The sequence below is a fragment of the Tasmannia lanceolata genome, unplaced genomic scaffold, assembly GCF_043159265.1.
Source record: "Tasmannia lanceolata isolate RefF3 unplaced genomic scaffold, GAP_Taslan_0.1 ptg000013l, whole genome shotgun sequence".
Lineage (NCBI taxonomy): Eukaryota > Viridiplantae > Streptophyta > Magnoliopsida > Canellales > Winteraceae > Tasmannia > Tasmannia lanceolata.
In genome coordinates, this window is record NW_027518690.1 from 43,443,353 (window position 1) to 43,504,300 (window position 60,948).

At 40.2% G+C, this 60,948-nt stretch overlaps 3 protein-coding genes, 1 long non-coding RNA gene and 1 pseudogene across 5 annotated transcripts in view; 2 read left to right on the forward strand and 3 right to left on the reverse strand.

Annotated features, from left to right (window-relative positions):
• Positions 1-5,414, forward strand: part of RIN13 (RPM1 interacting protein 13) — a 19,408-nt gene extending 13,994 nt beyond the window's left edge. For both annotated transcript variants that reach the window (XM_077394755.1, XM_077394754.1), the window contains 2 exons: positions 3,742-3,828; positions 3,943-5,414. In XM_077394755.1, coding sequence (XP_077250870.1) covers positions 3,742-3,828; positions 3,943-5,100 — 1,245 coding nt within the window. In that variant the 3' untranslated portion in view covers positions 5,101-5,414. The remainder of the gene's footprint in view (positions 1-3,741; positions 3,829-3,942) is intronic.
• A 7,198-nt stretch (positions 5,415-12,612) lies between these two features.
• Positions 12,613-13,640, reverse strand: LOC143891299 (chalcone synthase 2 pseudogene; annotated as a pseudogene).
• An 8,895-nt stretch (positions 13,641-22,535) lies between these two features.
• LOC143889211 (chalcone synthase-like) lies at positions 22,536-27,577 on the reverse strand. The gene is made up of 2 exons (XM_077393395.1): positions 27,312-27,577; positions 22,536-23,742 (listed from the first exon to the last, which is right to left on the reverse strand). The coding sequence occupies exons 1-2, from the start codon at positions 27,487-27,489 to the stop codon at positions 22,751-22,753; spliced, it is 1,170 nt and encodes a 389-aa protein (XP_077249510.1). The 5' UTR covers positions 27,490-27,577; the 3' UTR covers positions 22,536-22,750.
• Positions 27,578-28,649: 1,072 nt separating this feature from the next.
• LOC143889212 (uncharacterized) lies at positions 28,650-31,233 on the forward strand. The gene is made up of 2 exons (XR_013254791.1): positions 28,650-29,145; positions 30,629-31,233. It is a non-coding gene; the product is annotated as an uncharacterized LOC143889212 (long non-coding RNA).
• A 21,813-nt stretch (positions 31,234-53,046) lies between these two features.
• Positions 53,047-57,250, reverse strand: LOC143889213 (chalcone synthase-like). The gene is made up of 2 exons (XM_077393396.1): positions 56,969-57,250; positions 53,047-54,253 (listed from the first exon to the last, which is right to left on the reverse strand). The coding sequence occupies exons 1-2, from the start codon at positions 57,144-57,146 to the stop codon at positions 53,262-53,264; spliced, it is 1,170 nt and encodes a 389-aa protein (XP_077249511.1). The 5' UTR covers positions 57,147-57,250; the 3' UTR covers positions 53,047-53,261.
• Between the last annotated feature and the right edge of the window lie 3,698 nt (positions 57,251-60,948).

Sequence of the window (60,948 nt, forward strand, 5' to 3'; positions counted from 1 at the left end):
TTCCAAAATTAAATCTGTTTTTTTTTATTTTTAGGGCTCTTTTCTCTTTACTTGAATTTAGTATCAGCTCTCAACGATATCTTTCTGAAGGGCCTTTCCTTTCATGCCTCGAGCTGCAGCATTTAATGTTTTCGGAGTTGATTTGCCTTCAGACTGATCCCACCTTCCGGACGCAACAACCACTCTGCTTTTTGACATTCTATGCGACATGATGGATGAAGGGTCAGGTAGGGGTTTTTCAAAATTCAAACTTGGGCCCACCAGCAGCACCCTTGCCGTATCGCCACCCTCGGGATTAGCGTTTGACACCATTTCCGGTGGGACTGCCCTTGCCGGCAACCGAATAATGGAACTCTACTCAGGGCCCTCACCCAGAATATCCTTATTGCTGGACTCCCCCATTACCGACATCGCCTGACTATTAATGCTATCCTCAGTAATCACCTTAACTCCATGGAGTAAAGGCTGGATTCAACTCTTAGGTTAATGGATGAGGGGATAGACTTCCAAAGTGAAGTTAAGATTAGAGCCGAGGCATAGGTCATACAATGATCATGATTACCCGAAAGTTGAGACTGAATCACCTAACCCAGGTGCTGTCCTAGGGTCTCCACGGTTGTCAAAGACCATGCGTGAAGAGGGATTCATAAAATCTGACCCTAATGGTTCTAGCACCTGTGTTATATACCAGAAACCAAGATTGAAGGGCGGAAAGATACCCCCCCAAAGCATCACCTCCACACCTAAAAATGGCGGAAGCCTGCAACTCTGTCTCAAAGCAAAAGAGGATATCCATTGAGTTGATGGAGTAAGGCTTTGGCAGATCCTGAATACCCCAACATTTTTTAGCCTACTCCCATACGTCTTCTAACAACCATGATCCATTTTTGAAACTCCCAATAAGACATCTCTTAAGACTCTTCTTTCTCTCCTCTACCAGGGTATTCGGGACCTCAATTGCCAGAGGTTCTGCATGAATATCTGCCTGAGAGGGGCTGGCTTTAGGTTTCCAGACCATGGCCGGAGCCCGTTTGGTCTTAGGTTTTGAGCATTTTCTACAGATATCCCGCGAACCGAAGTTTTTGTATTGACATTTCGGGCACATCCAATCCCTGTCATTGGAAAGCAGGCGTCTGTTAGATTCAGTGGGGCGACGACCAGGGATTCTTCTAGCCCCGAACTCCAACCGTCTTGCTCTAGTGCCCCTATCCTCGATACTTGCCAGGGACCCCGAGTGGGATCTGGGGGAAGCCCATTGGGGCCAACCCAAGTTTTCTCCTTGCCCAACCAAACTTAAAGTCGTTCGACAACAAATGTCGAGTATCCCCAGAGATTCAAAGGCTTCTAAAGCGGGATATCTTGACTCTATGGAGTTAAAAAAATGAACTATTGTATGATCAAGGTTGGAACCACACGAGCAAACAATAGGGTCCCCCAGAAATCCACAGCCAGCGGTTACCGGAGGAAGAATCCGACGGCCTCTAAAAACATCTCTAATAGTCATCTTGATTCTCTAGATATGGGCCCCATTTTAAACACCTATAACTTAAAGAAACCAAGTGATATTGACGGTAAAAGATTGGGGTACGCCTCCTATAACTTAGGGCCTTAAAAGGCACCTAAAATTAAAATTTGGACCTTGGGATGGTCCCCCCCCACATTCTGTCTTCTTTCTTCTTCTTCCTTTATCTTCCTCCATCCTATTTGCTTGTGGATGGTTAATTAAAACTTTAAAAGTTCAATAGTATCAATACCAAATTATTTACAGGACTGCCACCCATAAGTGGAATAAAAGAAAATGATTAATCGATGCTTTATAAATAGTGTCGCATCTCATAAATCTCTGCTATTGCATAGTCGTTTCATGTAACTTAGTTTTTGGGAGAAAAGGGGGGAAAGAGAGGGGGGGGGGGGGGGGGGGGGTGTGTGTGTGATCGTAAGGCTAGATTTCAGAATCTGAACAAATTCGAGGGGTTTTAGATGTGATTTTAGTTTTTTTCAGTTTAATCGTATTGAAATTGGAAGCATATGTCGTGAAAATATCAAGATCTGAGTTCCGAACATTAATATGTGAATCTTAAGAACTTCTTCAAATTTAACTGTGTGGAGTTATAATGTGACTCCCTCAGGTCAAAATATCAAGATCACCGGCCAGTGACGGTGAGCTTATCTGATTGCTGGCACCCAATGCCAATTTGCCTTCAGATGCCCACTGGTTTCATGCCAGGTCGAACCATCTCGACAAGTTCAAATTTGTTAGCAAATATTGGTTCAAGTGTCGTAATTATATTTAACCAGTTCTATAAGGGTATGTTAGGAATAAAACATTCTTTACCTCTGTAAGGTTTATATCCAATCGCCGTCCTGGTATTTTAATTCACAAGGACAGTATCTACTATTTACACCTCTTTGTAAGGGTATGTTAGCGATAAAACATTCTTTACCTCTCTAGGGGCCTTTATACCAAATTTTCTGATATATGTGTTGGTGTATCTATCAAATGAATAAAACTTTTGTTCATGTAACCCAACTCTGGCCTCAGAACTTCACATGACATCAGAGTCAGCCAAACGTGGGGCCCTAGGGGTGATCCTTGACTGGTTCATGCAACACAAGTCCTATCAGATCTGTTTTACGAATCTTTTAAATTAAAATAGGATCCTTCTCCGATGTCTTTCTCATCCCAAATCTGAATGGGTTTGACCGGCAAGAGTGCAAAGCGTTCTCATTTCAATTAACCAAATGGCCGTGATTCACAATACACATTATGCACGTTTTCTTGTGATGCGGGATTGTTGATCTGATGCATCATCACTGGGATTAGCCTACAACAGATTTTGATTTCATTCATTTCGGTGCAACCAGTAAATACAACAAAATTGAACTAATTAGATCAAAGCCCTTTGGCGTTTTGCAGTGAACAATAACATTTGAAGGAGACGACTGCTAAGTAGTGGTTACAGACCATAGAATTTCTATGATTGTTGATCTCAGGTCTCTTGATAAAGCAACTAAATATTTTTAACTTTCAACAGACATAATCTTTGTGAGAAATCTCTTCAAATAGCAATGGTTGGATGCACTATGTATTTGTGTAACCAACTTTCTATGTATTTAAATATCTTTGTCCTGAACGTGTTCGATTGATACCTGGTTGAGAAGGGATGACAGAGGTTCTGAGAATCATATCCCTTGGGGCATATGGAACCGTGCAACCCTGAAGCGGGAGTTTCAAGGGTTAAGTCTGAAAATATGGCTTTCCTATCCTGTAAAAAGATATTCCTTGTAGGGATAGGGCATGAGAAACCTGCTGCTCCAGTAGAGCCTAGTTCAATTGCCAAGGTTGTACCATGCATGCACCCATGGATTTATTGTGTAGTTATCCTTATTTGTATGCCGCATTCTTGTACGCCTACATGCCATTGGCCACTTTTTCCTTCTTTTGTGTCTACGAGTATCAAACTGTTTTACTATAGGTGCTGAAGACTTTTGTACTCATTCTGGATCATTCAGTCACATCACTGACTTTATATGTGTACTGATTGGTGCTGCAGCTTATCTTCCGACTAATTTGAATTATTTTTGTTATAGCAATTTGATTGATTAATTAGGCTCCCTGGATAATGAAAGCGTAGAATTCATGTAAGCAGCTTTATGGATTGGAACTCCTAAACATAGCTCTCCATTTGCATGATTTGAGATATGGGTCATGACTAACAAATTGTTATGTTCATTTTGCAGATAGCATGCAGAGACTACCCCCATCCACGGCACCTATGCGCTAAATTTCCTTTCAGCACCACTCTACACGAAAAGCATTGTGACCTGGTAATCCTTCACTTCAAATTTCTTGTTTTTTTAGTGCTTATGTTTTTTAATATTCATCCTCCGATGCCTGTCATGAATTTTGTTAGTAGATTGATCTTTGCATAGTGAACGCAGTGCCACTGTTATGTCTGTGATAAAAGCGCCCCATGTGCCTACTGGGCTACCAATGCTTCCAGTACCGATCATTGCCATTCTACTGATAAATTGGAAATATGGAGAATTCAGAGGAAAAGTTTCAAGCAAGGCAACATAGGAGCACCACCCATACAAAAGCCCACTGACACTACTCTCTCGATTACACCGCCCTTGCATAATTATGAACCAACTCTTTCTCCCTCTGGATCTCTTGGCTTCAGCTCAATTTCTCTGCGATCCCCGCTCTCCAGATCGACTCAAGTCCGTGCCTGCTCAGTAAACAACATTGGTAAGCCGATTCCCACAAGTTACGGACATAAGCAGCGGTCAAAGTCACCTTTCTATGGAAGAAATAGAGATCAGTTTCCAAACATATCACATCAGTTGATGCTAGGGGGACAGAATACGCGTAAGGAGAGGGTTGGTGGTGGTACTTTAGGTCCTCAACTCACTCCTACCTATTCAAAATTTAAAAGAGTAGGATCTTCACGGCCTGCTTTTCCATCGATAAATCGGTCTGGATATTGTTCTTCTAATAACAATCAGATGTACACCCCAATATCACCAAGGAATCAATCTCTTCAATCTTTTCCAATGTCGCCCGACAACATTACCTCGGGAAAATGGCAGGAATTTCTTCTTGGCAATGAAACAGGACTTGATACTTTTCAGAACACAAATACCAACGACAGTTTCACAGATTTCCATCAGTATACCGTCTCTTCTCAACCGCTAGCATTTAGTCAGTCTCTCCCTCAACCAAATGTCAACCAAAACATCTCTCTGTTCGAAAATCCTTCTCCAAATCCATCCAATCCAAATCCCTCGGATTTTGGTACTTGGTTAAATGATGCTTCACAGAGCAACCCAGAATATGTCTCAGCAGCGGACCCCCAACTTACTAGTGTTGAGCCATCAAAGGCGTCAGAAGTCACCCAATGTCCACAGAACGCAACGGGATCTTCTGATTTTGACTTTGAAAGGTGGATTTCTTCTCTAGAGGAATCCATTCCAGAGTCCGCGACAAATCCAGTACTATCTCCGCTAGATTTTGCCGCATCTCAAGCCGCAAACTCTGACCCAGCGATGCTTTTGTACGAGTTTGAGAACCCCTGGGGTGGTCTAGCACATGTTTAGTTGAGTAAATCCTTTTTTATCAGATCAGCTCTTGGATCAGGTGCAGTCTTTTTTCCCCTCTCTGTTTCCTGATTTATTTTGCTGATTCTGAAAAGGGTATCTCTTAAAAGGCTTTCTTGGGTCGTACTTTGTTAAAGAAATACCTTTTCATTGTACAGCTTAGAAGGTGAAATGCATGTACTTTGTGACACGGTGTGCTCAATAATTGTATAGCGTGGTGATTTAACCGTGATTATACATCATGAATATTATTATTGTTATGTTACGAATATCTATTATGGTAATAACCAGTTGTAAACTTTTGATCCTCAGCATTTACAATCTTTAGATATCAGCATTTGTTAATACTCACTTTGTTGTGAATGTATTGTAAAATATTTACAGTTAATGGGAAGACTTGAGCGAACAAGAGAATAGCTTATAGAAAATCATTTTACCTAGAGCTTGGAGCCACACGTGCGTGTGCATGTGGCGGATGGGGTTGTCTATTCGGCGAGCCTTCGCAGGACTGGCCCCACACCAAGTGAGGATCTTGTCTTTGATTAAGGCTGTCCAAAGGTTTTGGGAATAACACATCATAAGGGAAATGAAATATCCAATTAATTTTTCAGTGATCTAAGCGTGGGTAATGTAGACATGGGATCATCATTTTTTCAATGATATGAACTACTCATTTGTTGACCCAACACCTTTGATCGTGAAATAAAGATTTCTGGTTGAACTATTGAACCCTGTGAATCACGTGAAAGTAGGAAATTACAAATTCAGGGAATGAAAATTTGAGTAAATATGCCACTGAATGGAAGTTTTTCCTTTCCAAATATTTTGATAATGGAGCTTTCGCATTCCCTTTATCGAGCATGATGAATCAAGCTTTAATCGGTTCTAACATGCAGTGTGAAGCAAGTTGATGAATGGCTTGGATCACCAAACCCTTGTACATCACGTATACTTTGTAGGAAGAAACAGACGTGGCAAAGACATCCTTTTGGAAGTTCATATCTACACTCCCTTGTCAACATATGGGTAATATTCTATTTATGCTTTTCTTATTGGCTTCCGCATTAATTTCGGTGTTTGCTGGGGTTTTTTTCCCTCAGTCGTGGGCTCTCTTAATATTTTAGTAAAACTAGTAGAATGGGCCATGGCAAATGCAAAGTATGCCCAAATGATGGACGGTCCACATTAAGAATCGCAATGGAATACTCCAATGTGATGGACGATCCCAACTTGTTCGATGATCCAAACCGCTCATTTGTTGGCCCCGCCTCTAAAGGATTATCCTGACCATCCGATCTATAGACGGAAGACACCATATAAGGATTCGACAGTTGGAATCATCCTGTAGGGATAATTATTTTGGGGAAGCCTAACAAATGAACGGTTTGGATCTTCGAACAAGGTGAGCCTATTGCATCTGACAGCAGCCACCTCGTGAATGAAGACAAAATCTGCTGAACAGTGAGCCTGTAAGACTGCTGTCAGATGCGAGTCAGTATGCGACCATATGCAAAATGCCTTATGCCATGGTCCCTAGCAAATCCCTCTAAAAGATAAATCAATTTTCACCGTGACCCTTGAAGGTAGCTTCTCAAACAAAACCCTATCGAATATTTATTGATGACTAAATCATCCATAACTGAAGTTTAATATCCTTTCTCCTTCTATCTATTATATCCTTTGCTGCTAAAGGTAGAATTAAATAGTTAGGGCACCATTAAACATACCCCTAAAAGAAACAAAATATGAATCAAGATCTCTCTAACTAGGATTTGGGGAGTTAGCCAAAGAATTTTGCTATCCTTTTTTTAAAAAAAATAACACCCACTCGTGAGTTATTCTCAAACGGCTAGAATGTCCAAGTTCTTTTCTTTTCTTCTTCTTCTTTTTTTTTTTTTAATATTCTAAAAATCTTAAAAGGGCAAAAATCCTAAAACCAACTATTTAATAAAATGCCCCTATATCATGAGCAATGAAAAACATGCCTACATCCATTAGCGAGAACACAATCTTTCACTATGAGAAAACAAAATAAAAGGATTACAATGAGATCAATCCACAAACTCACAAACCCGCATCCATTTTCCTTGTATTCTTATTATGACCATACCCAAGAGTAACCCGAGAAAAACCCAACAGAACTCTCTCTCTCTCTCTCTCCCCACCACACATGGACGTGTGATTTTTCTCTTCTATAAACCTAACCTAGCACCCCCTTCTTTCTCTCTCCGAAACCATAACTAGCCTTCCAATATACCAACTACATACCATCAAAATATCATGGCTACGACTCTACCTGACTCCATCAACACAGCTAATGTGTGTGTAATTGTCAAATCTGGATAGGGATCTCGATCTATCCTCCCCATTGTAGGAACTATCACCTCCTCGCCATCTGTGCAACTTGGAAGCACATCTTTGTACCAACTGCACATGCTCAAGCTACTCTGTTTCTAACTAACCATTGAAATCTTAGGAACACTAGTTACCATATCCCCAACTAGACGATATAACTCGTCACACTTGGTATCCATCATCTTCTCCAGATTCTAATCCGTTAAATGCCTTCGCCAATCCCTGTTGAACAAGGTTGCCCTTTACGATCTACTTAGGGTGATACTACCATTTTTGTTGACTTGCCAATGTTGAATTGCGTAGAAATCGATTTTACCGTCATCTCGATCATATCACCCTCTTTGCGGAGCTCAACCTCAAACGAGAATCTCTCAAACAATCTTTCTACCTCAGATGATTGCTCTAACCAAGATCCAACCACAACACCCACAATCACTTCACTCGTGCCACAACCAGCGATCGCTCCAATCACAACTCCGATACCGTTTTTTTTTTTTTTTTTCAGAAAATCCGTGGGGAAAATCCGATTCGATCGTGCGCAAACAAACAAAAAAATATAAATAAAAGAAAACCACAACATGAGCACCGAAGTTTTACATGGTACCACTAAGAAATCTCTGATTTAATGTGGTATTCGAGCAGCCGATCATGGCCTTGCCCTGATTACAACAACGCCCATCACTGACTACCTCTAACCCCCTCATTTCATTTTCCGAAGAAGAAATGACCACAAACCGGTAACCCTCTCACCTCCTCCTTACCAAACTGACCACAGTAAACCGGCACATAGCCTTGTCTGTGTGCGACCAGCCTTACGACATCTATAATATCCCATTGCAAGAGGCTCCGTGAGCTATTCCAGTTGGCCCATCCACCATCCACCATCCACCGCTTCCTTGCCTCTGCCAGCATTTCCTACTCCGTCGGTGGCTTCGACCCTTTCTCCGTCAACCACATCCGCTCATCCGGTAAAAGGAAAAACGAAATAGTCCTACAAGTGGTCGGTCCTTAACATATTATGGCACCAAATAATGAAAGTAGTAGTTCCTTTTCACACCATCAAGAGGGTAACAGGTAACGATGTGAAATGGCTTGATACATCCATATAGTTTGGCTTCCTAAGAAGGTTTCACCTGCGGTTCTGTAAGGTTTCACCTGCGGTTCTCTCATAGGCCACCCAAAGTTTGAAAATACTTTGATCATGGAGAAAAGTTTCTTATGATCTTATTCCAAACCCATCCCTTGACTTTAATAATGGCACCTTCTTCTCTCTTTACCCAAATGTGTCACTCCCAATTTGATATCTCCACTCTTTATTAATAAAAAATTGAGCTGAAAATCTTTCACCCTCAAAATTTATAAATTTCAGCCTTTTCCGTCGATATATTGTCACCTGATCCTAGCTAATAATTGTTGATATCATTCTCCAATTATCGCTCTCCTATCTAATTTTCACCTTCTCTCGATTTTTATCTTCCTTCCAAATCTTAATTTTCTTTTCTATTTTCCTTGTCGACCTGTTTCAGTTGAGGTACCTCTATGAGGTGTGAGCCTGAAATGGTAGCTCTACTCAGTTGATGTGCCTCAGAGGTTTGTTCCATTGTGATCATTTTCTTAATGATCGGTATCTAAAACCAACATATCCTTGAAGATCGATAGCTAAAATTGGTCCATGAAAACTCTCCCATGGAGGTTAGAGTCCCATCAAGCTTATTATGGCTCATCTTCAAGGAGGTATCATCTTCGGCAACATTGGCACCATATATCAAGTGACATATTCAGCATATTATTGTTTATCTATATTCAATGTTGTGCATCAAATTAGGAATTTTAGTTGGCGAATTTTATCGTAATATCGAACGTATGTAGATTTTTCAATTCACATATGTTTGATGGGGCATATTAGAGAATATCAAATCAGATAGATCTGATTCCTGGATCACCAACCATTAGATGAGAGGAGGGGTATTTAAGATAGATTTGGTAAATGGTTAAGATTAGGATTCTCTTGATCTTATCTTCTTCTTATGCTTATCTGTGAGTGCTTATTTAAGCACATTTCAATGTTAATGTAATCAACCGAGATTAGTAGAAATCTCTGATTTAATACCTACATCAATGGGCGTGAACACGATCTTTTACTAAGAGAAAAAAAAATACAAGGATTACAACAGGATCAATCCGCTAAGTCACTAACCTGCACCTTTTCCCTTATTTTCTAATTCAGGACAATACGCAAGTGTAACCCGAGAAAAACCCAAGAGAACTCTCTCTCTCTCTCTCTCTCTCAAGCCCCACCACACATGGATGTGTGGTTTTTCCATTTTATAAACCTAACCTAGCCGTCCATTCTTTCTCTCTCTTACTCGAAACTAGGGGTGTAAACGGATAGAATTCGAATCAGATATGGCTATATCCAAATTCGATTACAGTATACAATATCCGAATTCGGATTGGGATTCGAATTTGACGGATATTTAATATCTATTACCGAATTCGTATCCGTCAGATATTTTTCGAATTCGGATATTATCCGTATCCGTTTATCCGGTAAATTCGAACATTTTATTGCAGCACTTTATCTTTCTTCTCATTCTTACTCCTCGAATAAATTTTCCAAACCCTAAAACCATACCTCTACCTTCTCTTCACAAAATTAACTCTCAAACCCTAAAATATATGAGATTCTCTTCTTCCTTTTAAAACAAAGGCAGAGAGAGAGAGAGGCGGTGGGGATGGATGATGGTAGTGATAGTGGTCTTTGGGTTTTTCCTTTTTTTATGTATATGATGGAATGGGTTTGGGCTATTTTGAACAGTGGAAGTGGGAGTGCTGATTGTGGAAGATGAAGAGAAATGGGGATGGAGATGATGATTGGGTTAGAGATGGAGGTGACTAGCGGTGATGGAGGTGGCTGTGAGAAGGTGGAGAGGGGCGGCGGTGGATTTTGGTGGGATTTGAGGCACCAAGGAATGCCGAAGATGGTGTCTTAGCCTCCTCCTTTCTCTTGCTTCTCCTTGCAAACCTTAGAAGTCTCCTCTTTTAATTGCATTTTGGGTTTTTATATAACCCTAACTTGGAAAATTGATCTGAGCCGTCCATTTACCATAAATGACTATGGCCTTTTGCTCTATAATTCTCTAGAAACTATGCCATCTTCTTTCAATCACCGTCATCCATTTGTCTTTTTCATCCTACAGCCCACATTTGTTGCTTCATAAAGAAGCCATGTCAAACTCCAATAATGCCCTTAAAATGAGAGATTACTTCCTTTCCTACCCAAAACACTTTTTGTTTTTTGTTTTTTTCTAAAAAGAAAATTTACTTTTCTTTTAGAAACAAAAGATAGTGTGTCATTACTAAAAATAAATATTAATGATATTATTAATAATAAATAAAAAGAATTTACTTCTCGGATTCGGATGTTAAACGGATCGGATATACCATTTACCAGATTCGCATCCGCTAAGAGCCGGATATCTCATAAACGGATTCGGATAATATCCGCTTGAAACAGATCCCGATAATATTCGCTTTAAACGGATTCGGATGCGGACGGTAATCGAATTTTCGAATATCCATTTACACCCCTACTCGAAATAGGAAACCATCATAAACGTAGGAAGCCTCTCATTTGGAGAGCCCCACTTGGAATGGGAAACATGCAACTTTTCTAACACTAGTGGCGTCATTTTGATCATTTTTTATTAACTAGGGGTAATTTGATAATTTTCTAAGAAAAAGGATATTTTGCTTATTTTTTTAAAAAAGTATAGGTATTTTGGTCACTTTCTATAAAATAGTCGTGTTTTGGATATTTTTTAGGGAATGGCTAGCGTCCATCGCAAAAGGGTTTTCGCGGCTGGTCTGGCGGCAGACCAGCCACCTCATTAATGAAGACAACAACTTTTGTCTCCATTCACGAGGTGGCTGGTCTGACATGCGAATCCCTATTTTCTAAGATGAGTGTTTTGGTACTTTTTATAAGACCGGATTATTTTGATCTTTCTGAGGAGTCACTGCAAACTCAAGCGTGGCACTTTACCTAGTCTTTGTAACAGGGCTCACAATATTTATTTATTTAGACCCAAAACTAGGGCCAACAAACTTTTTTGTGGTTACCAAGAGTTCCCATAGCCGGCACAAGTTCCTGCTCGAATAGTTTCAGGTCACCTTGCTCTCTGCAATATGTACATCATGAATGCAGTCCATTCATTGTTTTGGATAAGCATGGCCTCCTCTAATGTCATATAGTCTCTTGTCACATTGCTTTCTATTTCTTGATGGTTTTAATGTTGCTACGAAAAGAACAACAATATTTGATTAAGGATAAAAAGACATTAAGTTATTTAATGCAAATATTTGAGATAGAATCTTAGTTCTAACCAATACCAATCCTTTGGGGGAAATTAAGGATCAGAGAGCTATCATGGGGATCATGGGATATACATCTTGCAAAGAAATTCTATAATTGTTAAGACTGATGATTTTAGTAGCTGGTGAACAGAAAGGTAAAGAGATTCTTGTCAATATATATATATATCATTCCTTGCGGAAACAAACTATAAGAATATATTAGAACAGATCTAGAAAGATCTGACCGTTGGATCATTGGTGTGGTAGATTAGGCTACTTAGCATATGTAGTTTTTAGTTATGTAGTTTGAATTTCAAATATAGTTTTAGGAAGTTATGGACATATTTTTCATTGACCAAGGGAGGAGCCACAAGGGCGGCATCGGAAGTGTTTGATTTTCTCCCTCCTTGATGGGCGTGTTCTTGTTCTTTCTTCATCTGGGATGTACATTGATTATCCCGATGCCGGGTTGATCGCCAAGTTCTCATTTCATTCTACTCCAATTTTTTGTCATTCAAAAAAAAAAAAAAAAAAAAACTTGGACATGTGTTTTCATGAAAATTACTTCTAAAAGTCTCTGTAAACATAATGCAAAGGCACTTAAGAATTTTTATTTAATAAAGATCAGAAAGAAAAGTACAAAGACCAACTGAAAGAGATACCACACTAGGAACAAGCTTACATGAAAGAAAAGTTCAAGATGGGAGGGAGAAGAAACAAAGGAAGGCGAACACGGAACAAGCTTACATGAAAGAAAAGTTAGAAGATGGGAGGGAGAAGTAACAAAAGGAGGTGAACAACCTAGATGGGCGTACTATGTAGAAGTATGGTTTCAATGGTGAGGCCCGGCCCGAATCCGAAGAAAACACCCCAGTCGAGACCTTCGCCAGTGGTCTTCGATCCCTCCTCACTAGACTTCTTCCTCATCTCATCCATTATAAACATCACACAGGCACTCGACATGTTTCCATATTCACTCAGCACTTTTCGACTGCAATGTAGTCTCTCCTGATCAAGATTAAGCTTGGCTTGAACATGATTGAGGATGGCGGGCCCACCTGGGTGGGCCACCCAAAAAACAGAATTCCAATCGGAAATCCCCAATGGGCCCAACGTCTCAGTTAGACAATTTTCGATGTTGGTACTTGGTAGCCACAATCGAGGGGAGATCTTTGCGCAATTGGAAAGTGAGGCCCACTTCGAGGAGTTGCCTGGCTACGGACCCTTCACTATTCGGTGCAATGGTTTGCCCGGCCCACACCAATTGAAACAAAGGCCTCTCTACATTCTCGATCGGATCGGCCCCCAAAATTGCTGCCCCGGCCCCATCCCCGAAAATTGCCACTAGCAATCAAGTGTTCTGGGTGGGAATGGCAGGGCCCACGGAAGAAAATGGCTGTAATTTCGGAGCAAACAACTAGCACGCGGGCCCCTTTATTGTTCTCTGCGAGGTCCTTGGCCACACGAAAGACGGTCCCACCACCAAAGCATCCGTTGTTCTACATCATGACTCGTTTAACGGATGGATCGAGGCCTAGCATCATGACAAGTTGGTAGTCTGCAGTTGGCATGCCGACCCCACTAGCGGTACAAAAGACTAAGTGGGTGATCTTAGACATGGGCTGATTCCACTCTTTGATGGCCTTTTTTGAAGCTTCCATGCCCATTCTTGGCACCTCATCTACTAGTAACTCTTGGAGTATGCTCAAAGAAGGCTCGGTGTCAGAGCATAAGCATGGATTTTTTGCTATTATCTCTTCGTTTAAGAGTATGTGCCTCTGCTTAATCCCGGTACCTTTGCCTGCACCCACCCGAAGGAAAAATATCATGAGCCCTGTTTGGAGTCCAGGATTTTTCTGGAAGTTTGGAAAAGAAATTATTTCTAAAATTTACTGCTTTTTTTACTCATGAAAAGAGGCGTGAACTAAACCTATTCATTTTTACTCGGAGGAACCTTCAATTTAAGATAATATATATCCCTCTAATTAACTATAATCATATCATTTCCCCTCGAGCTACCTTGAATTTTTGGTTACCATGAATTTTAACTACAGGTCGACCTTTTCACCATTTGACCAAACAGGTAGGAAGACTAATTACAGGTCGACCTTTTCACCATTCCGTCAGACAGGTGTAAAATATGTGAAAATGTATAATTAGTGGTTCCGAGTGTTTAAAATCCAATAAATACAGCTACTCTCACTTTTTATAGTGGTTTTGACTGCATAACTATTTCAATCTCACAATTTAAACTCTCGGAACGGAACAAGTATTAGGCCATCTAAACTATGAACCACTATAAGATCTAACTGTTTAGACAACTATTTAACTCATTATTCATACATTCATTGCAACTTTGACATCCACTGGAGTAATATTAGATTTTGTGAAGCAATATTTCTACCTTAGAACCACTATTTATACCTTAGAACTACTAAATACTAGTAAATAGTGGTTCCTAGGTAAAATTAGTGGTTCCTAGGTATAATTAGTGGTTCCTAGGTCTAATTAGTGGTTCTGAGTATTTAAAATCCAATAAATACAGTCATTCTCACTTTTTATAGTGGTTTTGACTGCATAATTATTTTAATTTCACAATTTAAACTCTCGGAACGGAACAAGTATTAGGCCATCTAAACTATGAACAACTATAAAATCTGACTGTTTAGACAACTATTGAGCCCATTGTTCATACAGTCATTGCAACTTAGACTTCCACTGAAGTAATATTAAATTGTGTGAAGCAATATTTCTACCTTGGAACCACTATTTATTCCTTGGAACCACTAAATACTGGTAAATAGTGGTTCCTAGGTATAATTAGTGGTTCCGAGTGTTTAAAATCCAATAAATACAGTCATTCTCACTTTTTATAGTGGTTTTGACTGCATAACTATTTCAATCTCACAATTTAAACTCTCGGAACGGAACAAGTATTAAGCCATCTAAACTATGAACCACGATAAGATCTGACTATTTAGACAACTAGTTAACCCATTGTTCATACATTCATTGCAACTTTGACATCCACTGAAGTAATATTAGATTGTGTGAAGCAATATTTCTACCTTGGAACCACTATTTATACCTTGGAACCACTAAATACTAGTAAATAGTGGTTCTTAGGTCAAATTAGTGGTTCCTAGGTATAATTAGTGGTTCATAGGTCTAATTAGTGGTTCTGAGTATTTAAAACAAATAAATACAGTCATTCTCACTTTTTATAGTGGTTTTGACTGCATAACTATTTCAATCTCACAATTTAAACTCTCGGAACGGAACAAGTATTAGGCCATCTAAACTATGAACCACAATATGATCTAACTGTTTAGACAATATTTAACCCATTGTTCATAAATTCATTGCAACTTTGACATCCACTGAAGTAATATTAGATTGTCTGAAGCAATATGTCTACTCTGGAACCACTATTTATACCTTGGAACCAATACATGGTTCCAAGGTATAATGTGTGAAGCAATATTTTTACTCTTGAACCACTATCTATACCTCGGAACACCTATTTATACCTTGGAAACCACTATTTATACCTCGGAACCTACATAGTGGTAAATAGTGGTTCCTAGGTATAATTGCTGCTTTTGAGTGTTTAAATACTGGTTCTCAGATATCAACAGTAGTTCCGAGAACAAAATATTGCTTCTACACATTTAAATAATGGTTGTAATTGTATAGACATAAGTTTCATCATGGCTTACTCTAAATAGAAACATAGAGGGTAATAGAGAGATAGAGAGATTATGACAATACACCATAGCATTGGAAAGATGATGATGACAATAACAAATACCTAACACAACCATAACAAATCTCTAACAAGTAAACAAGATGATGACAATACACCATAGCAATGTAAGGAACATGTTAAATGTATGCAAATGTATCACAATGGAGCTACTTGAGAAGCTTAGGTTTGAAAGCCAAAGAAAAATAAAAGATGCAATAAAATCTACATTTTAGGAGAGGGGAGTTTCACCTCTCTGCAATGGAATTTTGTTTGGGATTTTTACAATAGCCAATGGAGTTTGATTTTGGCGTGGGAAGAAGAAGGTAAAAAAGTCAAATAGGTAGGTGAAATGCATTGGGATTTGTTGCTTACTTTCTTGGAGGGAAAGGCAACATAAGGGCATTTTTGTCCTAAAACACTCATTGGGATGCGTTTCACCCCTTTTGAGAAATTAGCCAACTCTACCCCTTTTTTAGATTTTCAGATAAAAATCACAATTTTTTGAGAATTTTCCTATATATCTATGCGCAAGTGACCAGAGAGATTGCCATATCGTTTTCAAAATAAAGATAAGCTTTTTTTAAAGCCAGCTGACAAGAGAGGTCAATAAATTTTAAAATAAAAAACATGATCTCTCGTGCAGCCTGGCTCTTTAAGTAAGCATATTGTTCTTGATGATGGCATCCCATGATTTTGATAATGACACCCATCACTAGGGTAAAACAAAAATCCCAGAAACCCAAATATCTACCCAAATACGTCTAAAGATACGTGGGCAATTTTTTGGCAATGGCACTCATGCCAAGTTCAATCTTGTTTTGTCACCTTTATTGAAAACTGCTAGTGATAGAGCCATCATGCTTCTTGAATTTGGAAGTGTATTTCTTCTTACGAGAAAGACAAATGTGCATCCATGAAAGTCCATGGCTATGAAGAATTAGGGCTCGCAACGGGGCGGGTCCGGGCCGGATGTTGGGGTCCCCTACCCCTTCCCCTCTCCGGGGAATTTTCCCCCTCCCCTTCCCCTCCCCACTGTGGGAATGGTGGGGAATCCCCCTCCCCTCTCCGCGAGGAATATCTAATCCCCATCCCTTCCCCTTCCCTTCTCCACTGCAGTTTGGATCATCCTATAGCGTAGCCCATACATTACTTTTTGAAAAATAATGGACTATATGAGCGTACACCATATAAAATCTCATCACTCATCAGAGAGATGTGGCCTTTATTTGAGGGAAGGAGATTTTCAAAGGTTTTAATATTGCCTTCCAGTGATGGTTCGATGGAGAGATTTTAGGGATTTCTGGTAATATACTACTATAATGAGGGCCAATGCCCAATGAGTTTTGGGTAAAAGAAAATATAAAATGCTATTTCAGGGACATAACTGTACGAATGGTAATTATGAAAATTTTGGGGGAATCTTGTAGATATGTTTGAATCCAAGGGGTTTCTAGTAGTTTTCCCAAAAAAAAAACACTTAAAAAATAAAAAAAAAAAAAATGGCATTAATGCGGGGCGGGTCCAACTACATCCCCTTCCCCTCCCCGTCCCCGCACCGGGGAATTTTTTAAATCCCCTTCCCCTCTCAAATCGGGGAATCCCCTCCCCAAGTGGGGCGAGGCGGATCCCCGCTTTCCCGGGTGAAATTGCCAACCCTATGAAGAATTACACTTGGAACCCAAAGTTGAATTGTTTAATATACTTAATTTCTTTTTCCATACTTGGCAAGATTGCTACAAAAAGTGGGTAAAGAAAGGCAAAGATTACCCTAGGCTCTGTTCACTTGCCTTCCTGAGAAATGAAAAGAAAAGAAAATAAGCGAAATTTTCTCAGGAATTTTATTTTCTCGTCGTTCAGTTGTTTTCTCGGAAAAGTTTATTTACGGATGTGGAAATAACTTTTTAATATGTGGAAAAGGGATTTTCTCGCAGATTCTGTCGAAACTTTCTCGCATAAACCATGGGAAAATCACTTTCCTTTCTCGAGCGAGAAAATTAGTCGAGCAAGAGTTTCTCATTGCCTCCCTTTTCTGCACAAGTGCCTCTCCTCATATCCAAATTCGGCCGTTAAATCTTCCCTCCGGCGAGATCTTCCCTCCGGCAAACGATTCCAGGTAAGATCTCGTCTCCCTTTCCCTCCCTCCCTCTCTGTCTTCTATTTTCAGTAATTTTTTGAGACCCCCTCTCTGTGTGAAAAAAGGTTGTATCTGTTGGGAATCTCCTTCTCCCCCTCTCTCTCTCTCTGTTGGCAAAATATGGTGTTTTGAAACTCCATTTTTTCCGTCGAAAATTGGTTGGATCTGTTGGAAGGATCAAACCCATTTTTTGAAACTCCATTTTTTTGAAACTCGAAAATGGGTTGGATTTGTTGGAAGGGTCGAACTCAATATGGCATAAATGGGGTCTCTGTTTGTTTCAGGTATTTTTTTTTGCAAAAAATTGAGCGTTTTGAAAATCACAAAATCCAGCAAAAAGGGGTTTGTTGGGCTCTGTGAGTTTCAAACAGATCCATCCTTTTTCTCAAAATATCAATTTTTAAAAAATAGAGTACCTAAATAATGGGTTAGATCTACTGCTTAAATGGGTTAGATCTTATGTTTTTTCTGCAAAAATGGGGTAATTCGTCTTTCCTGCATATTTTCCCTCACTTTCTGGGCAAGTGAACAGTGAGAAAGCAAGGGAAAATTACAGTATCTTTTCCTTTCCTTTCCATTTTGCCACATCAGAATCCTTTCCTTTCCTGCAACGGGAAAACAAGTGAACGGAGACCTAGGGAAGGGAGAATATGCCTCATTTATGTCATATCTTGTCTTTTCTCACTACTTGTGTTGGAACTTGGAAGAAAGATGTTTGTACCTTGGGAAGAGAAAGGGACAAAACTTTCTCTTTATTCTTATCAAATGATCATAGTTTGAAGATATTTTAAATCTCACTCCTCTTTCTTCGGCAAATGAAAACTCATCTTGGAGTAAAACATAGTTCACAGCCAGCTATGGCACCACCTAAAAAAAATAAAAAATGTCAGACTATGCTCCTAAGAATCCTTTATTGCGTGGGAAGGGAAATGATATTAAAAAAAAACATCCAATGTCAGACTATGCTCCTAAGAATCATTTATTGCGTGGGAAGGGAAATGATTTATCGGCCCCTTCTATTCCTCAGGCTACCCCTTTGTAGTGTAAATTAGAACTCCTAAATACACAAGAAAGGGTTGGCCCAGAGAAGGAAAGGAGGCAAATATATCGCTTTCTTTGGGAGAAAACACCATACTAGTGGGGCCGACCACAAGAAAGGACTCTCGATAATCAACTTTGACTTTGTTTTAAAGCTAATTTGTTTGATGGAATCCTTGAGTTATTTAAATGGCTTGAAAAATCCGGGCCATTTATTTAATGGGCGCTTATATGGAAATGCTACATACTAACCATCTGCGGTTAAAGTCATGGTAAACAAACGAGTATTTCAAGTCGCCAAGTAAATGATCACTATTGAGGTTTCTAAACCATGCGTAAAGCTGTGCTCTCCTCAAAATATCTTGGTTACAGTTTTATCTTATTGAAATTCTATGTTTGCTTTTGAAATGCCAATTGCACAATTAACATTTGTGTTGAAGTTCTTCCTCTAGGTCGAGCTTAAAGAGTTCCGCCAATGATGGGCTATAAAGTTCTAAGCTAAAATCAAAAGCCCTCCCCAAGGCTAAGCGTCGCCAAAAGACCCCTCCGAGGCACGACATCAACTGAACCCGGATCCCACCTTATATGGTTGGAGATACCGAGGCACGACATCAACGGAACCCGGATCCCACCTTATACGGTCGGAGATACCAAGGCACGACATCAACAAAACATGGATCCCACCTTATATGGTCGGAGATACTGAGGCACGACATCAATGGAACCCGGATCCCACCTTATACAGTCAGAGATACCGAGGCACGACATCAACGGAACCCTGATCCCACCTTATACTGTCGGAGATACTAGGGCACGACATCTACGGAACCCGGGTCCCACCTTATATGGTCAGAGATACCGAGGCACGACATCGACGGAACCCGGATCCCACCTTATACGGTCGGAGATACCGAGGCACGACATCCACGTAACCCGGATCCCACCTTATAGGGTTGGAGATACCGAGGCACGACATCAACGGAACCCGGATCCCACCTTATGCGGTCGGAGATACCAAGGCATGACATCAGTGGAACCCGGATCTCACCATATAGGGTTGGAGATACCGAGGCACGAAATCAACGAAACCCGGATCCCACCTTATATGGTCGGAGATACCGAGGCACGACATCGACGGAACCCGGATCCCACCTTATACGATCGGAGATACCGATGCACGACATCAACGGAACCCGGATCCCACCTTATATGGTTGGAGATACCGAGGCACGACATCAACAAAACCCGGATCCCACCTTATGCGGTCGGAGATACCGAGGCACTACATCAACGGAACCCGGATCCCACCTTATACGGTCGGAGATACCAGGGCACGACATCAACGGAACCCGGATCCCACCTTATATGGTTGGAGATACCGAGGCACGACATCAACGGAACCCGGATCTCACCTTATACGGTCGGAGATACCGAGGCACGACATCAATGGAACCCGGATCCCACCTTATGCCGTCGGAGATACCGAGGCACGACATCAGCAGAACCCGGATCCCACCTTATACGGTGGGAGATACTAGGGCACGACATCAACGGAGCCCGAATCCCACCTTATATGGTCGGAGATACCAAGGCACGACATCAACGGAACCCATATCCCACCTTATACGGTCGGAAATACCGAGGCACGACATCAACGGTACCTGGATCCCACCTTATACGGTCGGAGATACCGCGGACAATATCAATGAAATTTGGATCTCCACCCTCCGGCCCAAGCCATGCGCTGGCGCGGAAGGGCACAGGAAGTGAAGAGGTGAAATTGGGAATGATCCTCCGAATAACACCCAAAACGCTTCCCATGTAAAAGACCTGTCCCTACAAAGAACAGGCGGGTCTGTCGACTCCGAGGTAATCACTCGAGAGAAAGATGACCGTCATATAAAAGGAATACCCAAACACCGCACTCACGACGGCGTGGTATAGGTATCCTTTCTCTCCTATAACCATCTAGAGATGTGCTCGACATTCTCCACACCAGGAAAGGCCAACGAGCGGTTCCTCAAAAATTGATAATGAAACATACGGACGAACATTCATACACAAACTAAAAGGGCTCGGACCCTAGTACAAGGATCCAGCCACCCTACTACCATTCCACTTAGATGGAAAAAGAGCCTGGTTGAGCAAAAAAGGCTCGGACCTTAGGACAAGGGTCCAGCCGCACTACTACCATTCCACTTAGATGGAAAAAGAGCCTGGTTGAGCAAAAAAGGCTCGGACCTCAGGACAAGGGTCCAGCCGCACTACTACCATTCCACTTAGATGGAAAAAGAGCCTGGTTGAGCAAAAAAGGCTCGGACCTCAGGACAAGGGTCCAGCCGCACTACTACCATTCCACTTAGATGGAAATAGAGCCTAACTGAGCAAAAAAGGCTCGGGATCCAGTACGAGGATTCAGCCACACTCCGCGTAGATGGAGAAAAAGCCTGGTTGAGCAAGAAGGGCTCAGACCTCAGTACAAGGGTCCATCCACACTACTATCACTCCGCGTAGATAGAAATATTGCCTCATTGAGTAAAAAGTGCTCGGAATTCGGTACAAGGACTCAGCCACACCCACGAATCAAAGAGAAATCTGGCCAGACCCGAAGGAAAGATCAAGATCCCTTCCTCACGGCACAACATAAAACAAAATGGTCAATGCCCCGCTCAGCCTCCTCGCACGCATAAGGGAAAACAAATGGAATATCTAGCTCACAAGGCATACAAACAACGATAAAGAGGCCCATAACCAACGGGGCCTTCAAAATAACTTTTTTCAAAGAAACAAAAAAGAAGAAGGAAAAAGGCTCATGGAGAAGAAGACGGAAAAAACCCTCCTTCGTAAGCCTGAAGAGAAACCCTTGGGTTATGAAATGAAATAACCCGCTCTACACGTGTCGTTCTCCAATTGGGAGGTCAACCGGAGCCCCATAACTACAATGTGACCCCTTGAGAAAGAACCGCCGAATGTAGCAGCACGCCCCTTCGCCTTCCCAGATTCCCATCAATACCCTCGTCACTATATTCTGTGACCGGATAAAGAAACTTACTCCCTTGGTCCATCGAGTAGGGGGGTATTATGATAGGGAGAAAATACGGTAGGATCGTTAGATCCCGCCACGTGTCACCCTTATACGAAAGGAATCTAATTATGATCAAGAAGAGTATAAAGACAAGTGTTGGAGGAAAAATAAATAAATTCCCCTCTTACCTTAGACACGTGGCATATATGCTAATGCATGGCAAGCACACCGACAAGTGGCAAACATGCTAAAAACATGGCATGCACAAGGACACATGGCTTATACTCCAAAACATGGTGTAAGAACTCTAAGCCTATAAGAGGCACCCCCCTTGCTCAATGGTAAAGGACTCTCTGTTTCCCCCCATAAGCATGTGTATCTCTATTAGTCTTGCTTAGATATTTGTGATATCAATACCTGACTTGAGCGTCGGAGGGTGCCTCCGAGTCCCCACTCCGGGGTCCTTGTAACGTTGTTTTCTAAGAGCGCAGGCAACCATGAATAGAAGCTCTACCAACCTAAGCTGCTGGTTTTGCCGATAGCGCTCGTCCGACGCCCAAATCCGGATTTTGGCACCAAGGATGGCGCCAATCTGATGTTAGTTTTAGAAAGTTCTTGTTCTTTCTTCATCCGGGATGTACATTGATTATCCCGATGCCTGGTTGATCGCCAAGTTCTCATTTCATTTTACTCCACTTTTTTGTCATTCAAAAAAAAAAAAAAAAAAAAACTTGGGCATGTGTTTTCATGAAAATTACTTCTAAAAGTCTCTATAAACATAATGCAAAGGCACTTAAGAATTTTTATTTAATAAAGATCAGAAAGAAAAGTACAAAGACCATCTGAAAGAGATACCAAACTAGTAACAAGCTTACATGAAAGAAAAGTTCAAGATGGGAGGGAGAAGAAACAAAGGAAGGGGAACACAGAACAAGCTTACATGAAAGAAAAGTTAAAAGATGGGAGGGAGAAGAAACAAAGGGAGGGGAACAACCTAGATAGGCATACTATGTAGAAGTATGGTTTCAATGGTGAGGCCCGGCCCGAATCCGAAGAGAACACCCCAGTCGAGACCTTCGCCGGTGGTCTTCGATCCCTCCTCTCTAGATCTGTGCCTCATCTCATCCATTATAAACATCACACATGCACTCGACATGTTTCCATATTCACTTAGCACTTTTCGACTGCAATGTAGTCTCTCCTCATCAAGATTAAGCTTGGCTTGAACATGATTGAGGATGGCGGGCCCACCTGGGTGGGCCACCCAAAAAACAGAATTCCAATCGGAAATCCCCAATGGGCCCAACGCCTCGGTTAGACAATTTGCGATGTTGGTAGCCACGATCGAGGGGAGATCTTTGCACAATTGGAAAGTGAGGCCCACTTCGAGGAGTTGCCCGGCCACAGCCCCTTCACTATTTGGCGCAATGGTTTGCCCGGCCCACACCAATTGAAACAAAGGCCTCTCCACATTCTCGATCAGATCGGCCCCCACAATTGCTGCCCCAGCCCCATCCCCGAAAATTGCACTCGCAACCAACTGTTCGGGGTGCGAATGGCTGGGCCCACGGAAGAAAATGGCGGTAATTTCAGAGCAAACGACTAGTACGCGTGCCCCCTTGTTGTTCTCCGCGAGGTCCTTGGCCACACGAAAGGCGGTCCCACCACCAAAGCATCCTTGTTGGTACATCATGACTCGTTTAACGGACGGATCGAGGCCTAGCATCATGACAAGTTGGTAGTCTGCGCTTGGCATGTCGACCCCACTAGTGGTACAAAAGACTAAGTGGGTGATCTTAGACATGGGCTGATTCCATTCTTTGATGGCCTTTTTTGAAGCTTCCATTCCCATTCTTGGCACCTCTTCTACTAGTAACTCTTGGCGTATGCTTAAAGAAGGTTCGGTGTAAGAGCATAAGCTTGGATTTTTTGCTATTATCTCTTCGTTTAAGAGTATGTGCCTCTTCTTAATCCCGGTACCTTTGCCTGCACTCACGCATGGAAAAATATCATGAGCCCTGTTTGGATTCCAGGAAATTTCTCGAAAGTTTGAAAAGGAAAATATTTCTGAACTTTCCTACCTTTTTTACACATGAAAAGAGATATGAACTAATCCTATTCATTTTTACTTGGAGGAATCTTCAATTTAAGATAATATAACCCTCAAAATTAGGGCTGCAACTCGAGCCGGGTAAAACCCGACCCGCATCGACCCGACCCGAAAATAGCCTGGGTCGGGTTCAGATTTCATGGGTTTCGGGTCGAGCCGGGTTCAGCATTCAAAAGCCCGCATGAATCTCGGGTCGAGCCGGGTTTGAAGGGGCCCGACCCGACCCGACCCGAGTTACATAAGTTATAGTATGTACATTTTTTTCTATTGTTAGTTAAAAGTTAAAGGGATAATTACATTTACACCCCCTCTAGTTTGTGACACATCCACTTCCACCCCTATAGTTTAAAACGTGACAAATACACCCTTGTAGTTTCAATTTGTTTAAGGTAGGCCCCCTCAGCTGAAGGTTCGTCCATAGATTGAAGGGTTAGGATGATCCGATGGAGCTGATTTTTTTGGCACACCCTAACTATGTCAGGACCCATCAAATGAACGCTTTAGATCATCCAAACAATGTGGGCCCACATTATTTGGATGATTTTTTGATAGTGTTTGGATTCAGGTAGGGGCCCACATTATTTGGATGATCCAAAGCGTTCATTTGATGGGTCCTGACATAGATAGGGGTGTGCCCAAAAAATCAGCTCCATCGGATCATCCTAACCCTTCAATCTATGGATGAACCTTCAGCTGAGGGGGCAAACATTAAACAAATTGAAACTACAGGGGTGTGTTTGTCACGTTTTAAACTATAGGGGTGGAAGTGGATGTGTCAGAAACTAGAGAGGGTGGAAATGTAATTATCCCAAAGTTAAAAGTGAAAACCCACGCACCCACTGTTACTGTATGTGAGTGTAATTTCTGCTTCTATGAGTTGAATTGATTCAAGTGTTTGATTCAGCATTGTTTGATTGTAATTACAACATTGTTTGATTCAAGTGTGATGTGAGTGTAATTACATCATTGTTTGATTCAAGTGTAATGTGAGTGTAATTTCTGCTTCTATGAGTTGAGTTGCCTTGCCAAACAAGAATTTTCCTTAAAAATTTGCGTCAACGTGAAAAAACCCGACCCGACCCGAACCGACCCGAGATTTATCATGGGTAGGGCCGGGTTTGGGAATCGTGGGTTTTCCGAAAAAAAACCCGACCCGACCCGACCCGAGATATTTCTCGGGTAGGGTTGGGTTCTCCAAAACCCGACCCGAGTTGCAGCCCTACTCAAAATTAACCATAATCATATCATTTCCCTCTAAATCATGAAGTGCAATTTTGGCTACCACGATTATTTTTTTTCATGACAATCTAGCGTCTCTAAGTGGTGAGAGAAGTAGGGAGGGTGAGGCCGGTGGCTAATATTCAGGAAACAAAAATCATGAAACTAGTGTTTAAACAAGAAACAAAAACCTCTACTCAATAGGATCGACTTTTTCTTTATTTTTAGCCACTTCTCACCTCTCTACCCACGCGCCCTATGAAGTGGGCCCACCGTACTTATGAATAATACTCTGCTTCGCATGCACGCAGCGTTAAAAGCTCGTGTGATAGGTGCATAGCTTGGCATATATAGGGGCCGTTTGGATACGCGGATTTTAGAATCCAGGTTTTTAGTTTGGAAACAGTGTAAATGAGGGTATGAATCAAGCTGGATGCTGTCCTGGCAACATTTCTTGAATTTTAAGCAGGAAAATCAGGTTTTAAAAATCTCTCCTACATGCTATGATTTCCAAAACCTGGAAATATGGGAGGATCTGCTACTCTCTTGCTGATGGAAAGAAGGGAGAGAAGTAAAAAATGAGTAAAAAACGACGGCTGGTCCTCTTCTTCTCTTGTCTCTAACCCTCTTTTACACTGCTTTCAGACTAAAAACCTGGATTCTAAAATCCGTGTATCCAAACGGCCTGGATACGCAGATTTTAGAATCTGGGATTTTTTTCAAAATTGTAGCTAAGAGACAAGACAAGAAGCTGACCAGCCGTCGTTTTTTACTCTTTTTTTACTTCTCTCCCTTCTTTCCATCAGCAAGAGAGAGCATATCCTCCCATATTTTCAAGTTTTAAAAATCTTAGGATGCAGGAGAGATTTTTAAAACCTGATTTTCTTTCTGAAAATCCAAGAAACGCTGCCAGGACAGCACACAACAGCTTGATCATGAACCCTCTTTTACACTGTTTTCAAACGAAAAACCTGGATTCTTACCACATATTTTTCTCATGATAAACCAGTGTCTCCAAGTGGTAAGAGAGGGGTAGAACCGATGAAGTGGCAAAAAATCATGAAACTAGTGTCTCCAAGTAGTGAGAAGTGGCTAAAAATAAGTAAACAAAAAACAAAACTCAAAATAGGATTTACTCTTTATTTATTATTAGCCACTTCTCATACTCATCCCAAATTCATGGTCTCTCAAATCTCTTTCCTTCTCCCACCCGCCCTCTCCCTCTCTCACCACTTGAAGACACTAATTTATCATGGAAAAAAATACTAGCCGCCAAACATGGCCAACTAACAGTGGCTTCAAAAATGGTTAGAAAAGAAAAGGATAGAAAGAAAACTTATGAGGGAGAAACAAGTAATGGATTATCTCTTTATTAGAACCTTTTGACAAGTATGTGGAAAAATGGAGATAAAAATCAACTCCCTACTCATTAGTCATTGTTTTCGACACGTAAGTCTTGTTCCCTGACTTGAAGAATTTTGCATGTAAATCTTTCCCTGAATTGAAGAATTTTGCATGTAAACTCCCCCCCACCCTCTCTCTCTGTGCTAAGATATAAAACTAGTTACGGTTTTCTCTCTCTAACTAAAGATAGATATAAAAATAGTGAGAACCATCACTTTCTCTACTAAGATAGGAATATGGTGTGCGGGTGAAGTCCATCATTTTCAAGAAGTTCTATGGGGCCCACTTCATAGGATGATCCAAACTATCCATTTGTTGGACAAAAACTTAAATATGTTGTACCGTGAAAATTATATAAACCTCTATAGATCCGATGGTTAGATCATCCCATGAAGATGATTTACATTGACCAACAAATGAACGGTTTGGATCATCCTACGAAGCTGCCCCCACAGTACCTTTTGAGAAATAGAGGATATCACACCCATGCACGGTATAAAATCTCACTGAAGTAGATATAAAACTAGTAATAACCATTTTTTACATGTAAATTTACCTGAAAATAAGATAGATATAAACATTATTAATTTACAGGTAATTAATTTTTTATGCATATAAACTTTAGAGGTATCCAGAGAGGCCCTTAGGCTCTGTTTCTTTCTAAAATGAGCGTATAAAAACAAATTTTACATCCATTTTACCATTTAAAAATGGGCATAAAATTTGTTTTAAACAAACACACTTGATGCTTAAAGAAGCCTTAATTAACAGAGCTTTAGCAAAATACAAATATCAATATAAGAACACATATTCGCTGGCTCACATATTCGCTGGAACTTCTCCTTGAGGGCAGTCTCCTTATCAAACCCAGTGGCCTTAAAGTAGAAGTCAGGGTAATCTGTCTGTTCTATGATGTGGGCCGGGTTCGCCGTGCCAATGGCAAGCACCGTTGCAGGCCCTTCAGACCGTTGAGCCTTCCTAATGCTCTCAACAGTCATCATCTTTCTCTTCTTTTGATACTTACTAAAAGAGGGTTGCTGTGTATTTATAGAAAGCAATAACTCAACCAAGAAGAGAATGAAAGACAACTAGAATGGATGGATGGTTTTTCCCTCTATTCTCTTCTCTATTTATATGCTAATGCTTTGATTTTCCCACGTGTAGACGCGTAGTTAGAGAAAACAATGGAGTAGTCGTTGATGGGACCATATACTTTAATGACATTAATTTCTGTTACATATATAGTATGTTAGTAAGAAAAGGTAGGCTTGTGAGACTTTTAGCAACACACTTGGGATGGCAACCACAGCCATAAGTCCCAGCTGGAACGGATTTTAGTGGTTGGGCGGTAGTAAATTCTTATAACATGAATCTCTTTATTTTTGTTAGTTACTAAAGCGCACCAGTTATTTGTCTTGAATAACTCTTAATAATTTTCTCACTTTTTTATCCTTAATTAAAGATAAATGTGTTAGAAAATATTTTCAAAATAAAGGGAAAAGAAAAGTAGTTTTACTTTTTTAAAATGGGTTTTCCAAAGTGTTTTGCAAAAGGCTTCTAGAGACTGTTGGAATGAAACCAACTAGGATGGAGGGAGAAGATGAGATCCAAGAGAAGAAAATTGTTCTTTTGATGCCAAACACACAAAGAATGAAGCCTAAGTTGTTACGCTAGTCAAGAGACTTCAAATTTCATTAAAATGGCTTACAAAAGAAGAAGATACAGTGCCCCAAATATAGGCTACATTCCACATCCTAGATTAATATTTCATAACTACACTTAGCTTCCCTGAGATACCACTAACCCACTAACAAATGTAAAGTAAACATCTTACACAATTCCAAAATAAAAAAACTATGGCACTAGAACATTAACTCCTAAAAGAGTAGATTTCTAATATTGAATAGTCAATGTAGCAGCTCCTAATGTAGTAGAATTTCAATGTAGGAACATCATTGGTTGCATGGCATGCTCCATGCTTGCAGTGTGTTCCAAGAAAAGTCGAGTGGTCAAGCTTATATTTCCAACAGATACTTAAAGTTTAGTCCCATATTGGAAGTTGAGATGTGAGGAGAGAACCTTGTAAAGCATATCTCACTCCTTGTTTTTGGTTTAATTGTAGTAAGCTTTGTGTGGTGGGCCAATGAAAGGCGCACTGGTGGTGGGTTGTAGAGCGCTAGTGGCACTTTTTAGCACGTACACTTTGCACAAGATGTGTAGATAATGTTAGCGTTTTATGGTGTGGCCCACATTGGTGGGACCCACTTTAAGTTAAAAACGTTGGCTTTCTATTCCAAGATGTGTTCTATTCACAAAGGGAGTCTTAGGGATAAATCCCAAGAGTTTTGAAACTCTAAAACACATTAGTGTTAGAGGTGTGGAATGACACAAACTCTTGTGATCCGAAATCTATATGTATGTGTTGCGTTTGATGGGAACAACACACATACGTATAGCTAAAGTTCCCTCTAAAGATAGGGTCCGTAATCTGAGAGGAAAAGAGTAGCCTGCGATTCCATCGATCGAGCCTAAGGTCTTCTCAAGATTAGAAGATCTCTCTTATGTTGTTCGTGCACAATGGATATCGTGGTTCGTGTTCGTGGTTTGCCAAAGCTTGAGGGATATGTGATATTCGATTCTAATTGCCATGGCTGGAGGTATGTTCCGCAGTTAATTTCAAATTACATAAAGCTTTCAGTTGGTACCAGAGCCGCCCTTCGGGTGTGGCAATTGATCTAAGTAAGATCAATTCGTATTGAACATGAATTCAAATCGAATTTTTATTCATCTGCCCCTTATAATTTAATCGGAATCCAGATAATTAAAGTTAATAAGGATAGATAATTAAAATTTTGATTTGATTACAAGGAATTTTGATTCTGGGATAAATCAATCCTTTCGAGGACTGAGATTGCGAAATCGCCATTAAAGCTGTTAAGGAAAAGTCAAGATTTAAGTTTCTGCAATTTGTAAGTCCGGCTAATAGTAGTATTGGCCGGCATGGGGAAGTTGTCGAAGATGAAAGGAATCCAACGCCACAAACGGCGAGTCAATCTGACGGTTGGATCATCGGTAGTGACATCGCGAAGATTTCCAGAAACTCAAATTCCGAACTGGGTTTCACTGTATTTAAAAGGGTTGAAGAAGAGGGCGCGTTTCGCACTATTTGTGTTGGTGACGCGGTATGGGTCACAAAAGGAATAACACAAAGTTTCCTTTTCTTTTTTAGAATATAATAATTCATAAAGTCTTTCTTTTATAAAGAAATCATATAATATATATGTAAAACATAATCCTGAACGACGTGGGTGCGCCACGTGGCACTCCTTCTATATCCAGTTTTCTTTCCTCACATGATTCACGATTAGGGTAAAAATAGAAAAGTAGCTAATTTTTTGCCTAAATACTCTACGGGAATAAATTGAAACGTTTTTGATATTGTGTCCGGTTTCCTTTCCTCACAGGTTACGTACAAAAATTCATTCTCTTCCCAAATATAACGTTTCCTCTTTATTTTGAACTCTTTCTACTGCTAAAAAATAATTAAATAGTCATGAGATTTTCTTAAAATTTCTTTATCGTTGGCTCTGGATAAAAATTTCTTCAACTATGAGCAAAGACGTATTTCTTTCTAAGGTTAGTAACTTTTTTTTTCTTTTCTTCTTTCTTTCCAAGGTTAGTAACTTTCTTTTCTTCTTTCTTTCTACAACTATAGTTTCAACTACAGTTTGCTTTCTTTTTTACTACTCACTGCTTTGTTAAAGAAACATTAAGGCAGCCTTGGAAGTCATTATCTATGTACGTTTTTTCTCTCGCACCGTGCAACGCACGGGTTTGCAACTAGTAACAAAAGAATAATAGAAGTAAAAAGCCAAATGGAGAAAAGAGGGTTTGGTGCCATCACATGACGCAGCCTGCGGTCATGGTGATGAGCCAGCTGATATAACTTTTGAAAAGGATTTGTTTTATCTAATTTGTTCTTTTCTCAAATTCTTTTCGGTCGTAAATTGGGGCTTTTAAATCTAAGATTCGGGAAAAGTGGTGTATAATTTGCTTCGAAGGGTCATCATATTCCAAGGTGGTGCAAAAGTGGACCCCGCCTCCTCCTGGGAGACTGAAATTTAATTTTGATGGTTCTAGCTTTGGTAACCCGGGTCCGGCGGGGATTGGTGGCTTGTGCCGCAACTCTAGTGGCTCTTCCATTTGGGCTTTTTCTGGTCCGTTGGGCGTATGTGACTCCAGCGAAGCCGAGGTTAAAGCGGTTTTTGAGGGCATCAAGCACATTGATAGGGGGTCTTTGGATATCTCCATTGTGGAAGGCGATTCTTTAAATGTTATCAGGTGGCTTCGGGGGTCAGTGGTGCCTCTTTGGAGATTTTGGTCTTTTTTTTATGAGATCAATGATATTGTTGGTGGCACATCTATTGTCTTTGATCACGTGCGCAGATCAGCTAATGGTGAAGCAGATTCCTTTGCTAGGGAGGGTGTTGTTAAGGATGGGTTGGAATTTTTTGATTATCTTCCTCCTTGAGGCCCTTCTATTTTGTTTTATTTTCTCTTCTTGTATCTTTCTTTGGGTGACCTCTTTGGTCTTCCCTTGTTAATATATCTTTTTATTTGCCTCTTCAAAAAAAAAAAAAGATTCGGCAAAAGTGTTGGGCTAAACCCTACGCTTTTTCGACGTTCCAGACACAATGGTATTGGTTTCGGAACAATATGAGACCTATAAGTTGCTTTTCCGCGAATCTCCGCTTTTCTTGGGCACTGGATATTCTAACTTTTCTTGGGTTTATGATCATAAACAGAAAAAGTTCTGAACTGTACCCTAAAGTTCTTCGGCATTTCGGACGTAATGGTATAGTTTTCAGAACAATCCGAGATCAGCAACTTGTTGTTCTCTTTATTCCCACTATAAAAGGGCTTTAGATTTTGTCCCTAGGGTTTGGGAAACACTCCCAAATTTTGATATAATGTTACTAGCACCCTAAGGTACTTTGTGTATCAGTTTCGAACCGATTGGATTAATGGATTTCAGTTTTAAAGAGGCCTAAGCTATTAATGGTCAATTTCACCTACCGCCTCAAGGCTCTTGGAAACTGATTTGGATTCTCCGTTAAGGCAATCTGATCAGTCCAAATTTTACCATGAAGTTAATAGTTGCCTAAAATTATACAATATGAATTTAAAGTGTTTATGCTTCAGTTTCAATTTATATGGATGTTTCTTTAAATTCAGCAGTGTTTGTTGTATTCAATTCCTTAAGTTGTATTGGATGTTTGCAAATAAGTTAAGCATACCCCATAAAGTAAAATTGTTGTAATATGACATAAAGACCAGTTATACACTCATTTGTACCACTATAAAGGGGTATTCAATTAGTCTGGGAGGGCCACAGCATCTTATGGCTATGAGGATACCTGTGACAATTGGTGCGTGGGGGGCTAACTTCCAACAAAAATTTTCCAAGGTAACTAATTCCCCTGTTTGGATCAATGATGATTTACAAGATTCATGTTATGGCCCAAGATAATATCCTTGCTCCACTGTAGTTTTTGAAAAATTCTAGATTTCATGCGCACACAGCAAATAAAATCTCTTAAAACTGAATTATGGATGACTTTAGTTATCCTAGAAAAACAAATTCCCAATTAGAGGGCCTTATTAGTTTGTTTTTTTTTTTTTTTTTTTTTCATTTTTACTATGCTCGCATTTCACGGTGAAAGACAATTTATGGGTCCGAGAAAGTCATCATAAATTTTGTAAAACATCACGAGGCAACTCTAATGGTCTTGGTCTCAATCAGAATGGACATTCCATGCCTAAAATAAATGACCCAAAATCAACTTTTTAGCCATTTTTTGAAGAACCCTGAATGAGGCTTGATGGATCAAGCGACTAGGATCATCCGATCAAGTATTCTCATCGACTTATGGCCAGACTTATGCTTGTCCTTCGGATCACTAGATCTAATCTTGTAAATTAAATTTGGTAGAGTGGGGTCCAATAATTCTTTTAGGAAGTAGTGTAAAATGATTTCCCTTTCAACTTTTAAGAACAGATAGTTTCTTCACCCTTGTGGATTTAAGGATCATTTTCGTAAGAGGACAGTGATTTTTTTTTTTTTTTGCTTATTTTACAATCACATTATGTTGGGATTTGCTAGGCAATTTTGTGGAAATCCATTTCGCAACTTACTTTTGCATGATAGAACAACCACCTAAGATGAATTCAATGAATAAGACAAAATCTTCTAAAAATGATCTTGTGTGGCTGTCCTCCAGTGCAAAAGTCACCCGCAAAATGGCTTTCCGCAAAATTGCCTAGCAAATCCCTGTCAATCCCAGGAATGATGTTACTAAAAATCAAATTATGATTTCAGCGGGACTTGTAAATGGAAGAACAAGCCCGCTACAAGGTGAGTCTAGTGATGAGGAGGTTAATAACATATATAGTCCTTCACTTTGACCGAGATAAGTCATATATGCCACATGACTTTTATGTTAAAGTTTATCTTTCTTCATAATGAAGACAAGCTTAAAGGGAGAGCTTCACTTGGTTGGAACAACTTCAACCTTCATGAATATGATGGATAGAAAAAACTTAATACGAAAGGGGCATCAATTGTTAACATAAAAATGTGGTGTGATTCATGAACCATATGACTTTTGTGTTAACTTGGAGAAAAATGGCGCTCGTCAAACACGTGTTTGAAGCATAGATGGTTAATTCCTAATCGTTTCCAAATTAGCCCGTTGTCTTGTGATAGGGAAATTAAGTACATGGTGTGACCTTTGAATGCAACAGTCTTGCTATGAGCCCACCATGGATTTTGAATGTTGAAAGTTCAGATAGGCATGTTTGCTAGCTAGTCAGCCTTGGTAACTTTCTTTGGTTGTTGGATTCTTTCTTCGTGAATTTTAGTAAAGGTTAGGTTGGCTTTGGGTTAAAAAATGCACTAGGATTTTGGATGTATAAAAACTTATATTGAGCTTTTCTATGGTGAACTCGTGTACTTCCTAGTGTAGATCGAAAGAAAAACTAGTGGGCCTATATTGAAGATTTTATAAAATCTCATATTTTTTAGTAGTTTAGAACATACGAAAGTTGGGCCTGATGTAGATAGTACGTGCCCTAGAATTGTTTTACATTTTTTTCACATCCTTATTCCATATTGTTTGAAGAAATAATTATTCCTACTAATCGGTATGCTACTTTCCATTATATCCTCATTTTTCTACGTTCTTGAGAACCTATCTTTGCCTTAGTAGTCTTTCAGTGGCATGTTTAATTAAGTCCTCTTCCCCATTACTTGGAAAAAGTGATCCACCGGTTCAAGTAAAAGCTTCGACCCCGGTATAGAATTTTCAATGTCGCAGTGTTGGAGGACAGTTCAAACACTTTGGATAATGGGAAATATAATATGCTCTACCTAATTAATGGTGTATACTCTATACATTACATCATCTCTCTTGAAGGAGGAATCCGAATAGTTTAAAAAACGTATTACAAATCAAACATACAAAAACAGCAAACTTGAGATCTGCACAGAATAATCTACCAACTCCGAACAGACAGTATGGCTCCAACCATTAAACAAACCTTCTCTTCAATATGGCATTACTTGTTCATCAAGTACATGTTTGGAGCATACTCATTATCCATTTAGTATCCCAGTATATTTTCCCATTTTCTTGCTTTTTTAAAGAAGAAAGATCTGCATGTTTGCATGTGATTTGTGCCACGTTATGGCTCGAATTTTAAGATTGGACTAGTGGATGGTGTGGCCCTGAGTTCGAGTCTATCGATGAGCCCACCCGTCCCCGATTGTTAATTCCCCAAAAATTAGTTAGATTCAATCAATCCTAACCATCTAATCAGTCACCTTCAACCGAGAAGTTGATGATGGGTCGGGCCGGTGGGGGTAGTTAGATTAGTTAAGATTTAAATTTTGTATTTGAATTTGTTTTTTTTTTTTTTTTGAAATGGCAAATTTTATAAAAGAAATAGAAGGGACACCCGAAAGGGAATACTCAAAGATACAGAACAAAAAATAAAAAATAGAAACTAATTACAAAATGACCAGGCCATCAAATAGAAAATTGACCAGACCAATTCATTGAGATGCATACCACCCCTCTTCTAGCCAAAGCGTCCGCCTTCTCGTTAGCAGACATTCTAACATGAATCAATTCAATATCTGATTCCGCCAATATATCTTCCATTTCGTCAAAAAGATCCAAAACCTCCAAGGTGGAGCCACCCCACCCCTCAGCCACCGGATAACATTAAACGAATCCCCTTCAACAATTACACTCTTCAGACGGTCCCTACTCACCTTTTTTATGCCATTGAAAGCCGCTTGGACTTCCGCCTTCGTAGCGTCAGTCACACCTAAAGGGCCCCAAAAAGACCAAAGAACCTTGCCGGCATCATCACGACATAAACCTCCCACCCCGGCTCGACAAGAATTCCCAAAGCAAGCACCATCGAAGTTTATTTTTAACACTCCTTGAGGCGGTGGTTCTCATCTCTGGACTACTTTATTAGCCCACTCACTACTCAAGCACACCACCCCCCATCCTTCCCAAAGATCAAACGCTGAGACAAACCGGAAAGATGGATGGCATCTCGTCCAATTAATAACCGAAGTATTTGAATTTGTTTTAGGTTAAGTTTATCCTTATCCATCTATAAGGGCAAGTTTAGGATGTGCTTATTTTATTTTGAATGGCTATGAAGACTCGTAGGCTGTTGAAGTATAAATGATCAAATAACACCAACTCTAGTGGCTAAAGCTTTTGGAGTAATTGGTTGTTTCACATGGTGTCATAACAAATTCCCTAGGTTCAAAACCCCTTCATATTAAAAATCCATATGTACTGGCACGTGAGGGGTAGTGTTAAGTTAAAGTATAAAAGATTCAATAAAGCCTTCTCCAACAGCTTAAGCTTTTGGGGTAATTGGTTGTTTAACAGTACACTGTATATTCTATGCAAACCTAACTACTATGAGAAAAGATATACATAGGACTCAATGTATAGGTGACATATCGTATCATTTATCTTTCAATAGACGCTTCAAGAAGCTAATGTGTTGAGTATCCCTCCTGGCAGTACATTCTCAAGAATGACATTCAAAAGATCTGATGGAGGCCCGCACAAGTGGTGGAGCATGTGGTTTAATTCAATGTAGAACGAAGAACCTTACAAAGGCTTGACATTAATGGGCAGCAAAAGTCATGTTTATGAGCGGACTTAGTATTAATCCTAACAATCAACATTTAGGCCTTGTTTGATTGTGAATCCCAGACCAATTAATGTACTCTTGAGTCCAATAATCGGTTTGGGACTCACAATCAGTTCACATAATCTTAAACGAACAGGGACTTAGTGGACCATCGTGAAGTGACCCATTCGGTCCTTGTGATAGAGAGCTTATGGCAGTACAATTCCTTTGCAAAGACATGTAATGTAATCTTTTTCTTTTCTTTTTAAGTTTTCTAGCAAAACAGGACAGTAAAGGAGTAAAATAAAAATTAATAAAATTTAGATTTTAATTCTTACCCGCCTCCCATCTTTCTGTCCTCATCCTGCTGCATTAGACTACACAGCCTGAAGCTCATTTCTTTAGAATTTGCTAGCGGCATTTTGGCTCCGGCTACTTTCAACTAAAATACCAGCACCTTCCCTCCTTCTCTTAGATTGATAGATGCTTCTCTTACCAAGCGTTGGCGTAGGAATAGATCAGTTGTTGCTATGCAGGAGAGCGGTTTCACTTAGTATAGAGATATGATCTCTAAGAGGCTTGCCTTCTAGGTGACCTAATTACCATAGTCATCTCATAGGAAGGATTAGGGGTGTCAACGGATCCACTTTTGATCCTATCGAACCGTCCATCAGAGTGTCCTTGAGGTCTTGCTTACATGATAGAAAGCTAATAATGCGGGTGCTTAAGAGGGAAGAAGAAGAAAAATAGAAATCAAGAACACAACAAGAGAAGAAGAAGAAAATGGGAGCAAAGTTCAACCCAATTGATATTCCATCAATTACATAAGTTTATTAACATTCAAAATCCCCTCTAAAGATAGTTTCTAACTCTTTAAATAAAAGAAAACCAAAGCAAATTCGTTCAAGCTCCTCCACTAGCTAGCTTAGGGACTAACATAACATTAATTGCATAGGAACTCACTAACTTTGACTGTTTTGGGAACCCACAGACACAGTCCACAAAAACTGCCATAACTTTCTACCCTCTTATCCAATTTTCAAGCACAAATACTTGTTGGAAAGATCTCAAAGAGACCTACAACTTTGTAGTTTATCACTTTTCATAATTCTTCCATTTAAAAGCTCAAAAATCAGGTTCAAAACGGGCCAGCAACATTAATGAGGGACTGTACCTCTCGGTATTTTCTTCAAGATTCTTCTTCACTTCTTCATGAATCTTTGTCATAGTAGTAGCAAAATCTTCCGCCTTCTTGGTGGACAATGATGGATCGGGAATGGGTGCAAGATCAAGATAGTGTTTTGGAGTTTTTCCATAAATCACTTCAAATGGGCTCTTACAGGTAGAACGATTCACAACATAATTATAAGAAAACTCCGCTTGAGGGAGCACCATATCCCATTGCTTGGGCCTCTTTGCAGCCAAACTCCTAAGCAAGTTTTCCAAAGTTCGATTCACCACCTCAGTTTGTCCATCGGTTTGAGGGTGATAGGCGCTACTATAGAGCAAAAGAGTATCAATTCTTTTCCATAAGCATCTCCAACAATGACTAAGGAATTTAGTCTCCCTATCCGAAACAATGGACTTCGGAACACCATGATTCTCAACTACCTCATTGAAATAAAGATTAGCAACATAAGAAGCATCCATAGTCTTCTTGCAAGGAATGAAATGGACCATTTTAGAGAAGCGATCAACAACTACGAAGATGGAATCATTACCTCTTTGAGTTCTCGGCAAGCCAACCACAAAATCCATACTAACATCTTCCCATGGAGCATTAGGAAGTGGAAGTGGAGTGTAGGTACCGGTGTTTTGAGTTTGTCCCTTGCATGTTTGGCATATTTGGCATTTCTTCACATAACGCATCGCATCTCGGTAAATGGTTGGCCAAAAATACTTTTCTTTCACTAGCAAAATAGTTTTGTCTCTTCCAAAATAACCTCCCAAAACTCCCGAATGTAGTTCTTTTATAACATACTCTCTAAGAGAGCATTTTGGAATGCATAAGTGACTCCCCTTAAAGAGAAAATCATCTTGAAGAAGATAATCTGCATGCTTCCCTTCTTTGCAAAGCTTCCAAATTTCACCAAAGTCTTCATCATTTGCATACATGTCTCTAATGGTATCAAACCCTTCAAGTTGCACACTTACGAAATTAAGAAGAGCCACTCTTCTACTAAGAGCATCCGCCACTTGATTGCACTTTCCGCTCTTATGCTTTAACACAAAAGTATATTCTTGTAAAAAAGAAACTCACTTTGCATGTCTTCGATTTAGGGTTCCTTGATTGTTGATGTGCTTGAGAGCTTCATGATCGGAATTCAAAACAAACTCCCTTTGAACAAGATACGATCGCCAATGCCGAAGTGCTTGAACAATGGCATAAAATTCCACATCATAGGTAGAGTACTTCTTCTTTGCTTCATTGAGTTTTTCACTAAAGAAGGCAATGGGATGACCTTCTTGGCTAAGTACTCCGCCAATGCCCACATGAGAGGCATCACAATCAACCTCGAACATCTTCTCAAAGTCCGGCAAAGCAAGCACAGGAGCACTAGACAACTTGCCCTTTATAAGTTGAAAACTCTTTGACCCTCCATAGTTCACCTGAACCCATCTTTCTTCATGCAATCCGTCAAGGGGGCTGATATAGTGCTGAAATTTCTTATGAATCGGCGATAAAATGAGGCCAATCCATGGAAACCCCTCACTTCTTGCAAGCTCTTTAGAGTAGACTATTCTTGTACAACTTTGATCTTCTCATCATCCACTCTAATCCTTGTTGAAGTCAAAACAAAGCCTAGGAAAGCTAAGCTAGTTATCATGAAATAACACTTTTTGAGGTTTACATAGAGTTTTTCACCTCTCAAAGTGGTTAGAATAACCTTCAAATGTTCTACATGCTCACTTTTATCATGACTATAAATAAGAATGTCATCAAAATAAACAACAACAAATTTTCCAATGAAAGGGCGAAGGACTTGATTCATTACTCGCATGAAGGTACTTGGAGCATTGGAGAGACCAAATGGCATAACAAGCCACTCATACAAGCTTTCACATGTCTTGAAAGCGGTCTTCCATTCATCACCCAGCTTTATTCGAATTTGATGGTAGCCGCTTCTAAGATCAATCTTAGAAAATATCTTTGCACCTGCAAGCATGTCAAACATATCATCAATTCTTGGAATGGGAAACCGGTATTTGATAGTGATCCGGTTTATGGCACGACTATCCACACACATACGCCATGTTCCATCTTTCTTTGGAGTAAGTAATGCCGGCACCGCACAAGGACTCATACTTTCTTTGATGTAACCTTTCTTCAACAACTCCATGACTTGCTTATTCAACTCTTCATGCTCTTTAGGACTCATACGGTAGTGAGCCTTGTTGGGAAGATTAGAATTGGGAATCAAATCAATTTGATGTTGAATGTCTCTTAAAGGAGGGAGTCCATTGGGGAACTCATCGGGTGTGACATCCTTAAATTCCTCCAAGAGAGGTTCTAACTCACTAGGCACATTAAAGGACATTCCCAAATCTTTCGCCACTAGCATGTAAATGACACCACTACTCTCACTTTCTCTTGCAAACATTGATGAAGTGAGAAAATTACTACCCTCCTCTTGTAAAGATTTGTGTCTTTTCCTCCTTACTAGGCAAAAGAACAATCTCCACTTTTCCCATTCGAAAGGTATATGTATTTTTACGACCATCATGGGTAACATTTCTATCATATTGCCATGGCCTTCCTAAGAGTATGTGACACACATCCATAGGGACAACATTACACCAAACTTGATCATGGTAATTCTTACCCATAGAAAATGAAACTAAACATCGTTTAGTAACTTTTACATCATTACCCTTCTTAAACCATGCAATCCAATAGGGCTTTGGATGTGGTTCGGTTTTGAGCTTGAGCTTGTTCACCATGTCATGAGATACGATGTTCTCACAACTCCCACCATCAATCACAATGGTGCAAACCTTGTCATGAGATTTGCATCAAGTCTTGAAAATATTGGAACGGAGCCAATCATCATCGGATTCAACCTTTGGTGTAGCAAGTGCTCTTTGGATCACCAAGCTTTCTCCTTCTTCGGGTTCAATTTCTTCATGTTGTATGTCATTTTCCTCATCATATATGGGTAGATTTGAATCATCAACAAAATTATCATCATTTTCTTCATCACCGAAGGCTAGTACTTGCCTCTTTGGACAATCTTTGAAACGATGGCCAACTTGACCACACTTGAAACAAGCATTTGAATTGTTGGGGCGATTGGGCTGATTTCCAACTTGATGTGTAGGGGCTGATTTTGAAGAATTTTTGTTGAAATAGTCGGACCTTGACTTTGTACCTCCACCATGTGAAGATTCACCTTTAGAAGAAGGATAGAGACTACGAACTCCACATACTTTTTAGCACCACAACGAGAAAACTTAGCCTCCACCTTCAATGCTAGTTGATAAGCATCATTGACGCTCAATGATCAGTGCATTTCCACCTCATCACGAATGGAAAACTTCAAACCATCAACATACCTTGCCACTAGTTGATCTTCACCCCCTTGAATATCATTACGAGTCATGAGTTTGTAGAATTCTTCGGTGTAGTCCAACACACTCTTGGATTCTTGGCGTAGGTTGTTGAATTGAGAAAAGATAATTTGGCAAAAATCCAACGGAAGAAATTTCTCCTTAAGCCTTGACTTCATTTTCTCCCAAGAAGAGATCTTACGCTTTCCTTTGTGGATTTTCATCTCTTGAACCTTATCCCACCATGTTGAAGAGTAGCCACGAAGCCTTGTAGCGACAAGCTTCACACGTTGGCTTTCGGGTGTCTCCTTGTAATCAAATAACTTCTTAATGGCACTAAGCCATTCAAGAAACTCTTCGGGTTGTAGACGACCATTGAACTCCGCCAAGTCAATCTTGACGGTGTCAAAATCACGATAGAACCTTCCCAACTTAGCCTCTTCAGGAGTATTGGCGAAGGTATTTACATCGGATTCATCACTAGAACCTCCACAGCTTGATCTACCATGCTCACTACGAGGCTCTTGGCGTTCAAGTCGCATGGTAAGTTGCTCAAGTTGTCTTCGAAGTGCTTGAAGTTCATCATCTCTTTCATCTCTCAAATCTTCCATCATTTAGTTACCACGCCTTCCTCTACCTCTTCGTGCCGCCATGAAAATCAAATCGAAGCTAGCCCAAGAGAGTAACGTTGGCTTTGATACCAGATAATGTGGGTGCTTAAGAGGGAAGAAGAAGAAAAATAGAAATCAAGAACACAACAAGAAAAGAAGAAGAAAATGGGAGCAAAGTTCAACCCAATTGATATTCCATCAATTACATAAGTTTATTAACATCCAAAATCCCCTCTAAAGATGGTTTCTAACTCTTTAAATAAAAGAAAACCAAAGAAAATTCGTTCAAGCTCCTCCAGTAGCTAGCTTAGGGACTAACATAACATTAATTGCATAGGAACTCACTAACTTTGACTGTTTTGGGAACCCACAGACACAGTCCACAAAAAATGCCATAACTTTCTACCCTCTTTTCCAATTTTTAAGCACAAATACTTGTTGGAAAGATCTCAAAGAGACCTACAACTTTGTAATTTATCACTTTCCATAATTCTTCCATTTAAAAGCTCAAAAATCAAGTTCAAAACGGGCCAGCAACATTAATGAGGGACTGCACTTTGGAACTCCACCAAAACCACCTAGACATAACATGGCTGCCATGTTGGCAGTGCATCAGCTAAATTCTTGGCAGAGGGTGAGGGAAAGCGTGAGCAAGAGTGGCCACAGCACAGTAGCTTAAGGACTTAGGTCAATAGTTAGAGAAGGATGAAAAGAGAGTCACTCAATACTTGAGAGAGATGAATAACAGAATACTAAAAATGGGAATGGTTCGAAAAAAATATATATGCATCTAATTTTTACTAAAATACTCCTGAAATAATACAAAATTATACAAAATTATAAAAATTTTGAGGATGTTTTCATAAAATGATAACATAAAATTAGATTTAAGACTGTCCCACGGGTTTTTCTAGTTGCCTGGATCTGAGCAAAAATATTTTGGATTCTGTAATAGGGATCCTAAATGTGTCCATAGACCTCCTAATGTATCTATTTCTGTTTGATTAATTCGGGTTTTTCTAGTAGGTTTGCTGGATTGATGAATCTTATGGGGGGATGCTTTCAGCAGTATAAAAATGGGCATCCATCATATTTCAAGTTGAGTTATCATAGTTGTGAAATTAATAATAAAGGCTAAACTTCAAAGCCAAGTTCAATCTAGGTACTTGTGTTGATACTCCCAATCTCTGGCAGTCTAATAGCCAGATGCAACTAAATATTTTTAACTTTCAACAGAGACATAATCTTTGTGAGAAATCTCTTCAAATAGGCACGGTTGGATGCACTATGTATTTGTGTAACCAACTTTCTATGTATTTAAATATCTTTGTCCTGAACATGTTCGATTGATACCTGGTTGAGAAGGAACACAGAGGTTCGGAGAATCATATCCGCTGGGGCATATGGAACCGTGCAACCCTCAAGGGTTAAGTCTGAAAATATGGCTTTCCTATCCTGTAAAAAGATATTCCTTGTAGGTATATGGCATGAGAAACTCGCTGCTCCAGTAGAGCCTAGTTCAATTGCCGAGGTTGTACCATGCATGTGCCCATGGATTTATTGTGTGGTAATCTTTATTTGTATGCCGCATTCTTGCACGCCTACATGCCATTGGGCACTTTTTCCTTCTTTTGTGTCTACGAGTATCAAACTGTTTTACTATAGGTGCTAAGACTTTTGTACTCATTCTAGATCATTCAGTCACATAACTGACTTTATACGTGTACTGATTGGTGCTGCAGCTTATCCTCCAACTAATTTGAATTTTTTCTGGGGCGCTGATATTCCCCCGCGGGGCTGGCTAACGTTAAACGTTAGGATATGTCACTTTCCCACCATTTGACCGGTCTCTCTCTCTCCACACACACAACAGGAACAGTTGGTGGGCCCAACAGAGAAACCGTTGGTGGAATGGTGGGCCCATCTTTAAACAACATAGGCCCCGCCCATACCACCGTAGGATAATCCAAACCGTCCATTTGATGGGCCATAAACGTAAATAGGTTGCGTCCCAAAATATCATTTCCATAGGCTGATCCTAGCCCTTCGATCTAAATAGAAACTACATCTTATGCAAACTCTATAGATTGTAGGGTTGTGATCATCCTATGGAAATGATTTTTGGGGCACAACCTATTTACATTGTGGCCAATCAAATGAATTGTTTGGATCATTCTATGGAGTTGGTCGTAAAGTAACATTAAGGCCCGTCCACAACATAGGACGATCCAAGCCGTCCATGGTTTGGATAATCCTATGGAGTTGGTCGTACAGTAACATTAAGGCCCAATCGTAGGCCCCACTGATATTTTTTCAAATTGAAGCGTACCGTCCACAACATAGGATGATCCAAGCCGTCCACGGTTTGGATCCTCCTATGGTGTGGTTCGTACAGTAACATTAAGGCCCAATTTAGGCCCCACCCATATTTTTGAAAATGAAGTGTATTGTCCAGACCATAGGATGATCCGAGCCGTCCATTTGATGGGCCATAACGTAAATGGGTTGGCCCATCAAATGAATGGTTTGGATCATCCTGTGGTCATACAGTAACATTAAGGCCCGTCCACAACATAGGATGATCCAAGCCATCCATGGTTTGCATAATCCTATGGAGATGGTCGTACAATCGTAGGCCCCACTGATATTTTTCAAATTGAAGTGTACCATCCACAACATAGGATGATCCAAGCTAAGGGTGTCAATTTTGGCTCGAGCTCGGCTCGAATCCTTAACGAGCCGAGCCCGATTTAGGCCAGGCTCGGCTCGTTAAGGCTCGTTAAGAATTTAATATATTTAAATATATATATTATATATACAGAGAAAACGGTTCCTACACATATGTGTAGATAAATTATCTACACACTAGCTTAAAATACAGTGGGGGCCACATTATTTGGGTGATCCAAACCATTCATTTTTAAGGCCCTCACATAGATAGGGTGTCCACAAAAAATCAGATCCATAGGATCATCCTAACCATTCAAACTGTGGAGGCAAAAATGGACTAATTTGTAAAGGTTTAAAGACATCTATTTTACCTCCACAAATCGTAGGGTTGGGATGATCCTATGGATCTGATTTTTTGTAGACACCCTATCTATGTGAGGGCCTTTAAAATAGATGGATTGGATCACCCAAACAATGTGGGCCCCCACTGTATTTTAAGCTAGTGTGTAGAGAACTCTCTACACATATGTGTAGGAACCGTTTTCTCATATATTAATATATACACTAAAAGGGTTGTCCAGGGAGTGAAAGGGGGAGGCAAAATATGTCACTTCATTTTTGGAACCCCATTTGTTACTTAGACCACCCCCCATAGTGTAAAAAAAGTAGTCAAATTACACTAGATAGGGCTGTCCAGTGAAGATGACGGGTGTGAACTTAATATAACCCGAGCTCGGTAAGGCTCGCGAGCCTGGCCAAGCCTGACCGAGTCGAGCTGAGCCTGAGCCTAGTTCAAACCCGAGCCTGGTTCAAGCCCGAGCCGAGCCCGAGCCGACCTTTTGAGCTTAACGAGCCGAGCCGAGCTTGGCCAAGCTCGGCTCGGCTTGGCTCGTATACACCCCTAATCCAAGCCGTCCATGGTTTGGATCATCCTATGGTGTGGATCGTACCAATTTAGGCCCCACCCATATTTTTGAAAATGAAGTGTACCGTCCAGACCATAGGATGATCCGAGCCGTTCATTTGATGGGCCACAATGTAAATAGGTTGTGCCCCAAAATCATTTCCGTAGGATGATCACAACCCTACAATCTATAGAGGTTGCATAAGATGTAGTTGCTATTTAGATCGGAGGGCTAGGATCCGCCTATGGAAAAATATTTTGGGATGCAACCTATTTATGTTTATGGCCCATCAAATGGACGGTTTGGATTATCCTATGGTGTGGTATGGGCGGAGCCTACGTTGTTCAAAGATGGGCCCACCATTCCACCAACTGTTTCTGTTGAGCCCACCAACTGTTCCTGTTGTGTGTGTGTGTGTGGAGAGAGAGAGAGAGAGAGAGAGAGAGAGAGGTCAAATGGTGGGAATATGTTAGCCAGCTGCTGTCGGGGGGCGGGGGGGGGGAGGAATATCAGCGCCCTTTTTTTCTTATAGCAATTTGATTGATTAATCAGGCTACCTGGATAATGAAAGTGTAGAATTCATGTAAGCAGCTTTATGGATTGGAACCCCTAAACATAGCTGTCCATTTGCATGATTTGAGATATGGGTCATGACTAACAAATTGTTATGTTCATTTTGCAGATAGAATGCAGAAACTACGCCCATCCACGGCACCTATGCGCTAAATTTCGTTTCAGCACCGCTCCACACGAAAAGCATTGTGACCTGGTAATCCTTCACTTGAAATTTCTTGCTTTTTTAGTGCTTATGTTTTTAATATGCATCCTCCGATGCCCGTCATGAATTTTGTTAGTAGATTGATCTTTGCATAGTGAACGCAGTGCCACTGTTATGTCTGTGATAAAAGCGCCCCATGTGCCTATGGGCTACCAATGCTTCCGGTACCGATCATTGCCATTCTACTGATAAATTGGAAATATGGAGAATTCAAAGGAGAAGTTTCAAGCAAGGCAACATAGGAGCACCACCCATACAAAAGTCCACTGACACTACTCTCTCGATTACACCGCCCTTGCATAACTATGAACCAACTCTTTCTCCCTCTGGGTCTCTTGGCTTCAGCTCAATTTCTCTGTAATCCCCGCTCTCCAGATCGACTCAAGTCTGTGCCTGCTCAGTAAACAACATTGGTAAGCCGATTCCCACAAGTTACGGACATAAGCAGCGGTCAAAGTCACCTTTCTATGAAAGAAATAGAGATCAGTTTCCAAACATATCACATCAGTTGATGCCAGGGGGACAGAATATGCGTAAGGAGAGGGTTGGTGGTGGTACTTTAGGTCCTCAACTCACTCCTACCTGTTCAAAGTTTAAAAGAGTAGGATCTTCACGGCCTGCTTTTCCATCGATAAATCGGTCTGGATATTGTTCTTCTAATAACAATCAGATGTACACCCCAATATCACCAAGGAATCAATCTCTTCAATCTTTTCCAATGTCGCCCGACAACATTACCTCGGGAAAATGTCAGGAATTTCTTCTCGGCAATGAAACAGGACTTGATACTTTTCAGAACACAAATACCAACAACAGTTTCACAGATTTCCATCAGTGTACCGTCTCTTCTCAACCGCTAGCATTTAGTCAGTCTCTCCCTCAACCAAATGTCAACCAAAACATCTCTCTGTTCGAAAATCCTTCTCCAAATCCATCCAATCCAAATCCCTCGGATTTTGGTACTTGGTTAAATGATGCTTCACAGAGCAACCCAGAATATGTCTCAGCAGCGGACCCCCAACTTACTAGTGTTGAGCCATCAAAGGCATCAGAAGTCACCCAATGTCCACAGAACGCAACGGGATCTTCTGATTTTGACTTTGAAAGGTGGATGTCTTCTCTAGAGGAATCCATTCCAGAGTCCGCGACAGATCCAGTACTATCTCCGCTAGATTTTGCCGCATCTCAAGCCGCAAACTCTGACCCAGCGATGCTTTTGTACGAGTTTGAGAACCCATGGGGTGGTCTAGCACATGTTTAGTTGAGTAAATCCTTTTTTATCAGATCAGCTCTTGGATCAGGTGCAGTCTTTTTTCCCCTCTCTGTTTCCTGATTTATTTGCTGATTCTGAAAAGGGTATCTCTTAGAAGGCTTTCTTGGGTCGTACTTTGTTAAAGAAATACCTTTTCATTGTACAGCTTAGAAGGTGAAATGCATGTACTCTGGGACACGGTGTGCTCAATAATTGTATAGCGTGGTGATTTAACCGTGATTATACATCATGAATATTATTATTGTTATGTTACGAATATCTACTATGGTAATAACCAGTTGTAAACTTTTGATCCTCAGCATTTACAATCTTTAGATATCAGCATTTGTTAATACTCACTTTGTTGTGAATGTATCGTAAAATATTTACAGTTAATGGGAAGACTTGAGCGAACAAGAGAATAGCTTATAGAGAATCATTTTACCTAGAGCTTGGAGCCACACGTGCGTGTGCATGTGGCGGATGGGGTTGTCTATTCGGCGAGCCTTCACAGGACTGGCCCCACATCAAGTGAGGATCTTGTCTTTGATTAAGGCTGTCCAAAGGTTTTGGGAATAACACATCATAAGGGAAACGAAATATCCAATTAATTTTTCAGTGATCTAAGCGTGGGTAATGTAGACATGGGATCATCATTTTTTCAATGATATAAACCACTCATTTGTTGACCCAACACCTTTGATCGTGAAATATCGATTTCTGGTTGAACTATTGAACCCTGTGAATCATGTGAAAGTAGGAAATTACAAATTCAGGGATCAGAGTTTATTGGAACTAAACGTAGGAGTTTCATAAAACGTTCTTGGTGAAAGAAAATTGAGTAAATATGCCACTGAATGGAATTTTTTCCTCCAAATATTTTGATATTGGAGCTTTCACATTCCCTATATCGAGCATAATGAATCAAGCTTTAATCGGTTGTAATATGCAGTGTTAAGCAAGTGGTTGAATGGCTTGGATCACCAAACCCTTGTACATCACGTATACTTTTTATGAAGAAACAGAGGTGGCAAAGACATCCATATCTACCACCTAGGTCGTGGGCTCTCAATCTTTTAGTAAAAATTTTGCCATTTCAAGAAAAAAATATGGCTCATGGAATTATTGCAGATGTTTAAAATAAAGAGGGAGCTCTGTAGGCATGCTCTCATCCATCCATCTAATGACATTTAGGGGTCGTTTGGATACGCCGACTTTAGAATTCAGGTTTTAGTTTGAAAATAGTGTAAAAGAGGGTTTATGATCAGGCAGGTGTATGCTGTCCTGACAACGTTTCTTGGATTTTAAGTAAGAAATCCAGGTTTTTAGAAATCTCTCCCGCAACCGGAGATTTCTAAAAACTGGAAACCTGAGATGATCTGCTACTCTCTTGTTGACGAAAAAGAAGGACGAGAAATAAAAAAACGACAGCGAGTCCACTTCTTCTCTCGTCTCTCATCTACAATTTTGAAGAAATCCCGGATTCTAAAATCTGCGTATCCAAACGGCCCCTTAAGGAATCTCCTTCCATTATAAGCTTGCTCAAACTACCAAAATTTAAGGAATCCAGATTCCTTAATGGATTGCTCTCACTTCTGCCTCATTAGGGTCCTTGACTCTGATTAGACCTGATTTTCGGGATATAACAACCTATATACATGGTGACTCAACATATGAAAAGTTCGGATCATCCTATTAGGTGGGCCCTGAGTACTTTCTGAAAAAATTTTATGGACCGTGCACGCAGCATATAAAATCTCCACATATGTGTAATTTTGTAGTGCATTGCTCTTGTATTTAATTAGACACAAATCTTAAATGTTGTGACATAAACCCAATTTTGTGGGTACAAGTTAAATTTAACCAATTTTTTTGTGTAATTAAGTTTGTGTTGTTACCTTTGATATGTAGAGTGACTGCACATTATAGAAACCTTTATCGATCATAGGTTTGGAATCATCCTATGGAGAATATTTATGGCGTACAGTCTATTTAAATCGTGGCCCAACAAATGAATGGTTTGGATCATCCTATGAAGTGTGGGCCCTCTGTACTTTCTGAAAAAATAATGGACTTCACGCGTACAGCTTATAATGGGTCCACAATAGAATAGATGGATAACGATGCAAACATTTTCTTAGTCGGAAGATCTACCATTCAAATGCCAGATTACAAGACATTGAATGGGCCATGGCAAATGCAAAGTAAGCCCAAATGATGGACGGTCCACATTAAGAATCGTTCTAGAATACTCCGATGTGATGGACGATCCCAACTTGTTCGATGATCCAAACCTCTCATTTGTTGGCTCCGCCTCCAAAGGATTATCCTGACCATCCGATCTATAGACGGAAGACACCATATAATGGATTGAAGAGTTGGAATCATCCTGTAGGGATATTTTTTTGGTAAAGCCTAACAAATGAACGGTTTGGATCTTCGAACAAGGTGGGCCCTAATAAATCTACTGAATAGTGTGTTGCATCTGACAGCAGCCACCTCGTGAATGAAGACAAAATCTGCTGAACAGTAAGCCTGTGCGACTGCTGTCAGATGCGACCATCTGCAAAATGCCTTCTGCCATGGCCCCTAGCTAATCCCTCTAAAAAATAAATCAATTTTCACCATGACCCTATAAATTGGGTATTTTTTAGTGAACCTCCTTGAAGGTAGCTTTTCAACCAAAATCCCATCGAATATTTATTGATGACTAAATCATCCATCACTAAAGTTTAATATCCTTTCTCCTTCTATCTATTATATCCTTTGCTAAAGATAGAATTAAATAGTTAGAGGCTTAGGGCACCATTAAACATACCCCTAAAAGAAACAAATATGAATCAAGATCTCTCTAACTAGGAGTTGGGGAGTTAGCCAGGGAATTCTGCTATCTTTTATTTTTTTTCAATAACACCCACCCGTGAGTTATTCTCAAACGGCTAGAATGTCCAAGTTCCAGGCAGCTTTTCCATGGAAAAATAGAAAAATGAGAAAATATTCTAAAAATTTTAAAAGGGCAAAAATCCTAAAACCCCCTATTTAATAAATGGTCCAAGTCTGGACTCCAAGTACCATTTTATCTTAGAAAATGGCCAAAATGCCCCTATATCATGAGCAATGAAAAACAGCCTACATCCATTGGCGAGAACACAATCTTTCATATGAGAAAACAAAATACAAGGATTACAATGGGATCAATCTACAAACTCGTAAACCCACAACCATTTCCCTTGTATTCTTATTCAAGACCATAGCCAAGAGTAATCGGAGAAAAACCCAAGAGAAACTCTCTCTCTCTCTCTCTCTCCCTCTCTCTCTCTCTCTTAAGCCCCATCACACATGGATGTGATTTTTCTCTTTTATAAACCTAACCTAGCACCCCTTCTTTCTCTCTCCTAAACCATCACTGGCCTTCCAATGTACCAACTACACACCATCAAAATATCATGGCTACGACTCTACCTGTCTCAATCAACACGGCTAATGTGCTTGTAATTGTCAAATCTGGATAGGGATCTTTATCTGTCCTCCCCATTGTAGGAACTATCACCTCCTCGCCATCTTTGCCACTTGGAAGCACATCTTTGTACCAACTGCAAAAGACAACTTACACATGCTCAAGCTACTCTGTTTCTAACTAACCATCGAGATCTTAGGAACACTAGTTACCATATCCTGAACTAGACGATATAACTTGTCACACTTGGTATCCATCATCTTCTCCAGATTCTAATCCTTTAAACGCCTTCGCCAATCCTTATTGAACAAGGATGTCTTTTACGATCTACTTAGGGTGAAACTACCATTTTTGTTGACTTGCCGATGTTGAATTGGGTAGAAATCGATTTTACAGTCATCTCGATCATATCACCCACTTTGTGGAGCTCGACCTCAAACGAGAATCTCTCAAACAATCTCTCTACCTCAGATGATTGCTCTAACCAAGATCCAACCACAATACCCACAATCACTTCACTCGTGCTACAACCAGCGATCGCTCCAATCACAACTCTGATACCATTTTTTTCAGAAAATCCGTGGGGAAAATCCGATTCGATTATGCGCAAACAAACAAAAAAATATAAATAAAAGAAAACCACAACATGGACACCGAGGTTTTACGTGGTACAACTAAGAAATCTCTGATTTAATGTGGTATTAGAGCAGCCGATCACGGCCTTGTCCTGATTACAACAACACCCATCACAGTAAACCGGCACATAGCCTTGTTTGTGTACGACCAGCCTTACGACATCTAAAGGATCCCATTGCAAGAGGCTCCGTGAGCTATTCCAGTTGGCGCATCCACCATCCACCGCTTCCTTGCCTCCGGCAACCTTTGCTCTCATAGGCCACCCAAAGTTTGAAAATACTTTGATCATGGAGAACAGTTTCTTATGATCTTATTCCAAACCCACCCTTGACTTTAACAATGGCACCTCCTTCTCTCTTTACCCAAATGTGTCACCCCCAATTTGATATCTCCACTCTTTATTATGAAAAAATTGAGCTGAGAATCTTTCACTCTCAAAATTTATAAATTTCTGCCTTTTCCGTCGATATATTGTCACCTGATCCTAGCTAATAATTGTTGATATCAATCTCCAATTATTGCTCTCCTATCTAATTTTCATCTTCTCTCTATTTTTATCTTCCTTCCAAATCTTAATTCTCTTTTCTATTTTCTTTGTCGACCCGTTTCAGTTGAGGTACCTCTCTGAGGTGTGAGCCTGAAATGGTAGCTCTACTCAGTTGATGTGCCTCGGAGGTTTGTTCCATTGTGACCATTTTCTTAAAGATCGGTATCTAAAACCTACATATCCTTGAAGATCGATAGCTAAAATCGGTCCATGAAAACTCTCCCATGGACGTTAGAGTCCCATCAAGCTTATTATGGCTCATCTTCAAGGAGGCATCATCTTCGGCAACAGACAGAAATCATCGTCTTCAGCAACATCGGCACCATATATCAAGTGACATATTCGGCATATTGTTTATCTATATTCAATGTTGTGCATCAAATTAGGAATTTTAGTTGGCGAATTTTACCCTAATATCGAACGTATGTAGATTTTTCAATTCACATCTGTTTGATGGGGCATATTAGAGAATATCAAATCAGATAGATCTGACTGTTGGATCACCAACCATTAGATGAGAGGAGGGGTATCTAAGATAGATTTGGTAAATGGTTAAGATTAGGGTTCTCTTGATCTTATCTTCTTCTTATGCTTATCTGTGAGTGCTTATTTAAGCACATTTCAATGTTAATGTAATCAACCGAGATTAGTAGAAATCTCTGATTTAATACCTACATCCATAGGCGTGAACACGATCTGTCACTAAGAGAGAAAAAAAAATACAAGGATTACAACAGGATCAATCCGCTAAGTCACTAACCTGCACCCTTTCCCTTATCTTCTAATTCAAGACAATACGCAAGAGTAACCCGAGAAAAACCCAAGAAAACTCTCTCTCTCTCTCTCTCTCTCTCTCTCTCTCTCTCTCTCAAGCCCCACCACACATGGATGTGTGGTTTTTCCATTTTATAAACCTAACCTGGCCGTCGATCCATTCTTTCTCTCTCTTACTCGAAATAGGAAACCATCATAAACGAAGGAAGCCTCTCATTTGGAGATCTCCACTTGGAATGGGAAACAAGGCAACTTTTCTAACACTAGGGGTGTCATTTTGATCATTTTTTATTAAGTAGGGGTAATTTGATAATTTTCTAAGAAATAGGATATTTTGCTTATTTTATAAAAAAAATAGAGGTATTTTGGTCACTTTCTATAAAATAGTCGTGTTCTGGATATTTTCTAGGGAATGGCTAGCGTCCATCGCGAAAATCAACTGAGTAGAGCATGGCCATAGGTAATGGCTAGAGTTCCCTTAGCCGCCACAGGTTCCTGCTCGAACAGTTTCAGGTCACCTTGCTCTGCAATATGTACATCATGAATGCAGTCCATTCATTGTTTTGGATAGGCATGGCCTCCTCTAATGTCATATAGTCTCTTGTCTCATTGCTTTCGATTTATTGGTGGTTTTAATGTTGTTACGAAAAGAACAATAATATTTGATTAAGGATAAAAAAACATTAAGTTATTTAATGCAAATATTTGAGATAGAATCTTAGCTCTAACCAAGAAATTGTTAAGACTGATGATTTTGTGAACAGAAAGATAAAGAGATTCTTGTCAATGTATATCATTTCCTTGCGGAAGCAAACTATAAGAATATATTAGAACAGATCTAGAAAGATCTGACCGTTGGATCACTGGTGTGGTAGATTAGGCTACTTAGCATATGTAGTTTTTAGTTATGTATTTTGAATTTCATTGACCAAGGGAGGAGCCACAAGAGCGGCATTGGGAGTGTTTGATTTTCTCCCTCCTTGATGGGCATGATCTTGTTCTTTCTTCATCCGGGATGTACATTGATTATCCCGATGCCAGGTTGATCACCAAGTTCTCATTTCATTCTACTCCAATTTTTTGTCATTGAAAAAAAAAAAAAAAAAAACTTGGACATGTGTTTTCATGAAAATTACTTCTAAAAGTCTATAAACATAATGCAAAGGCACTGAAGAATTTTTATTTAATAAAGAACAGAAAGAAAAGTACAAAGACCAACTGAAAGAGATACCACACTAGGAACAAGCTTACATGAAAGAAAAGTTCAAGATGGGAGGGAGAAGAAACAAAGGAAGGGGAACACGGAACAAGCTTACATGAAAGAAAAGTTAAAAGATGGGAGGGAGAAGAAACAACGGGAGGGGAACAACCTAGATGGGCATACTATGTAGAAGTATGGTTTCAATGGTGAGGCCCGGCCCGAATCCAAAGAGAACACCCCAGTCGAGACCTTCGCCGGTGGTCTTCGATCCCTCCTCGCTAGACTTCTTCCTCATCTCATCCATTATAAATATCACACAGGCACTCGACATGTTTCCATATTCACTCAGCACTTTTCGACTGCAATGTAGTCTCTCCTGATCAAGATTAAGCTTGGCTTGAACATGATTGAGGATGGCGGGCCCACCTGGGTGGGCCACCCAAAAAACAGAATTCCAATCGGAAATCCCCAATGGGCCCAATGCCTCGGTTAGACAATTTTCGATGTTGGTAGCCACAATCGAGGGGAGATCTTTGCGCAATTGGAAAGTGAGGCCCACTTCGAGGAGTTGCCCGGCCACTGACCCTTCACTATTCGGTGCAATGGTTTGCCCGGCCCACACCAATTGAAACAAAGGCCTCTCAACATTCTCAATCGGATCGGCCCCCACAATTGCTGCCCCGGCCCCATCCCCGAAAATTGCACTAGCAACCAAGTGTTCTGGGTGGGAATGGCTGGGCCCACGGAAGAAAATGGCGGTAATTTCGGAGCAAACAACTAGCACGCGGGCCCCTTTGTTGTTCTCTGCGAGGTCCTTGGCCACACGAAAGGCAGTCCCACCACCAAAGCATCCTTGTTGGTACATCATGACACGTTTAACGGATGGATCGAGGCCTAGCATCATGACAAGTTGGTAGTCTGCGCTTGGCATGTCGACCCCACTAGTGGTACAAAAGACTAAGTGGGTGATCTTAGACATGGGCTGATTCCACTCTTTGATGGCCTTTTTTGAAGCTTCCATGCCCATTCTCGGCACCTCTTCTACTAGTAACTCTTGGCGTATGCTCAAAGAAGGCTCGGTGTAAGAGCATAAGCTTGGATTTTTTGCTATTATCTCTTCGTTTAAGAGTATGTGCCTCTTCTTAATCCCGGTACCTTTGCCTGCACCCACGCCAAGGAAAAATATCATGAGCCCTGTTTGGAGTCCAGGATTTTTCTGGAAGTTTGGAAAATAAATTATTTCTAAAATTTACTACTTTTTTTTACTCATGAAAAGAGGCATGAACTAATCCTATTCATTTTTACTTGGAGGAACCTTCGATTTAAGATAGTATGTATCCCTCTATATTAACCATAATCATATCATTTCCTTCTAAATCATGAAGGGCAATTTTGGCTACTATGAATTTTTTTTATTCATGATAATCAAGTGCCTCTAAGTGGTGAGAGAGGGATAGGGCGGGTGAAGTGGCTAATAATCAGGGAAAAAAATCATGAAACTAGTGTCGCCAAGTGATGAGAAGTGGCTAAAATCAAGAAACAAAAAACTATACCCAAAATAGGATCGACTTTTTCTTTATTTTTAGCCACCACCCGCCCTATGAAGTGGGCCCACTGTACTTATGAATATTGCTATGCTTCACATGCACAAAGCATATAAAAGCTCATGTGATAGGTAGACCTGGCAAAAGTGACCCGTGCCCGCGGGTCGACCCGACCCACCAGCAAATTTGCGGGCACGGGTCTGAGTTTTAGTGACCCGTCAAAACTAACCCGCGGGTCACCCAACCCGCAAAAACACAGGTCGGGTCGGGCACCCGCAAGTCACTTGGCTTTTTTAAGGGTGGTGATTTTTTTATGCTAATCTAGTTAGATGGCTTTTTTTCCTAATGCAAAGGATGGTGCTGTTGTCATGCTAATCTATTTTTTAAGGGTTTATGCCTGAATAGGTTATGGCTGGCACCATAGAATATAAATAGGTTGTGGCTAGCACCATAGGTTGATCCCAACCCTCCGATTTGAATGTTAGAGGGTTGATCACTTGATCCTAACCCTCTATAGATCGGAGGGTTAGGATCAACCTATTGAAATGATTTTTGGGGCACAACCTATTTAGGCTGTGGGCCATCTAATGGATGGTTTGGATAATCCCACGGTGCCGGCCATACCCCCCTCATCAAAATCCAGTAATAACATTTTCCAAAATAAACAACTGTTTGAATTTGCGGGTGACCCGCGGGTTGACCCGGCCCACCCGCAGGCCGCGCGGGTCACCTAAATTCTGACCCGCAAAAATGCGGGTCATCTCCTGACCCGACCCGTGTGACCCGCACCCGCATCACCCGTGGATTGACCCGGCCCGACCCACCCGTTTGCCAGGTCTAGTGATAGGTGCATAGCTTGGAATAAGCGGAACACTAAGGGCAAGTTTGGTTACCATGTTTTTTTCTTCATGATAAAGAAAAACTAGTGTCTCCAAGCGGTGAGAGAGGGGTAGAACCGATGAAGTGGCTAAAAATCAGGAAACTTGTGTCTCCTAGTGAGAAGTGGCTAAAATAAGGAAACAAAAAACTAAACTCAAAATAGGATTTACTTTTTATTGATTACTAGCCACTTCTCACACTCATCCCAAATTCATGCTCTCTCAAATCTCTTTCCTTCTAGCTCCCACCCTCCCTATCCCGCTCTCACCACTTGAAAACACTAATTTATCATGGAAAAAAATTCTGGCTGGCCGAAAAGATAAAAAAACTGACGGTTGTGAACAAGCGGACATGCTCTTATTTAGCGTCATCGTACAACAGAAGCGGACATGTCTACTTAAACCTTTTGACAAGAATTTTGCACGTAAGTCTCTCTCTCTCTCTCTATCTCTATTTTATATGGAGTGCGGGTGTGGTCCATTATTTTCAAGAAGTACTGTGGGGTCCACTTCATAGGATGATCCAAACGGTTCATTTGTTAGAAGAAAACTTAAATAGGTTGTACCGCGAAAATCATCTCCATAGGATGATCCTAACCCTCTGATCTATAGAGGGAATGCACATCGTATAAACCTCTATGATCGGAGGGTTAGGATCATCCTATGGATATAATTTACTTGGTACAACCTATTTAAGTTTTTGTCCAACAAATGAATGGTTTGGATCATCCTACTAAGTAGCGCCCACAGTACTTTTTGAAAAATACTGGACCTCGTGCCCACACTCCATATAAAATATCACTGAGGTAGATATAAAGCTAGTTATAACAATTTTTTGCATGTAACTTTACATGCAAATAAGATAGATGTAAACATTATTTGCATGTAAATTTGCATGCATAAAAACTTTAGGGGATTTGCTAGAGTCCATCGCAGAAGTCATTTGGCGGATGACCCGTTGCATGTGAGAGCAGCCACATAGGCTCACTTTTCAGCAGATTTTGTCTTCAAGGTGGCTGCTCTCACATGCGACAGGCCATCCGCGAAATTCCTTTTGCGATGGACGCTAGCAAAATGCTGATCTGTTTCTTTCTAAAATGGGTGTATAAAAACAAATTTTAATCATACATCCACTTTACCACCTACAAAATGGGCGTAAAATTTGTTTAGAGCCCATTTTATGCTGAAAGAAGGCTCTTTTATCCCTTTCTTTCAACTTAAAATGAACTCAAAAACAAATTTTACGCCCATTTCTACACTTAAAAATGAGCATAAAATTTGTTTTACGTCCATTTTACGTAGAAAGAAACGGAGTCAGCGTAACATGGGCGTAAAACAAATTTTAGTCATAAAATTTGTTTTATGCCCATTTTACATTAAGATAAATTAACAGAGCTTAATTTAGCAAAATTGAAAGATCAATATATATGCACACAAGTGTTATTTTGGCTCACATATTCGCTGGAACTTCTCCTTGAGGGCAGTCTCCTTATCAAACCCAGTGGCCTTAAAGTAGAAGTCAGGGTAATCTGTCTGTTCTATGATGTGATCCGGGTTCGCAGTGCCAATGGCAAGCACCGTTGCAGGCCCTTCCGACCTTTGAGCCTTCCTAATGCTCTCAACAGTCATCATCTTTCTCTTCTTCTGAAACTTACTAAAAGAGGGTTGCTGTGTTTTTAGAGAAAGCTAGAACTCAACCAATAAGAGAATGAAAGACAACTAGAATGGATGGATGGTTTTTCTCTATTTAGAGAAAGCTATAACTCAACCAATAAGAGAATGAAAGACAACTAGAATGGATGGATGGTTTTTTCCTCTATTCTCTTCTCTATTTATATGCTAATGCTGTGATTTTCCCACATGGGTTACTGGTGTAGACGTGTAGTTAGATAAAACAATGGAGTACTCGTTGATGGGTCCCTCTGATATACCATATACTTTAATGACATTAATTTCTGTAACATATATAGTATGTTAGTAAGAAAAGGTGGGCTTGTGAGACTTTTAGCAACACACTTGGGATGGCAACCACAGCCATAAGTCCCAGCTGGAACGGATTTTAGTGGTTGGGCGGTAGTAAATTCTTATAACATGAATCTCTTTATTTTTGTTAGTTACTAAAGCGCACCAGTTATTTGTCTTGAATAACTCTTAATAATTTTCTCACTTTTTTATCCTTAATTAAAGATAAATGTGTTAGAAAATATTTTCAAAATAAAGGGAAAAGAAAAGTAGTTTTACTTTTTTTAAATGGGTTTTCCAAAGTGTTTTGCAAAAGGCTTGTAGAGACTGTAGGAAGAAGATACAGTGCCACAAATATAGGCTACATTCCACATCCTAGATTAATATTTCATAACTGTACTTAGCTTCCCTGAGATACCACTAACCCACTAACAAATGTAAAGTAAACACCTTACACAATTCCAAAATAAAAAACTAAGTCACTAGAACATTAACTCCAAAAAGAGTAGATTTCCAATATAGAATAGTCAATGTAGCAGCTCCTAATGTAGTAGAATTTCAATGTAGGAACATCAATGGTTGCATGGCATGCTCCATGCATGTAGTGTGTTCCAAGAAAAGTCAAGTGGTCAAGCTTATATTTCCAACGGATACTTAAAGTTTAGTCCCATATTTGAAGTTGAGATGTGAGGAGAGAACCTTGTAAAGCATCTCTCACACCTTGTTGTTGGTTTAATTGTAGTAAGCTTTGAGTGGTGGGCCAACGAAAGGCGCACTTGCTGTGGGTTGTAGAGCGCTAGTGGCACTTTTTAGCACGTACACTTTGCACAAGAATTGTAGATAAAACACACCACAACACAATACGTAAATTGTGATTTCTATAATGTTTGCTTCGTTCTCTTTGCATTGTGATTCTCTTTCACCTTGTTTCACGGTAGACAGACTAAGCTTCTCATTAGGTTTGCCAAATTTAAGGGTGATTCAGGTCTGTATACTTTGTGAGTGCATTACACCAATAGACACCAATCACTATAACTTTGAGGCAATTCATGGAAACCCATTGCCCACCTATGCCACCTGTTCTTCATCTGGTGAGGTGAAAATTGTCTTAGTGAAAGCCACAATGGCTACGCTCCTTGAAGCATCTTATTTTACAGCTCCACCACAAGTCCACAACCGACTAAATTTCCAACCAATACAATGTTCTAAGGGTAGCAACATTAAAACAACCAATAAAGAGAAATAAATAAAAAGTCAACAGCTCTCCTTCCAAAAACTATCTTCTTCCTTAAACTTAATTCTTTATTTTCACCTTGAAAAGATCTCACTTAAGAAAGAAAGGTAGTCCCACCTATTAAATAGGTTGTGCCCCAAAATATTTCCATCGGATGATCCTAACCCTTCCTAACCCTCCGATCTGTAGAAGATTCCATAAATGATTTTTGGGGCACTTCATATTCAGATCAGAGGGTTAGGATCATCCTATGGAAATGATTATTGGGGCACAACCTATTTACGTTGTGCCCAAACAGATGAACGGTTTGCATCATCATATGGAGTGGGCCGTACCTACTTGTATTAGCTGATTGGATCAATGTTGATTTACGGGGTACAACCTATTTATGTTATTAGCTGGTTTTGGCTCCAGGGGCGGAGCCAGGAATTTACACGGGCGGTGCTAATTTCCAATAAAAAATTTCCAAGGTAACTAATTTCCCTGTTTGGATCAATGATGATTTACAAGATTCATGTTATTTTTCCACTTTCGTTTTTGAAAATTACTAGATTTCATGCGCACACACCATATAAAAATCTCTTAAAACTGAAAGATGGATGAGTTTAGTTATCCTTGAAAAACAAAATTCCAAATTAGAAGGCGGGCGTTGTGATTGCAACCTTGGATAAAATGACAAAAATATCTTATTCCACAAGTCAATATTCAAAGAGTGTGTTCCTGTGATAGCAAAATGAAGAGTGTATTCCACAAGTCATCTTGGATGAAGCTTGATGGCTTTCAAAGTCCTCGTGCCGATACAGGTCCGGGAAGACAGCTCAGCCCATGGTACAAAAACTCATCGAGACAACTCAAAACTCATTCTTGTTGACTCAAGTCGCTTGTAAAGCGAGTTGACTCGCTCTTAACTAGGCAGGCATGAAAAAAAAAAAGAATTGACCACACCAAAAGTTTGAAACTCACGATCTCATCTTTAGGAAAAATCATAGAAACTAATTAGGGGGGGGGGGGGGAGAGATTTTCACTAATCTTTGAAGAATTTTGGAGATTTTCACTAATCTTGGATGATTTACAATAGAGCTCAAGGTGTGCTTATATTGAGCACATACATGATAGACATAGAAAGAGATCAAGCAGACTATGGAAAGAGATAATAATGGAATATTCTAATCCAATCTACTTACTAATTAAATCTAGCTGCCTATTCTAGTGGGTTGCCTCATTAACCAACTTGCCTAATCTCCCACAAAAAGATCTAACGGTGAGATCTACACCTAATCTAACGGTGGATCTCACATATTCTAACATGCCCCCTCAAACGTATATGGATTGAAAATCGAGATACGTTTGATTACAATAAAAATCCCCAATATGAAAAATAAAAACCTCCACTTGAAATTTTTATAGGAAAATAGAATCCTATGATTTGAGCACGCTGATGAATTTTGATGATGAATATCCCTTGATGTTATAATATCCTGATATTGTTAATAAAACGCCGCTTGTTGATATGCCGCCAAGGGGGCTTATAAAAGCCAATGGATCATAGATCCTAGAGAAGACTCAAGCTTCGATGGACGAGTAATAATGAGTGACTACGGATCAATGCCGGAATGGGCAAGAAATGATGGGTCACTATGGACCGATGCCGGAATGGGCAAGAAAAGGGTGGGTCACTATGGACCGATGCCAGAATTGGCAAGAAAAGGGTCACTATGGACCGATACCAGAATGGGCAAGATTGCCGGAATGGGCAAGAAATGGGTCACTATGGACCAATACCGAAATGGGCAAGAAATGGGTCATTATGGACCAATGTCGGAATGGGCAAGAAATGAGTCACGATAGACCAATGTCAGATCATGGACAAATGCCGAAATGGGCAACAAAGAAGAGAGAAAAAAAAAAGATTAGTGGTAATTAATGGCTTGCGGCAAATACGAAACTTCGCAAAAGAAAAATTGGGACATTGGAAGGATTTTTTTTTTATTTTTTATCAAGAGGATGTGTGCATATCAAATATGGAGGTATGCATTTTTCGCATATGATAAGCCAAGAGGGAAGTAGAAAAAGAAAATGAATTGGAATAGGTGCCACCATTAAAATCATATGGATTGGAAAAAGGTAAATGATAAGGGAAGGGGGTGCCATCACCAAATCAAGGTTTATTGCATAAAAGCTGTGAGTGAAAATACCAGCCGTCAAACCCACTCATTTCTATGGGAAGTTGCGGATTTC

Coding starts and splice junctions, on each gene's coding strand:
- LOC143889211 (XM_077393395.1), bottom strand. CDS start 27,489: ATGATGACTGTTGAGAGCATTAGGAAGGCTCAACGGTCTGAAGGGCCT. Junction 23,743..27,311: donor GGAGAAGTTCCAGCGAATAT/GTGAGCCAGCGA, acceptor GCGTGAGTGCAG/GCAAAGGTACCGGGATTAAG.
- LOC143889213 (XM_077393396.1), bottom strand. CDS start 57,146: ATGATGACTGTTGAGAGCATTAGGAAGGCTCAAAGGTCGGAAGGGCCT. Junction 54,254..56,968: donor GGAGAAGTTCCAGCGAATAT/GTGAGCCAAAAT, acceptor GCGTGGGTGCAG/GCAAAGGTACCGGGATTAAG.